Source organism: Xyrauchen texanus, chromosome 9, assembly GCF_025860055.1.
Source record: "Xyrauchen texanus isolate HMW12.3.18 chromosome 9, RBS_HiC_50CHRs, whole genome shotgun sequence".
NCBI classification, from domain to species: domain Eukaryota; kingdom Metazoa; phylum Chordata; class Actinopteri; order Cypriniformes; family Catostomidae; genus Xyrauchen; species Xyrauchen texanus.
Genome location: NC_068284.1, coordinates 35,002,846 through 35,074,934, shown reverse-complemented (window position 1 = coordinate 35,074,934; position 72,089 = coordinate 35,002,846). Strand labels below are relative to the sequence as shown.

The 72,089-nt window shown below is 40.0% G+C and overlaps 3 protein-coding genes across 3 annotated transcripts; 1 reads left to right on the top strand and 2 right to left on the bottom strand.

The window, feature by feature from the left end:
• Positions 1–39,776: 39,776 nt before the first annotated feature.
• Positions 39,777–51,190, bottom strand: LOC127649166 (proteasome subunit beta type-5-like). The gene is made up of 3 exons (XM_052134138.1): positions 50,939–51,190; positions 48,787–49,093; positions 39,777–40,557 (listed from the first exon to the last, which is right to left on the bottom strand). The coding sequence occupies exons 1-3, from the start codon at positions 51,152–51,154 to the stop codon at positions 40,271–40,273; spliced, it is 810 nt and encodes a 269-aa protein (XP_051990098.1). The 5' UTR covers positions 51,155–51,190; the 3' UTR covers positions 39,777–40,270.
• A 2,454-nt stretch (positions 51,191–53,644) lies between these two features.
• On the bottom strand, positions 53,645–54,793 carry LOC127649727 (proteasome subunit beta type-11-like). The gene has a single exon (XM_052134955.1). The coding sequence runs from the start codon at positions 54,791–54,793 to the stop codon at positions 53,645–53,647; it is 1,149 nt and encodes a 382-aa protein (XP_051990915.1).
• Positions 54,794–56,413: 1,620 nt separating this feature from the next.
• On the top strand, positions 56,414–71,518 carry LOC127649817 (protein arginine N-methyltransferase 5-like). Its single transcript, XM_052135084.1, has 16 exons — positions 56,414–56,607; positions 58,736–58,854; positions 59,834–59,919; positions 60,589–60,723; positions 62,722–62,834; positions 63,743–63,792; positions 64,099–64,262; positions 64,335–64,496; positions 64,973–65,050; positions 65,600–65,658; positions 66,884–67,006; positions 67,239–67,414; positions 67,520–67,723; positions 68,612–68,722; positions 68,813–68,877; positions 71,247–71,518. Exons 1-16 carry the CDS (start codon positions 56,510–56,512, stop codon positions 71,397–71,399), a joined length of 1,896 nt encoding a protein of 631 aa, XP_051991044.1. The 5' UTR covers positions 56,414–56,509; the 3' UTR covers positions 71,400–71,518.
• Positions 71,519–72,089: the final 571 nt, after the last annotated feature.

Here is a 72,089-nt window from a genome sequence, read left to right as displayed (position 1 = left end):
CCTCCGCCCTGCCACACAGTAAATTATAATCTCTTTTGATAATTGTACACCTGAAGCACAAATGCTAGCACTGCAGCATTGTTTATCAGTTGGGTTGCTAGGAGACATCTCTAATGAGAGTCAAACACCTGCTAAGCTAACGGGAGCATTGCAGTTCTAAATATCGGGGAATGGAATGCATATATGTTGGAGATATCAAGTAGGAATATCCCTCATCCAACTTGAATGGAACGCAGTGTACCCTGACGAAACTGAATTTATTGCAAGCAACATTTACATCGCAAATATTATTAGATAGATTTTTCCAGATATTATAGACCTCCTTGATAGATTTATATGAAAAATTATGATTTTTTAATGTCTGTTCGGGAGACGTTCATTTCACAAAACAGTCATGCTGAAGTTAAAATTAGGCTTGCTTGAGCATTAAGTGTCGTTTCAAGATCTGACTTTCGTGCGTGGATGTGTTTTTAAAATGTCAATTGGTATTACTAGATAGCTGCGACATAATGTATGATGCCCAAAGGCATAGGGTGTCTTATTGATTGTGAAACTGTGTTTTCTTAATGGCATGAATCACACTGAAGGCCTGGACTTAAAATGCACTGCCATCAGTGGAGTAAATATTTAATCTTAGAGGGAATATGTAACCTACAAATCACACTCATCATTTATTGTGTGAATGTGTATACTTCCTAGTTTCTATGGGACCAGAACCCACATCTTTGGCTGCAGTTGCACCACAACAAAAAGTAAACACATACGAAATTATCCAGAAATGGCTAATGGGAGTAACTTGGCAGAATGGGGTTGATTTCAGGGTATTGGAACATTTGTTAGCTAGCAACATGCCTATTTCCTGTATGACCATGATTGAGAATGATCCTATTCTGTGCAAAGCATTGCAAAAACAACTGCAATCCCTTCCTCCATGTTATTTGTTGACATGTCAAGAATTTACTCTCATGAGTCTACGTGTTGGTGTTAGAACAAATTTTCACAACTGGTGCATTCAAGGAAGTAATTTGTTCAGTGTTTATGTTCCTCTGGATTAGAACCCATCATAGTGGCATTGCTGGCCATGCTCTACTAGTTGAGGTACAGGAAATGTGCGCAATGTGACAAGTTTCAGTCTTGTAGAAAGCGCTTGGAATAACTGCCAGGAAAACGAGATGAAACTGCTGATGTCCCCTGTTTTCTATTTCCAACATGCATGTTGCCTCTTTCCACCTGTCTACCTGTTGGCTGTCAATGCCAATACTAACGCTCCCCCCATAAGGCCTTCTTGTGTTCATCTCCTGCTGACATTTACCATTTGAGGTCCTGTCCTAAGCAGCGTCTACACTGTGCCAGACAATAACACGCTGACTTCCTCCACATTTGTGCAAGCGCGTGGGTGTGTGGACATGTTTGATCTACCGACGATTTGTTGTTGAGAGGGTGACACTTTCAAAAAGTTTTGCGCGTGTGCGAGTGAGGGGTGAGAAGGATTATTTGCGTTAGCACAGTAGGTTTCTAAATAATAAATGCACTGGTGTGGACCTCTGAGAAATATTTTTCTCCTATTTTTCCTCCTAACCAACAGCTTTTGTGCCATCTTTGGGTATGTTTCTCGACTGACTGCTCTTCTGATGTTGACCAGTAAGAGAGGAGCAGAGAAACACACATACTGACTTTGTTCACCCCAGTCAAGGCAGATGAGATTTTCATCGCCTCCAACACACTTAAACACACTGACCTGTCTCTTGACCCTTCTCAGCTCTCAAACAGTGCCAGGGCATGCCGATAACAGCAGAACCAGAGCTAATTTGGTCAAATCCTCTCCGTACTTCCATTCCACCATAGTTGCTCCTGGAAAGTGATGATGCTTTCATGTTAAAGGGATAGTTCACCCAAAAATGAAAATTATGTAATAATTTACTAGCCCTAATGTCATTCCAAACTAATACGGTTTTCTATCTTCTGTGAATACTTGTAATATACTGGATGAGCCATACTTTCCAAATACTTATATGGTGCTTTTTTTTCATTTGGGAGATTGACGGCCTCAGTCCTCATTCACTTTCATTATATGGAAAAGAGCAGACAGGATATTCTTCAAAAACTCACCTTTTGTGTTCCACAGAAGAAAGTCATAAGGGTTTGGAACAACATTAGAGTGAATGCATAATGACAGAACTGACATAATGAAGTAATTTTTGGGTGCATGATTCATTTACAATAAAATCTTTCATTAGATTTTCTTTTAGGGAGGGGATAAAAGCTATTGCACGATTAAAAGTAATGAAGGCAATTGTCCGTAGCTACAAAGTATCCTTCATATAATCTGCTACACAATCAGTTCATGGTAATAATAAAAAGAGCGCTGGTAATCCTCATTTTCTGAGCCAAGATAACAATCTGGAGATATGAGAAAGGATTTTACAATTGTTTAGCTAAATATTTAGAGATGGAGGTAGATGGAAAGTGTTTTTAGAAAACAGTAAAACATTAAAGTGCTGATAAGTGTTAGAAGTATCGTCTTTGTATTAAACCTTGATCTCTTGTTCTTGCTGTGTGAGAACATTTTCAACAAATTAGCTGCTAAAGATATTGTGCATGTAGTCATCATCAAAAGAAGCCAATTTAAGGTGTATTCAAGATTTAGGCTGCCTAGAATAAATTTTAGGTCTTTTAGAAAGATCATTATTTAGATATTTTTAAAGTTTACCAAACCGAGGGGGGCCTGTGTAGCTCAGTATCTCACATTTTCTGTAAATATCTCTCTCTATTTTTCACCATTTAGATTTTTGGCTGTAAAGTGAATTAACTTTTAAACAATAGTTCACCCAAGAATGAAAATTCTGTCTGTGACAGGGAGGAGGGTGGGGCCGGGTCGTGATGCTACACACCCGGTCCCTAATCAGGCTAATCAAGAGAGAGAGATTTACGGCCAGCTGTCCAACACCTTTGTGTGTTTGTCTTTTTTGTTTAGTTCTTCATTAAACTATTATTTATATTCTCAAGCTGGTACTCACCTCCTCCTTTCCATTAATCCCTTTACACTGGTGGAGGGATGCGCCGATCCGTCCGGGGAGGCGTGGCTGTCATTCGTTGGAGGTTGGAGGAGTGGCCGAGGACCAAGCTATGGCGTATTGGAGAACTGGTGAGTGTTTTTTTTCTCTCCCTCTCCTCTCTCTCTCCCACTGCCGATCCATGTTGGCGTTTCCCTCTTTTGTTAAATGTTTTTGTTCATTTGGCACGATCGCCTTTACGGCGTTTAGGTGCCACATTTTTCTGTTTCCCTCCCCTTGTCACCTCCCTCATCCAGGTAGACGGGGATGATGTGACAAGGTGGGGGGTGGGGCTGGGTTGAGAATATAAATAATATTTAAATTATGAACTTAACAAAAAGAAAAACACACAAAGGTGTCAGACAGCTGGCCGTAAGTCTCTCTCTCTGAGGCTTAATTAGCCTGATTAGGGGACGGGTGTGTAGCATCATCTTTATAGCATGCACAACCAGTGTATCTCGCATATAATAACAAAAATACAGCTGTATACACTATGTATTGCTCACACAGGAAACAGAAATTATTAGTTCACCTCTTGAGTCTTCTTGTCCAAGTCGTTCGTTCTTTAGCGTATATGGCTGTCACGTGACAAAAGAACGAACGACTAGGACAAGAAAATTTCAGAGGTGAACTTCTTACTGTTTCTCATAATTTGTCCTTGGCAGCATTATCATTTTTGCCTTATTGGCATTATAATCAAAGTTTGCTTAAGTAGACATGTTTGGGGGTATTTGGCCATTGAAAATGTAACATTTTAATTTAATTCTGCTCAAAAGAACAAAATGAATTAAATGACTTGAATGAAGATTAGTTCATTTTGCTGAATGAGACTCAAAGATCAAAGTCAGTAAAATTATCTGATCTTTCCAACAACTCAGGATGTGAACTTAGGAGCTCAGGTTAGCAGTTTGAAACAGAGTCACTTTCTCATGAATCATCTGTCAGTATGTTCACAACTGGGAGCGCTGACATTTCAAAATAGCAGTCCCATTTTGTGCTTCTTTATAATTAAAAGTCGTGCACCATATATAGAATATATGAGAATCAGCTAGACACAGGACAAAGGTGTAACACATGATTCATTGATGCTCATGAAGGAAAACACACTACTATATGCATACTATGCTTTATGTAAATATCTGCTTACGTAGATTCTGAAGGGCAGAACTAAAAAAAAAATACCCCTTATATTTGTATAAATTACGAAAGGGGTGTGAACATTTATGAGACGAAAGGGAAAGCAAATTATATACTGTTTATTAAACCTCCAATTAATGGGTTATCAGCTGTCTTCCTTCTGTTTTCTATCTTGTTTCTGAACAACAATCTAAATCAAGCAGTTATATGATTTGACGAATAAAAACAGCCATTTGGCTCCTTAATGTTTCAGTTAAGGAGCCAATGGCTCCTAAGTAATTGTTTTAGGCCGGAGCCATGTCTTGCATTGAAAATCTGTCCATTTCACCCAATGCTCATTCTCGCCTTTTTCTGTAAATCTCAATTTATGTTTTTTAAATGTTTTGACTGTTGTTTGTACATCTAAAAAATACAACCTTAAAGGGATAGTTCACCCAAAAATTTCTCTCTCATCATTTACTAACCCTCGTGCCATCCCAGATGTGTATGGCTTTCTATCATCTGATGAACACAAACGAAGATTTAAGTCCATACAATGCAAGTGAATGGTCTCCAGAACTTTAAAGATCCAAAAAGCATATAAAGCCAGCATAAAAGTAATCAATAAGACTCCAGTGTTTAAGTTTATATATGCAGAATTTATATAATAGGTGTGGGTGAGAAACAGATCAATAAGTCATTTTCTTTACTATCAATCTCCACTTTCACATTCTTCTTCTTTTGTTTTTGGTGATTTGTATTGTTTGCATAAAAAATACTTAAATATTGATCTGTTTCTCACCCACTCCTATCATATCGCTTCAAAATTAAAATATTTATTATTAACTTAAATATAATAATATTTATCCAAACCCATATAACCTTGTTCCTTTATAGTCAGTTTCTTCAATACAATAGCAGTGGTAGACAGTGCCTCACTTTAAAGCTTAAATAAAAGTGTCATGAAAGTAGTTCATATGAATTGTACATCATATTCAAAGTCTTCTTTAGGTATACAATAGGTTTTTGAGAGAAAAAACTAGCAAACAATCAATCAATCAATCAAAACTTTATTGCCAAACAACATAGTTGTCTGCAATTTTTCCAGGTGAGCTCACAACAATAATAACATATAATAAAGAGATGGGAAAAAAACAGAGAGAAAAAACTCATGAGTCATGTTTCTCTAAAAATGTTGATGTCCATTTCACATTAATGAGCACTATGAGAGCTAATTCACAGTGGCATGCCTGTTCATGTGAGAATTTGCGTTTGGTGCTAAAAATATTCAGTGCTTTTGTGTTATGCATAAGAAAGAAAGTCATATAGTTTTGGAGTTTTGGATCAACGTGAGGGTGAGTAATTTATGACAGAAGTTTTATTTTTAAGTGAACTATCACTTTACATTTTTTTTATTTGATTTCTAAGGATATAGTCAATTATAGCTATGTAACATTATATTTAAAAGCATTCATCATTAACAAAAAATAAACAGCAAACAGACACCTAAATGTCAACAAAACCTATTAAAATAAATGCAACATTTAGCTTCATTATTTAGTGAAGTGAAACCTCTTCATGATGGTGTTAAGAAGAGCAGATGGAGAAGTGCTTACTGTTCTACAAGCTTTTTGCTAACATGTTTTTTTCCACTTCAAAGATTAAGATACGTGTTCATGCTAAATAAATAATTAAATCACTAGGTTAAAAAAAACACTTAGTATCAATTTTATGAGGATTGATCCTTGCGATAAAACAGTAATAACAGAAGTATGAATATTTCAAGAACGATCCCCCACACCTACCTTCTATTCCTTCCTATAAATACAAGATGTGCATTCATGCATTTAGGTTTTCATCTGTTTGTAAATAGAGCAGATTGGCTGGCAGATTAAATGTATAGATAAGTCTGTTCACTTTTGTGTGATTTATATGCATTAAAAACTTAAGCCTCAACTTCTTCCTTTACCTACATCTGAGTCTCTGGGACCCCTTCGAACATCTCAAACATCTGACACACATACAGCCACATACACGGGCCAATCCGATCTTTTCATTTCTACTCATATGTATTTTACACATACAGCTCTCTCTCTCTCTCTCTCTCTCTCTCTCTCTCTCTCTCTCTCTCTCTCTCAAGCTCTCCCTCCTCTTCTCATCTCCCATCCTTTCCTCCTTCTGCCAGATGGCTGACCCATCTGCTCCCTCTCTCTCGCTATCCCTGCCTTTACCTCCATCTCCATCTCTCCTGATACCCCTCTGCTTTTGGAGTTTAGGTCCAAGCCACATAGTTCATACATATTTTAAATGTCAAAGTCACACCAAATTAACCCCAAGGTTACACATAGACACCGCAGCTTCAAGTAGGGGATAAAGAGAAAGCAAGCAAAAATAATCTATGTTTTCAATCTCATAGTGCTATCTCAGGCTCCCCTTGTGTTGGGCCGTGCTGCATATTTCAAGCGGTGTGTTGGTTATATGCCGATTTGATCGCAGTGAGGTTCCATTTTGATTCAGTTCATTCGACATTTCTGTAATCACTATGGGGAAGAGTCCTTCACACAACCTTTTTGAAACCCTTATACAATCGTGCCAGTGCTTCTTTAGGCATGCAGTAGGACTATATAAGCAGGCGCTCAGTCAACATTTCTTCAGAATTGTATTCCTTCAAAACCCTTTCTGCTTCGCCATCTTTATCTACTTTCAGCGGACAGAAATTCTCATCAAGATGCGAACAGGATGACTCGTCGCCTGTACTCAGCGCCTGCATCGAGAGGCTTTCAGCTCCCCTCTGTGTTCCAATGAAGAGTTCGCTACATTGCCATCGAAGACGCTCTCGGTGAACAGGTTCTTCGTTTCAGACGCTTGTCAATGCTGCACTTCAGTGAAACTCCAACCGGCTGGAGTTACTGTATCCTTTATATATATATATATATATATATATATATATATATATATATATATATATATCGATGTAACACATCGCAAATCAGGGCAGTAGGTTGAGCTGGAAGAATAAAAGGAAGACGACCCCCAAACTTCCGATCTAACATTCTCACCTGTGCAATATGTGCGAATAATGTTTGGCAGCTCTGACAATGGGGTTGGTGCTGTGCAGCTGCAGGCGAGTGGTTCACAGGAGGATGTTGCCGCTCCTTCCCCCAGTGAGGGTGAAGAACATGCACATGCCACGGACAAGGAGCTTCTTCGTGTCCTCACAAGGGCGGTTGCAGAGCATGGTCTTGAGTGGTCCCTTCCAGAAGAACCAGAAAAGTCTCGCCTGGATGAATGGTTTTTGCAAACCAGCCATTGTCATAATACTGCCATGGGATGGAAATACTGTCCCGCCCACCCCTCCAAGCTGTGTTGACTGATGTCCGCACTGGCTGGAAGAGCTTATACAGCAGCAGGCCAAGCTGGTCCAGGTTTTTCAAGATAAGCTCTTCAACAAATAGATGCAGATCCAGAGCTTTTCAAAGAACTTCATACCGCTACAGATCTGGTGCACTTTCCCATTCCCGGCATGCCCCAGATCTATTCTGGTCAGGGCCCGGCAAAGAATCAATTCTTTGCTGCCTCAGCGCAGCCGAAAGCTACTGCTGAGCTGCCTGTGAAGCCATGTAAACCGTGGCCCAAGCGTAAGCGCCCGCCGTCTCAGTGCAAAAAATGCGCTGATGGAAAAACCCCAGCCGGGCAGCAGAAACCTTCCAGACATGCCCAGCCCTGTGAAGAGGACCCCAGATCTCGCCGTTATTCACGGCCCAGAGCTGAAGAAGGCTTGAATGAAGGCGCACAGTGTTTCTCCCCTCTTCACCAATTCTGTTCATCAGGAACGGGACATTGTTCAAAAAGTTGCTTCTGTGTGTATTAATCAAATGTTATTGCAAAAGTGAAAAAACGCCTGTTGTACAAAGACGGAACGCTCAAGCAATCTCAGAAAAAGGGCCATTTCCACTTCAAATATCATACACCCCACACACTATGCACAGCAGCTTCCCTAAGGTGAGCGGTGCTCTATCTCCTATTGTGAGTGAATCAATAAGCTGTCTCACTGCGTGAACGCATGGCGAGCACTCATGTGCATGTCAGACTAGGTGTTAAAACCAAATGAGCAAGGTTATACTATTCAGTTTGTATGCCAGACACCTCACTTCAATCTGTTGTTGGACCACAGGATGTGCCAGTGTTGCATGCAGAGATACACAGTCTCGGAAAAAAACAAGATAAAGACTGTTTTAGACTGCGACACACAGCGGGGTTTACATCTGTTATTTTCTCGTTCCGAAGAAAGACTTGAGACACTTGAATCGCATGCTCGTGAAGCACCCATTAAAAATTATAACTCAGAAACAGATCTTATCACACATCTGTCCTCGGGACTGGTTTGCGTCAAAAGATCTGAAGGATGCATACTTTCATATATCAATTGCACCATGTCACAGGCGGTTTTTGAGATTTGGGTTTGAGGGAACTGCATTCAAAGTTCTTCATTTCCCTGCCCGTTAACGAAATGTACTGATGTGGCGCTCGCCCCATTGGAAAATGAATGGTGTGCATGTATTGAATTACATCAATGATTGGCTAGCCCAATCAGAGGCATTATTGAGCAAACACAGTGACATGCTGCTTTGCCATCTGAAAAATCTGGGTCTGAATGTCAACTGGGTGAAAAGCACTCTTTTAGGGATTCGTCTGGACTCCATGTGTATGCATGCGCATCTCATGAATGAGCACATACAGACCATTCTTTGGAATTTGTCTCAGTTCAAACTGGGGAAAACATTGTCCCTGAAGTCATTTCAAAGAATGCTGGGTTTTATGGTGGCAGCATCTGCCATCATACTGTTAGGTCTGTTACACATGACACCTCTCCAGTACTGGCTCAAACTGCATGTTCCACATTGTGCCTGGAGCCTCGAATGCATGCAATCACGGTGACTCGCTGCTGTCTGGCTGCTGTAGCACCATGGACAGCGCCGACCTTATAGCAACAGTGTGTTATGTTGAGTCAAATTTTCAGAAGACAAGTGGTGACCACAGTTGGGGCGCGATGTGATGGACACCTGACATTTGGCACCTGAAACGGGCTTGGCACATCAACTGCCTACAACTACTGGCTGTCTTTCTAGCTTTGAGAGCTTTTCTTTTCGACATTGTGAATCACCATATTCTGATTTGTTCGAACAATACAACAGTAGTGGTGTACATATATCGCCAGGGTGGACTCCAATTAACGAGCCACAATTAATGAGCATGACACAATGCCTCCTTCAATGGAGCAGGCGTCATCTCTTCTCACAGCGTGCGACACATACCGGGCCGTCTGAATTTTGGAGTGGATCTGTTGTCATGCCAGGGAGTATTACCAGAGGAATGGAGACTTCATTCTCAGACAGTGATGAGGATTTGATAAATATTCATCAAGACGGAAGTCCTCCGTGGAGAGCACGTATGCTTTCTCCCCGGTGCACCTCCTTCATTCTGTCATCAGCAAAGTCAGGAGAGGACATGGAAACTGTTCTGTCAATTGCGGCAAAATGCCCCAATCCGTCCTGGTTTCCTGAGATGATAGAAATACTAGACAACCCTCCATGAGAAATACAGCTGAGGAAAGACCTCTCTCTCAAGCACAAGGCACAATTTGGCATCCATATCCAGAGCTGTGGAACCTACATGTGTGGCCCCTGAACAGAGCACATCGGACAAGCCAGAATTGGCTCAGTCAGTGATGATTTCATTTTACATGCTAGAGCACTGTCCAAAGGTGCCTCTATGCACTTAAATGGTGCACGTTTGAAAATTGGTGTTCTTCACGTTGTAATGACTTGTTGAATTTCCCCATAGCTGAGATTTTTACGGCTGGACATTGGTCTTACCCCATCAGCGCTCAAGGTTTATGTAGCGACTATCTCACGCCCTGGAGGCTGGCTCTTTGATAGATAAACTTAATCTAGTCATAAAGTTCCTAAAGGGAGCGAGGCGTTTAAACCTCCCTCCCTCGACTTCGGACTTCAATCTGGTGCTGAAGGCACTCACAAACTCCCCGTTCAAGCCACTGGAATCTGTTGAGCTGCGGGTGCATTCCTTAAAGACTGCACTCCTATTGGCTTTGGTCTCATTTAAATGGGTGGGTGACATGCAAGCACTGTCGTCTGACAGCTCATGCCTGGAGTTTGCTCCAAATCTGTCATAAACCACCACTAAACCTTGAAAAGGCTACGTGCCTAAGGATTATCAACGCCCTTCAGGGCTCAGGTGGTTCATTTGCAAGTCTTCTTTCCCCCAGCATATAATTCAGATGAAGAGTAATCTATGCATATGTTATGTGTGAGGGCACTGCATACATATGTTGAGCTAATCTGGCAGTTTATTGGAACAGCTCTTTATTTGTAATGGAGGATGCAGAAAAGGAATGTCCATCTTTAAACAAAGGCTCTCTCGCTGAATCGTTGATCCCTGGCTTATAAATCACAGGGATCAAATTGCCCTATTGGTGTCAAAGCGCATTCAACCAGAGGCATGGCCTCTTCGTAGGCATGAACAAATAGTACATCCTTACAGGACATGTGTATGGCGACAGGATGGTCCTCACAAAACACGTTTACAAGGTTTTATAGCGTGGATGTGGCGTCCATCTCCTCACAAGTCTTCTCTGTGTAGAGCGCTTCTTACTTTCAAGTGGGTGAGCCCAAGCCCTTATTACAGATGGGCTTCTGACTATAATCAACACAGCCACTCAATTATATGCTTTTGAACTGCTTCTTTTAAAGTCATAAGCACTCCCATAAGAAATGAAACCACCTTTCCCAAACTTGTTGTGAGATGGTTCATATATTGTAGATCCCAGACTATATTGGTTTCATCTGGAACTATTCATATACACTATTCATAAGTAATTGGCCTGTGGCTCCTTATGAATATATCTATTTAGTGTTATCAATTTGGGAGTGTAATGCTATGTAGTGCAGCGTGATGGGATATTGTTCCCCATAGTGCTTACAGCAATGTCTTGTTCCCTTCATCTCAGGGAACGTCTCTGGTTACACTTGTAACCTTGGTTCCCTGAGAACGAGACGTTGCTAAAGCTAACCGCATTATTACTTCAGAGTTTTATAATATGAGTGACACTCTTTTACCTCAGTCAGAAAATCTGGAAGAAACGATGACTGAGTTTATATAGATCTACTGGGTGCCTAAAGGGTCAGGGCTCAGACACCAGTGGTGTAGTCGGGGCCATATGCACATAAGTTCATATGCTTACTTTTCCCCAATATTTTCATATACCCACTTATTTTGCTGCTTCAGAAGTCCATAATCTATTGTCCTTAGTTTCCCTTTAACTTTATTGGATGCTGTTTTGTGAAACTGGAGATTCTTTTTTGTAATTGGTGCATTATCACTTGAATTCTGCCATTCCCCACAACTATTGACACCGCCATCATCAACTGAGGGAATTTATGAGAGTGAGTGGAGAGAGAGAGAGTCATCCTCATGCTGAAGAAGTATCAGGTAAAATGAATTTACAAAATATGCCAAATGTCCTGTAAGATAAGGAATCGAGGGAAAAAATTGCGTTCCGTATTAAATCCATACGCAATGCCATTTGTGCTGTATTTTAGCATCACACACCCAAACTGCTGAGAATGTTTCACAAATCGAGGTGAGTTGTGTGAGACATCGGCTGTTGCTTTACACAGATGCTACACTTGACACAGAAATGTCTGGAGAAATGATCAGTGACAATCAGCGAGCGTGTTTTCTGACAGAAGCAAGATAATTGTGTCGAAATCATATAGCATGTTAATTGTTTCCCACCATTGAGATTTTAATGCACCAGTAAACGCACCTATTCATGACATGCCATTACATTTTATTGCACATGTCAGAGCTCGTTCTGGTAGAGAGACAGAGACAGTGAGAGGTAAGAAAAACTGGATTACTGCATTAATTAAAAATAAAAGTACAGTAGTACAGGGGTAGTTAATACACTTAAGGGAAATGTAAGAAAATCATGTTATAATAAACACTATTTACTGCAAAAACAACAACACGGTTCCAAGGAGAAATACACTATTTTCATGTTAAGCCTTTTCTCTCCCTTTCTCTCTTCTTCCTGGTCATTGTATTAAAGCATTTTCCATTTTAAGTTAAGTAGGGGACGTTCGCACTGAACGTGTTTTTGCGCCCGTCCAAGTTGTTTTTCAATGTAATGCGTCTCGCACTGGAACACCTGTAAATATGGGTCATTCCTACAATTCTGTGTCATTTAAATCCCCATTACAAGTGTGTGTGGTATTTATATTGTTTAATTTCACCCTGAAGTCATTTTCTCATGTCCCAAAAACTGCATGTCAAACATCTTTGACAAAAATAAATGCTAAATCATTAGATTTCTATTTTACCCCACATACAGTTAAGATGTGGGGTAAACTTACTAACATGTATTCATTTGTGGTAAATGTGTAATTTTAACACTGACAGTGGAGGATTTTTGTGTGTCCCTTGATTTATTGTGCACCCTGTAATGTGATTATATGACCTTTCATTGAAGATATACTGTATGTTAGGAAATTACATCACACACACTGGAGGTGTACATCCCCCATACTGTAAAATCACTTTGAGTCATTTGAAGTTTAGAACTCCATTGTTTTATTTATATTTTCCTTTATTTTGTGGTGTTAGTCATATGTGGTCAATGTCTTAACCTCCAGTTCAAATGCATTTTATTTTCATCCTAACTCCATATAAAGCCTCTGAAAGCAAAATCTTTCAGCTTTTGGATGAACCCATTGATTCTCAATGTGATAATGCACAGTAAATATAGGATTTCAAAGGAAAAGATGCGCTAAAGTACACATTAGTGTACATTGTGTTTATCATTGTGGTGTTTCTCAATACATCACTTAAATGTAAAAAATGGCATACCGGATGAAACTAGAGACTAAACTTTTGACTCAAACCGATTTCAATGAAAAACTTTCAATGAAAAATTTGGTTTCTTGCCAGATGTATTTTTGTTGATGTTTCCTCCGAAGAAAAACTCTGCTGTAATTGGCCCCATGTTGTTATTGTCACATGACTCCATGCCTCGAAGGTTTACTCCTGAACTGAGATCAGTCAGTTTAAATTAACTTAAATTATGTTTTGTGTATCACAAAGCCAAAATACAATGTCCAAAATACAATGTCCAAAATACAATGTCCATGCATGTGTTTGACAGACTCAGACTCTCTGTCTGTTCCAGCAATATCATAAACTATAATGGAACCAAATGCGTTTTGTTACTGATACACACTTACAGACAAACAGCTACAATTTTAATAGATTTAAAATACTGAACCCAATTTAACCATGAATTTAAGTCATGTCAGAACAATTACCCACTTACAAGTAGACTTGGCCCCTAAACCCCTGCTGCAATAATGGAACTAGATGGACAGAGAGAATGTCTATGCCCCAGAGGTACAATTTCATTAGCGTTCGGGAGTCAGAGACACCTGTGCACCACCTTGCCAATGTCTTTGGTATCTGCCTTTGCTGCTATGAGAACCACTCCAGCTGTTTCAAGCATATTGGGGGAGGAGGATGATGAGGAGCATGATGAAGCCAGAGACGTCTGTCCCTTCATCTCTTTTCCCACCCTGATGCATCAGTTAGTTATCCTAAGGCATTCAGCTTGTGGTTTGGTACCCATCCCAGGCCTTATGGTGTTCCTGTGAGCTCCCAGATTTCCCAATTAGCAAGATGAAAGCCAAGTCTACATAGGCACGATCACAGTGAAGAATTACCAGAGTCAGGTGATGCAAACATACAAATTATTGCATTGATTTCGCTATGAAGCAGATACCGGGAACCGATGAGCTGTAAGCTAATCTAGGTATGCATGGTGGGTGAAAAAATTATAATTAAAATTATTGAAATAGCTTAGCTTACAAATACATCATCAATATTCTAAAATATTCTAGCACAAATAATCACTATTTTTAGTTGCGTTTTTCAACTAAAGGGGGTAAAAGGCACAAAGCAACTGTGTGAGATGACCAAAGACATAGTTCACCTGAATATGAAATGTTCTGTCATAATTTACCCTCATGTTGGTCCACAACAATGTTGGAAAGATTATTTTTAAGGGGCAATATTTCCCCCCTGGAATTGATTATCAGGACATATTTTTTCTAAAATAAAACTGTCAATTATATCCATCAAAGGGTCAACACTCATTTTATTTGTAATTTTTTTAATTATTTAAAAAATACATAAAAAATGCAATCCAAACACACAATTATATGAATACTACTACTATGATGAACATGTTTTGAGTTTCGGAGTTCAAAAGTGCTATTTGTTTTTTTTTGTTTTTTTTGCGGCTTAAAAGTACAAAATGTCATGTGATGTCACCATCCAGATGTGATGTCACCATCCAGAAACATTGAAAAAAATCTAATTAAAAGCTGAAAGTTATTTTGAGTAATGCATAATCTTTTTTATACATATTTTTCTCATCACGTGGTGTAACCAACATGTAGGTAGCCATTTTGTTGTGTATGTGGACAAAAAAAAAGACCCTTTTAGACCCTCAAGACAGAGTGTGAAGTAGAAAACGTTTTACATATATATATATATATTTTTACACTGAAAAATGAAATTAATGATTAAGTATGGTTAAGAGATGCAAGGAAAGTACTTTAATACCTTTTACTTCATGGTTACACTACATGACATGTTAAAGTAAAAAAAAAAATAAATAAATCATAAAACATTTGATAGAACTAAATTGGACACAGGAATTTTTAAGAACTTGAAATGTGTTTTAAATTAGATTTTTAAAAGATTTTTCATTTTTATGACCTCAGAACCAGCCTTTATTTGTCAATGACCCCAAATACTTCAACTGAATCAGTTAAATCACTAAAATGGCCACTACGGTGTCTTAACTCATGACTAAATAAGCTTATAATTTATTTCTTTAGTGTATAAAATGTTTGATAAAAAACAAAAAAGAGGAATAGAAGGAATTCAGTGGTGAACGATCCTATTAAATCACTGAACACTCAGTTTATTTGTCTAAATATCTATTTCAGTACATTTCAAACTCAAACAAGCTAAGAACACAATTATTTAATTATAAGACTGCAAGGGTTTTGGTACAATGATCAACACAATGGAAAAAGCAAGTGCTTATACGCTTCTTCTATGGCTCTGCAATTAAGTAAAGCAGGAAGTTCAGCGCATGTTGTACAAAGCACCAAACTCCAATGAAGATGGATGAGAAACAATTGAGTAACAGATTGCAATATTGTTTCGCGACACAGATAGCAATAAAATGACGTATTGCAGCCAGGTCTCTGTTGATTCCTACTCCATCAGTGTATGACGAGTGATTGTTGGATGCATCTTACACAAACACCAAGACTTAGTTAAACAAATGAAAGCTGTACACGGGAACGGTGACATAAGCAGCTAGAGTGAAACAGCAGATTAGGAGTCATTCTGTCTTTATTAAACCGTGTCACTCAGAAAGGGACACCTCCAGTCATCACATACAGTCACTGTACTACAGTGTACTACACTCTGGTCTAACAAGTAGCATTGTTTTATAATTAATTACTGCACAAATTCACCACCAGACACTTGATATGTACTAATAAGGTAATTAAATCTGTGGGATGAGGGAAGACAACAACATGCATGACTTCTCTCAAATACCCAAAGGGTGCAGCAGTCCAGAATCTTCCCCTAAGCCATATAGACACCAAACTTAGGGCGATACAAGTAATAACCCTCTTCTTGATTTACTGGACCAGTGCTTGGATAAAATAAATCCTCCCAAGGTAAGGCTGCCACTACAGGCGCAGATTCCAGGGTGGATCTGGTAAGAGAGTCTCTAGTTTCACCTGGTGTTATTTTAAAAATGTCATCTTTTTATCATGATATGGCATGCTGTTAAACCCAATGACCATGTATGTGGACTATCCATAGGCTTACTTTCCTTAAAATATCCTATATTCACTGTGCATTATCATATTCAGAATCAATGAATGCATCCAAAGGCTGGAAAATGTTGCTTTCAGAGGCTGTAAGGATGAAAATAAGGTCCCATTTAAACTGTTCTGAGACCAGTGCACATCGGAGGTCAAGTACATACAGTATGTGGACATCAATTTTAAAAAACGTTGAAAAACAAATGCACACAGCAGTCATGCTCGGGTCTCAGAAGGTTAAAGATTTAAAACAGCTCAAAAGAATTTGGACACTTAAAAAAAAATTTATGTCACTGCTTGGGGACAAAATATCAATTCAATGGCTTTTATTAGTAACATTTTACAACAAGGTTTAATTTGTTGACGTAAGTTAACAAAATTGGTTAACATGAACTAACAATGAACAATACTTAAGCATTTATTAATCTTAGTTAATTTTATTTCAACATATATTAATACATTTTATAATTCAAAAGTTGTATTTATTAACATTAGTTAATGCACTATGAACTAACAATGAATTTTTTTTAACAAAGATTAATAAATTATGTAAAGAAAATATTGTTAATTGTTTGGTCATGATACCTAACAATTGGAAACTTATAGTAAAGTATTAGCCATTTACTTTAAAAGAAAGCTAGCACAAGCACACTTTAACAGCAATGCATTTTCAAAAACCAAATAAAGTGTTTGTTAGGTTTTAAAATAAAAAACAATAGATTTATTGTTCAAAATTAAGACAATTAATGAACGTCAAACATAGTGGAACTTCATGTGTTAACTGCATAATGTATACAGTAGTTAACTGGTTACTTTACCAGTAAACCTGTGTGAACTTGAGTGGAACTGACTTCATACATACACTAAAATATATTTGGGACAAGTTGGTTTCGAGTGCAAAAATGGCAAAGGACAGTGAGATTAGTTCTGAGAAAAGGTCACCTGGTTGCCGCTTGGTTTGATATTTTGATATCTAAATCTATGGCATTCATACATTTTCAAGTTTGGCTTAAGTGTCCAAATACTTCTTAGGGCCACTCTATAATACCTGCATAGGCATGTTTACAAAACAAAAGTGCTGAATGATTATAAGACAAACATTAGCAGACAAATAAACTATTTAATGGTTTGTCTAATATACAATAACGAGTTTGTATGCCTCTTTGACCTTTGTAAAAAATCTCTAGTTCTCTTCATACTTATACCAGAGCTGCTTTATTAGCTACATTCTAATAAGGCTGAGACCACAGAAAAGCCAACAGCACTTCTGAATATAGAGAAAAAGGTGAATTCTCTGCTTCGCTCTGTGTAGAAGAAGATGAATAGATATGTCAGCCATTCAATCATTCAACTAACTGGAAGAATAAATTACACTATACTGAGATCATGCACAGTCACAAATAACAGGGCTAAATTACATAAATGTGAGTCAAGCTTCAAATCCTTTAAGAGGCTCCATTTAGAATTTTAAACTCTCTCAAGGTGACTATAATAAGGAGATATGAACAATACTTCTACGAACAAATGCACCATTTTGTGCCAAGGGGGGAAGTAAAGGCCAGAGTTCATTCTCAAGTGTTAAGTGCACGAACAAAGAGCTGACATCAAGGTCAAATGTCAGTGTTTTGTAGAGCACTTTAGAGGTCTTGGGCAAAGATGCTGGTCATGGAATCAAAGGATGTCTATAGCTATGTGTTTGTGTAGGTGTGTGTGTGTAATTGTGTGCCTGTGCAGGTGGCAAATTTGTGAACCAGGCACCACACAGCCAATGTGACCTTGAACAGAAAACGGTTTATGAGCAGACTGCTGAAAAAGGCCTTGGAAAAGCACTGGGGATAGGGCACCAATGAACTGAATCATCACCATCACTGTAATGAGAGCAGATCTGTCCTCTCTGAGAGAGAAAGAGAAATCATAAAGAGAGGTGAGAAAGGGTGGGCATGTACCCGGTTTAGGGAGAGGGCTGTACAAGAGATAGGGGAAGATCTAAGGAGAAAAACCAAAAAGGAGTGAAATAGAATGAGACAATCACAGAGAGAGATAGAGGCTGTGAAGGGAGGCAGAAGATAAGAACAGCATATGTAGTTATTCAGAGATTCTGCTTCACCGCTGACAAGCTAACATTAGAGGCTAGAAAGTAACTGCAGTGGGGAGGGCAGGATTTTAACACGGCTGGATATCTGAGCTTGTACTTTACTACACATGAAGAGGAAGAGAAAGGCAAATAGCAAACAAGAGTGCACTCTAGAAAATGCCTGGTTATGTTTTTCTTCCTAAATGCTGTGTTGAGCCTGTTGGGTCAATTTGCTGGGTCGTTTTCTCAATAGTAGGTTGGTGTTGCCCTGTGCCTGGGTTACTATAACCCAGCATCATCACTGAATACTGGCTATGTGCAAACAGGGCATTTAATTACAAAATACTAAAGCGGGAAAGGAACATTGAAGGATGAATAATTTGAACTATAAAGTGATATTTAATGATAGTTACCACTATGTAAAAATTATGAATGAAAATATATCTATGCTTACCTTTCTTCCAGCATCAGTCCACTGGCAGTTAGAAGCTACAGAATGGTGTGCGTGCTTAGAACTCCAATTTCTCCAACCAAGTTTCAATATGAAACAAACACGATTTTGACCAAAATAGATGTTGATCGCATGGACGGCCATAGTGATGAGTCAACCTCATTTCAACGTTAAAGGATGTGTCATTTTTTATGTAATAACTCTCTGATGTGCCAAGGAGTGTTAATTCAACATAAAACATTTTTATTAATGACTGATACTGACCTTTACAACTAGAAAAATACATTGAACCAACACCTCCTTGCTATCTGTTTTCTATCAATTTTCATCACCAAAAAGGATTAAAGTGGATTAGGAGGTTAATGTTTTTTGTTTTTTTACCACTGTCACGAGAAAAAACATCTTTGGGTTAAAATTCCTGAATAAAATTAAGATCTGTATTCCTAACAATTGTTTTCATAACATGGCATCTTTGTAGAGACAAAGACTTTTGTAGTCTCACATTATAACTATTTCAACTTTTCTGTTTTTGCTCTGTAACATTAATGGGATAATTCCCCCCAAAATGAAAAATCTTTTGTCATTAACTCACCCTCATGCCATCCCAGATGAGTATGACTTTCTTTCTTCTGCAGAACACAAACAAAGATTTTTAGAATATCTCAACTCTGTTGTTTCATTCAATGCAAGTGAACAGGTACCAATTCACTTTTGAATTTGAAGCTTTTTTAAGCTCCAAAAGCATTGAAAGGCAGCGTAAAAAAGATCTTCAGAAGCGATATGAAATGTGTGGGAAACAAACATATACATTTTAAGTCCTTTTTACTATCAGTCTCTACTTCCACATTCTTCTTCTTTTGCTTGTGGTGATTCGCATTCTTCATCCATATCGCCACCTACAGGGCAGAGAGGAAAATGTATAGTAAAAAAGGACTTAAATATTGATCTGTTTCTAACCAACACACATCACATCAATTCTGAAGACATGGATTTAACCACTGGAGTCATATGGATTACATTTATGAGCTTTTTGGAGCTTAATGTTGGTACCCATTCACTAGCATTGTATGGACCTACAGAGCTGAAATTTTCTTCTAAAAATCTTCGTTTGTGTTTAGCAGAAGAAAGAAAATCCAAAGCATTTGGGATGGCATGAGGGTGAGTAAATAGTGGGAGAATTTCCATTATTGGTTAAATTATCCCAACATTCTACCAACTAACTAGTTACACAGATATCTTATTTCCTTATTTGAGTACACTGAGAGCAAGTAATGTGACTACCGGTAGATTATTTTATCCCAAATTTCAAGTGCCATTTTGTGTTGGTCTAAATAGCCTATTCAAGTTCACATTTAATCTATTTACAGTCACATGCTATATATATTTGCTGTGTGGAAAAACAAAAATTCACCTCCTAAAACATCATTATTGTAGAGATAACTATTTTTTGTTTACCAAGCTAGATAGCTAAGCAGCCAATTTATTGATTTTATTTACTTATTTCCACTAGGGTCCCTGGTTTTGCACAAATGCAGACATAAAACGTGTCTACACTGAGAGCAAGCAATGTCACCATACAAGATTATTTAAAACCAAAGTGTAATTTTGTGATGTTCTAAATAGCCTACCTGCATTCACTGTAAGATTAACCCTACATTCTAATCAAAATTCAGTAATTTACCATTTGGTTTTATGTGTAATCCAGCCTGCTTTGTTAACTGAGCAATCAAACTTGCTGGGTTAATTTAAACCAGTTAGTATTTTGGTCCTATATTTGCCTAGCAGTGTGTTTAAAAACGACCCGGATTGGGTTGTTTTTAACCTATAATTTTTTTTTAGGATGTGTGAAAGGAATGGACGCCACAGCTAGAATGCATAGCATAGCTGGATGAGCTTGCAAGCAAAGGACACTGACATGAGCTCTCAAGGTAAAGGACGAGCCAAAAATACGACTAAAATTTGCATAACACATTCCTTTCATTACCGTACCCCAGCCCATTGTGTCCCATAAAAAGTCAGTTAATTTCCATAACATGATCTATTCTTTTCCATGCCAGCCAACACAGAAAAAGACTGATAGGACACCTACTGCAATCTAATCTCCTCACCAGTGATCCATTGACCTTGTCACTCTACTCAAATCCTCCACCCATCCCATCATAGTTGTCCATTACAACCCTCACATAACCCACTACTAGATCTGTCAATTATGCTCAATACCATCCAGTGGCTGCCAATCAGTGCCCTGACGTTCAGCCCACTGTATCATCCATCAGTGGTGGCAGGCCAAACGCATCCTTTCTTATTAGCCTCATGTCGCAGCCCAAGGCAATTACAAGTACTGTGCCAGTGGAGTAGCCTTCAGCAGAGGGGAATGGCTTGAGTAACGAGCTGGAGGTCCTTAATTAAGGCTGGTCCTCCACAGCCGTGAGAAGGGTGGAGGCATTGATTAGCCTCAATAGGAGCGTTGGGGAGATGGACAGTTATACAGGGCGCTCTGGGGGAGATTAAGTAGGCAACTACATGAAAAGAGAGGACTTCACGCCTCAGAGACTCTGGCCCTTGGTGAGCAGGAGGCTGGTTCAGCATATCTAAAATCCCTGTTACAGCACCCACCAAGATGTTAAAGGGATAGTTCACCCAAAAATGAAGATTCTCATCATTTACTCACCCTCATGCTGTTCCAAACCTGTATGACTTTCTTATCTTTCGTGGAACACAAAAGGAGATAGGAGTAAGGCAGAATGTTCAGTCACCATTCACTTTCATTGTATGGAAAGAAATTGCAATGAAATGGAATTGTGACAGAGGCTATTAGTCCCTATTATTCTGCATAACATCTCCTTTTGTGTCCTACGGAAGGATCAAAGTCATACTGCTTAAGAGCAACAAGATGGTGAGTAAATGAAGACAAAATTAGTGGCCATTTGTAATATTCTGTTAACCATGAGGGTTCACGAACAGTTATTCGGTTATTCGTCTGGAGTCAGGACTCGGTAATAAAGTACGTTTATTGCAATGCAGATGCGTCAAACGCTCAAAAATGCCGGTAATAAAGTCCATATAGCACAATACATAGATCTTCAAATGATAAAATCACTCAAATTAAAGTCAAACAGAAATAATCAAACTATCACTGCCTGTAACATAGTATTCTTAACCAATGGAAAATACATAATTGAAATGCCAAACCTGATATGTGCTCTGCCTGGTGGGCAGGTACACATTCCTGCAGCAAACGCTAGTATTTTCATGTGCATGTAATTTGACTACTGCAGTTTATTAGCCTCTTCGGGATGCTTTGATTTTTAAATGGTTTAGCATTTAACTGGTGGAATTACTGTCTGCATTCCTGAGTAAATGGAAAAAACATTGATGTTAAGTGAGATGCAGCGCAATGGTCAAAGAACTTTGTCCAACGTGTGACAGTGTTATCGTGTTATTTTCTTTGGTTTTCTTTTTGTCTGTTATCTGTTGCTCTCCATTTGTGATTGTGATATTTTGAACACCTGATTTTTGAACATCTGCTTTGATGGGCTGTGGGTATTTAACTGTCTGTTTGTTAACCAGTAAGGGGGTCTGATGCTCTTTGTTCTTTTCTTTAGTTTTGCAGGAATGGGCAGGCAGCAGGTGCCTGGTGTCCTTGGATTAGAACTCTACCATCTTGAGATCTTCGTTTGTCTCATCTACCTCGTAGCCATTAGGGATGTGCATCTCCATAACTGAGGCCGATGCGATATGCATCTCGATGCATAGCCAACAAAACAATACATTAAAGATACATATGAAGCAGCTACCGATGCGATGCAATATGATTCACCCCTGTTACGATGCAGTGCGATCCGATTTCGATTTGATTCAACGCAATGCGATGCAATGCGATTCAATGCAATGGGAAAAAATATGATGCTATGCAATTAAATATGGTAGGCTACAGATACTCCACTTGTATTTTTTTGGTTCAGACAGACAGCAAATCATAAATTAACTTAAGTGCCTTCTGACTTCCAACGCATGGATCTTTCACAAAAAAAAAATTAAATATTGAATAAAACTAGATGTTCTTTTCCTGTTCTGTCTCCAGTTACACTTTTAACAGTTCACACATTTAACAGTGAAAAAATTTAAGGATGCTCAGGAATAAACAAGGAAGAAATGTTATGTAACTTGCCAGCAGACGAATGTGCTTTCATGACGGTGCTTCAAGTGTGTTTTTAAATTAGTCGTACTGCCTGTATATTTTTACAAACTGCATGGTTTTATCAAAATCAAAAATGCAGCTCTGGCTCTGCCATGTTATTCTATGTCAGGGGTGCCCGCAATTTTTTGCGTGATGATCTACTTTTAAATTCAGTAAGATCTACCAGTATACTACTGGCAAATGTTCAGTCTCTGGACAACAAGCTCTGCGAGCTGAGAGCGCGGATCTCTTTCCAATGAGAGATGAGGGATTGCTGCGTTATCTGCCTTACAGAAACCTGGATGTCTGCGGAGATTCCAGACTCAGCCATCGAACCTGCAGGGTTCTCCGTGCACAGAGCGGACAGAGCGAAAGACCTCTCAGGTAAAATCAGAGGTGGTGTGTATGTTTTATGATCAACAAATCATGGTGTGATCAGAGGAACATACATTTTATAAGTCTTTCTGCTCTCCTGATCTGGAATATCTCATGCTTCTGTGTCGACCATTCTGGCTACCAAGGGAATTCACAGCGGTCATTATCACAGCTGTGTACATCCCCCCCACAAGCTGACACAGACCGGGCACTCAAGGAACTGTATGGTATATAAGTGAGTATAAGTGAGCAGGAAACCACGCACCCTGAGGCCGCATTCATTGTTACCGGGGAATTTAACAAAGCCAATTTTAAAACAATAGCACCAAAATACCACCAGCACATCAGCTTCAACACATGTGGGGACCGGTTTTTGGACCATTGCTATTCTCCTTTCCGGGATTGCTACAAATCCCTCCCCCGCCCACCATTTGGTACATCAGACCACTCTTCCGTTCTGCTTCTGCCCGCTTACAGGAAGAAACTGAAACCGGAAGCACCCACCCTCAGAACGATCCAGTGCTGGTCAGACCAATCAGACTCTATGCTACAAGACTGTTTTGATCACGCAGACGTGAGAGGTTCCAGTCCGCCTCTGATGACGACATCGAGGTTCACGCTGATAGCGTAATGTGTTTCATCAGGAAGTGCGAAGAGGACGCTGTGCCAACCAAAACAATATGGATCTACCCCAACCAGAAACAATGGGTTAACAGCGGTATTCGCGCAGCACTTAATGCACGGACCTCCGCTTTTAATTCCGGGAACACGGAGGAGCATAAACAAGCTAGTTATGCCCTCCGTAACTCGATCAGTGCAGCCAAATGCCAATACAGGCACAAAAATGAAAGAAAGTTCAACACCACCCACTCTAGAAGTATGTGGCAAGGAATTCATCACGGGCTACAAAGGGAATAAAAACTCTGCTGTGAACACCGCTGCCTCTCCCCCAGATGAGCAATACATTTTATGCTCGTTTCGAGGATAACAACACCGCCCTCGTGGAGAGAGCACTCGTGGCCGACGCTACTGTGGTTTGTTCACTCTCAGTCTCCGTTGCGGATGTAACACGATCCTTCCGACGAGTGAACATCCATAAAGCCGCGGGTCCAGACAGCACTCCGGGCGCGAACCAACTGGCTGGTGTTTTTACGGCCATTTTCAACCTGTCCCTCTCCCTATCTGTAGTCCCCACATGCTTCAAAACATCAACCATTGTGCCTGTACCGAAGCAAGCCAAAATCACTTGCCTAAATGACTGCGTCCTGTTGATCTGACCCCCATCATCAGCAAATGCTTTGAGAGGTTAATCAGAGATCACATCTGCTCTGTGCTGCCCACCCCTTTGGACCCATTGCAGTTTGCCTACCGCAACAACCAATCCACTGATGATGCCATTGCATCTACAATACACACTGCTCTCTCCCACCTGGAAAAAAGGAACACATGCTGTTTGTAGAATACAGCTCAGCATTCAACACCATAATGCCCTCCAAGCTTGATGAGAAACTCTGGGCTCTGGGCATAAACAGCTCGCTGTGCATCTGGATCATGGATTTCCTGTCAGGCAGACATCAGGTGGTTAGAATGGGCAGCAACATCTCCTCATCACTGACCCTCAACACTGGAGCCCCGCAGGGCTGTGTTCTCAGCCCACAATGTATTTCCTGTACACACGACTGTGTGGCAACACATAGCTCCAATGCCATCATTAAGTTTGCTGATGATATGACGGTGGTAGATCTGATCACTGACAATGATGAAACAGCCTAAAGAGAGGAGGTGCACACTCTGACATGCTGGTGTCAGGAGCACAACCTCTCCCTCAATGTCAGTAAGACCAAGGAGCTTGTAGTGGACTTCAGGAGGAAAGACAGAGAACACAGCCCCATCACCATTAATGGAGCACCGATGGAGAGAGTCAGCTGTTTCAAGTTCCTCAGTGTCCACATTACTGAGGAACTCACATGGTCTGTCCACACTGAGGCCGTTGTGAAGAAGGCTCACCAGCGCCTTTTCTTCCTGAGACGGCTGAGGAAGTTTGGAATGAACCACCATATCCTCACACGGTTCTACACCAGTACTGTAGAGGGCATCCTGACTGGCTGCATCACCGACTGGTACAGCAATAGCACCGCCCACAACTGCAAAGACCTGCAAAGGTGGTGTGAACTGCCAGAAACCTCATCAGAGGTGAGCTTCCCTCCCTCCAGGACATCTATAACAGGCAGTGTGTGAAAAAAGCTTGGAGGATCATCATAGACTCCAGCCACCCGAGTCATGGGCTGCTCTCACTGCTACCATCAGGCAGGCGGTATCGCAGCATCAGGACCTGCACCAGCCGACTACATGACAGCCTCTTCCCCCAAGCAATCAGACTTTTGAACACTTGATCTCTCATGATCAATAATCAGCACTGCACTTTATTAATCTTTATCATATTATCTCACACTGGACTGTCAAATATATTCTCCACAATATAACTGCATATATATTTTTATATACTCTTATTTATTTATTTTATTGTATGTGTATTCTATATTGTGTGTATTGTATAATGTACATTGTATATTAGTTTTGTGTTGTGTAAGTATGTGTACATTTGATATGTAAATTGTGTTGTGTAAATATGTTGTTTATTGTAAATTGGCATATGTCTACTCACTGTCATGACAGCTATGTTGCTCGGAACTGCACACAAGACTTTCACCTACTGTTGCACTTGTGTACATAGTAGTGAGACAATAAAGTGATTTGATTTGAACTAAAAAAAACAGTTTCATTAAAAAAATGCTTGTTGGGACTACTGCATATATCCCTATATGGAATTCATCTTCTAATTAATTAAAAAATAATAATGTTGATGTTGATATAATTCAGTTTTAACACTAAACCCAAAACACCTACAGCACAATAGATTACAATAGCCAGGGCATTTACCTTATTCTGATGACTTGCACTGAATGCAATCAGACAGTTTAGCATAATCCGGGCAGTAGCTGCTGGTAGATAGTCTCAAACACTGCTAGCTTTTTCACGCTCTGTTCTCAGAAGCCCTTGGAAAGCGCGAACCTAGTTGTCATGGCAACTGAATAAACAAAAATCTTTCCTAGTCAAAATTTACTCATCAAGGCAAGTCCGACAGAAACTAAAAGAATCAAAGACATTATATACATTTTTGTTCAAATTTAAGGAAAGCATGTTTCGGCCCAACATAAATTACATAATTTCATACCTCAGATGTGAATTTAAAAAAAGTATGCAAAGTACACAAACGGTATGACTGTGTAATTTAAGTTGTAGAACAAAACTTTCATGTATCGTCAGTAATGTTAATCACAGACCTTATTTTACTCATAAGTTGAAAAACCCCATCAAAATATTTACAACCATATACATATTAAAATATATACAATAATAAGACTCATAAATATTAAAAAGAATTAACAAAGACAAATAGAAACAAACTGTAGTATATAGATAAAAATTAAAAAAGAGAATAAAATTATTACACTATTACCCTATTGCTAACAAAAAACACACAAATAAAACTGAATTGCACAAATCCTATATCACACAAAGACACAAATAGAATAACAGACTTATAAAGAAGAGAACCTGATTTTTCCTAAACTGGGCACCAGATGGCTTAGACCTTTTCTTATCCATATGTGTTGATTTGGCTCTCCAGCATCAATAATAACCACTGTCAACTAATTAAGACTAAACCAATTCACCTTGGGGGTGTGCAGACTGTCTGGTTTTATATTATTCTTAACGATTTCACACAAACCAGAAAAAAATGCAACAATGTGTCTGTGAAACTATATACTCACAGTATTATGAATGACTTGCGTTTTATTTTGTAACGTTTTGTAGTGTGACTGATTTTCATTAGTACTGTACAAAGTTAGAGGTGCGCTATTTGATAGATTCCCCCGCTCCCCCTACCTCGGGCTTCCAGTGGTTGGACCTGAACTACCCCCTCCCCATCTCATACTTCTGAGTGGGAGAACTTCCCAGGTATAGCCTGCCTAGCTCACAAAAAAAACTAGAACCAGGGCACCCAATCCAACAAGGTTAATTGACCCACAGTCCCACACGGTGACATGATATCATTGACGTGACGTGCAAATGATCAACAGAAAACTGATTGCACAAATGTCACCATTCCGATTTTTTTTTTTGTGCGGGCGCCCCGTACCGCCCCCGGCATTGCTGGCAAGATGTCACCCTGGGCACTTGCCAATGTCGCCTATACCTAAATCTGCTAGTGTGGTGACTGCAGTCTGAATAGAAAATTATCAGATCTTGCCACCTATAACTTGCAGTTTAAACAGTCAGTCTAAGGCCTCGTTCACACTAATATGTTTTAATTTGAAAACTGACCTTTTTCACTACTTATGGCCTTCCATCTACATTGAGACACAGCGTTTTTGACAGCGAAACCTGAGCTTTTCGAAAACACTCTCCCAACTGGATAAATTTAATAACGGCTACTTCGTGTTGTAGTGTGGACAGGAAAAACTGAGATATCTGAAACCGATAATGTTTCCCTATCGAGAGGTCTCTCCTATTGCGTAAGTAGCTTACGCTATGGGAAACCTCCGTTTCTCGAGAAATATTGAAGTCTTTATGTAAAACGCATTGCAGCTGCACAGCAGACAGTGATGAGCGAGGCAGCTCGGTCATTGGCTGTGCTGCGGCAACTGCTCGAACCAGTGACGGGGCGACTTAGAACGCGCGACCAATGGGGGCGCGTCCCGCATTCGCGCGCTCAGAGCCTGCTGAAATTAGCATATGAGGGCTATATAATGAACGTCCCGTCATGCCAGTTCTTTTAGATTTAATCTCCTTCAGCGAAGACCTTCTCTTCGCTGGATCCTCCTGATTTTTGGAGTCTTTTGCCGCCGTGGACAAGCTTACAGCGGGACTGCTGAAAGGACGCCGGCATCTTCAGCCGCCTTCGAAGCCTTCTGCTACGCCATCCGGCGCGCATCGCGTATCCTTTTACTGAACAAGCGTTCGCCCCCGCAACGCTTTTAAGAGTAAAAGAGCTATTTTCCAGGTGTTGTTTCAAATGCCTTCAGCCTGCGCCTCGTGCAGAGGCCCTCTTTCCGACGGAGATCGGCACACCATCTGCACTCGCTGCCTGGGTCTGGACCACGCAGAAGCTGCACTCCGCCCTGAATGCGACTCCTTGGGCCTCGCTGAGCTGCGCACTCGCTTTGCCGTTTTCACCGCAAGCGAGCCGGCTGCCCCCGTGCTGCCACCTCTGTTCGAGCCGCGCAAGAAAAAGCGCCGCTCACAGAGGCTGCCAGAGCACCCCGACTCCGTTGATGTCACGCCGGTTGAGTCCCCGCGGGCATCACCGCTACCAGATGTCTCCCCGCCGCCGGTCCATTTCGCGAGAGCGGAACTGCACCCCTCCAACAAAGCGGTGGGTCTCGTCTCGTTCGGCACATCAGGGGACGACGACGGAAAGGATGACAGCCTCTCTCTTGACACTGCATCCGACGACTGGCCGGGCTTGTTCGACCCCGCGCCATCGGCATCAGCGGACACGAGCGTGGGCACCAGCATGGACTCGGAGATCGTCCGTATCCTGTCTAAGGCCGTGGAAGACCTCGGGCTCGACTGATGTTCTCCGGAAGAACCCGCCCGCAGCTGGCTGGATGAGTGGTTCCTGCAGGGGCGCCGGCAGGCCCCCCGACAGAGACCCTCTCCTTTCTTCCCTGAGGTGCACGACGAGCTCACAAAGTCGTGGAAAGCTCTGCACTCAGCTCGCCTAAAGCCTTCTTTCTCTTCTTCGCTCTCCTCAGTGGATGGCGCGAGAGAAAGAGGCTACGAGGCAACTCCGACCCTAGAGGAGACTGTGTCCAACCATCTATGACCACCCTCCACCGCTGGATGGAAGGCCAGAGCTTCTCACCCATTGAAACCGTGCAGAACCACATCAGCTCTCACCGGCGATCTCGCCGGTCAAGCTGCGTCAGCGCTGCATTCGATGGCGGTTCTACAAGTGTTTCAGGCCAAACTTCTCCGCTCTATGGACGAGTCTGGACCTGAACCCGACGCTTTTAAGGACCTGCGCAGTGCTACGGACGTAGCTCTGCGAGCCACAAAGGCCACCGCCCAATCCATTGGCCGGGCCATGGCTAATTTGATCGTCCTTGAGCGCCATCTGTGGCTAACGCTAACAGAGATGAAGGACGCAGATAAGGCACCCTTCCTTGACGCACCTGTCACTCCGAGCGGCCTGTTCGGACCTACGGTGAGAGATTTCATGGAGCGCTTCACTGAGGCGCGGAAGGATTCGCAAGCTATGCATCACTTCCTGCCTAAGCGCTCCAGCTCATCTCAAAAACCGCCCCAGCAGCAGCAGCGAGCCAGGGCAGAGCCGCCCGTCTCCCAGCCGAAGAGCAGACCTGAAAAGGACGCTCGACGCCGCTCGCGTTCCGCTGGCCGAAGAAAGCCGCAGGAGCAACGAGGCCCTCGACCCAGAATCACACTGAACACAGTGTAGTGTGTAAGTGTATAAGTGTAGCGCGTGTGCCTGCCGTATTGCACGCACCCCTACACACAGCTACCCACACAGTTTCAAACAGCTATGCCGCAAACATCACAGATGCAATGCACGAGCTAAGAAACTCCCCGCTAAATGCGGAAAGCTTTATGAATGTGGCGCGCGTGCCCATAATGATGAATGCACCCCCACTTCAAAACACTGTTCATACAGTTTCAAGCACCTCTCCGACTCATGCTGTGAGCATTTCGGAAATAGCGCATGTGCCTGTACTCTCACACGCACCTCTGCACTCGGCACTCAATACGGCTGCTCAGCGCGCACCTGCGCCTCTGAGAGCCGTAGATTCTGTGTTAGCACAAAGCGATTTGCCGGCGAGGCCCATACGTCACTGCGACATGCCCCCAGCCGGCATTCAGCCCATATCTGTGCGAGCAGAAGCCTGGGAAAAAATCCCCGACATGCCGAAATGGGTTTTGAATATAATAAAACACGGATACTCACTTCAATTCGCTCGCAGACCACCCCGCTTTTCAGCGGTGGTCGAGACGAAAGTGAGGAAAGATGTGTCACATGTTCTACGCACCGAGGTGCTCAAACTGATAGAGAAGGGCGCTATAGAAACTGTTCCTCCCTCTTTGAGCGAGGCAGGGTTTTTACAGCCGCTATTTTCTCGTCCCGAAAAAGGACGGTGGCCTTCGCCCCATCCTGGATCTCAGACATCTGAACAAAGCGTTAATGATTCGCTCGTTCAGAATGTTAACAACCAAACATATCCTCGCACAAGTTCGCCCCGGGGATTGGTTTCTATCAGTGGATTTGAAAGACGCTTACTTTCACATCCCGATAGCGCCTCATCACAGGCCCTTTCTGAGATTCGCTTTCGAGGGACAGTCATACCAGTACACAGTACTACCATTCGGCCTATCAATGGCCCCCCCCGTACATTCAACGTAATGTATGGACGCGACACTTTCGTCCCTGAGACAGCGGGGAGTGCGGATACTGAATTACCTCGACGATTGGCTAATCATAGCACAATCAGAGGTTCAGTTAATGACACACAGATCTTGGACTATCAGCCATTTACAATGCCTGGGTCTGAGAATAAATTTTGCAAAGAGCGTGCTATTCCCCAGCCAGAATATTTCTTTTCTGGGAATAGTGCTAGACTCAGTGCAGATGACAGCGCGCCTCTCATCAGAGTTCTATTCGACGCCTTGCAACATCGTTCAGAACGGGCGCGCACGCCCCCGTCAAACGATTTCAGAGAATGCTTGGTCTCATGGCCTCGGCATCAGCTGTACTCCAGCTAGGATTGTTGCACATGCGTCCTCTCCAGCGCTGGCTCAAGAGCCGTGTCCCCACTCACGCGTGGCGCTCGGGCCACTTTTTGATCAGAGCGAATCACGGCTGTATAAAAGCCCTGACGCCCTGGAAAGCCATAAACTGGTATCAAACCGGCGTGAGTCTGGGCGTGAATACGTGGAGAAAAATGATCACGACAGATGCCTCCAAAATAGGATGGGGGGCCCTTTACGAGGGCAGGCCTGTTTCCGGCTTTTGGTCAAACCCGGAAAAGCGCCTACACATAAACTCTCTGGAAATGAAAGCGGTCGCCTTGGCTCTCAGAGCCCTGCTTCCGTACCTGCAAAACGAACACGTCCTGGTCCAAACGGACGACATGACGGTAGTTTCGTATATAAATCGCCAAGGTGGACTCAGGTCGAGCTCCCTGCACTCTATGGCCAGGGAGCTCATCCTATGGTCACAACACCACCTGCGCTCGCTAAGGGCAGCGCACGTGCCAGGCGTCCTGAACCAAGGAGCGGACATGCTATCCAGAGACAAAGTTCTCCCAGGAGAATGGTCTCTCCACCCTCTAACCGTTCAGTGGTTATGGCGAACCTTTGGCGAGGCAGAGGTCGACCTCTTCGCCTCCAAGGAAAACGCGCACTGCCCTCTCTTCTTCTCAAAAAGCACGGATGCGCTCGCCCAAGTTTGGCCGATGTATGCTTTTCCCCCGATCGCGATGCTGCCTCAGGTCATCAGTCGGATCAGGGAGGTGAAATGTGCAGTGCTCCTGGTAGCCCCACTCTGGAAAAACCAGACGTGGTTTCCAGAGCTGGTACAGATGATGCAATCTGCCCCATGGCCGATTCCGCTGAGGCAAGACCTCCTCGGACAGGCCAGCGGGATGATTCTTCATACCCGCCCCGATCTGTGGGCCCTCCATGCATGGCCCCTCAACAGGTTCCCGAGAACCTCCCCAGTGGAGTTCTGAAAACCATTACTGAGGCGCGAGCCCCCTCTACGAGGCGCTTGTATGCCCAAAAGTGGAAAGTGTTCAGTGACTGGTGTGATACCAAGAGCTTGAACCCCAAAACGTGCGAGATACCAAGTGTACTCGCCTTTTTGCAGGAGCTGCTGGAGGCGGGCCGCACACCCTCCACGCTCAAAGTCTATGTGGCTGCCATAGCGGCGTCACACAATCCTGATAAAAGGACATTCATTAGGAAAAAACTATCTGATCGTTCGTTTCCTAAGAGGCGCTAGGAGGATGAACCCTCCTCGCCCACCTTCGGTGCCGATCTGGGACCTTGCCACGGTCCTGGACGCACTCAAAGGTGCCCCGTTCGAACCTCTCCGAACCGTGCACCTCAAGCAGCTCTCGCTCAAATCCACGCTCTTGCTGGCACTCGCTTCAGTTAAAAGAGTGGGCAACCTGCACGCGCTGTCATCAAGCGCTGCTTGCCTGGAATTTGGACCTAACGACTGCAGAGTTGTCCTTAGGCCAAAGCACGGGTATATTCCTAAGGTGCTCTCTACACCCTTCAGAGCACAGGTGATATCTCTGGCAGCGCTATCGTCCTCAGCAGACGAAGGTGATGCAAATTTACTCTGCCCGGTCAGGGCGCTCAGAGTATATTTGGAACGTTCTGCCCTGTTCAGACAGACGGAACAATTATTCGTATGCTTTGGCGGCCGAACTAGGGGTCTCGCTGTCTCAAAGCAATGAATATCGCGCTGGATATTGGATGCTATAGCGCTAGCTTATGGAGCCAAGGGCCTTCAATGCCCCTTAGGCGTCAGAGCTCACTCTACGAGGAGCATGGCCTCCTCGTGGGCATGGTCGAGTGGGATACCCATTGAAGATATTTGTGCGGCGGCAGGCTGGGCCTCGCCTTCGACATTTATCAGGTTTTATAACCTACAGGTCCCCTCACTGCATTCCAACATTCTATCAGTCTGACTGTGGAATGAACTGGAGTATGTATATGCTGGGCATCATCTCCTCCCTTATAAGGTCCGTCTCTGACCGACTTAGAGGGTTTATTATGCGTACCAGTACACAAAAGCTCAGTACATGAGATATGTGCTTGTGTTTGTACAAGAAGCCCCACCTTGAAGGCAAGGAGCCCTGTCATACCCCACTATATAGCTCGCCGCTGGCCGGCTCGTGGAATATCACTTTGCTTTAAGGCTCAGGCACCTGCCTCTGGCTTTATAGAGCGAAGTCAGCAGGCACGGCGTTTTACATGGTGTTCCCATAGCGTAAGCTACTTACGCTAATAGGAGAGACCTCTCGATAGGGAACGACTCGGTTACTAACGTAACCTCGGTTCCCTGAGAGGAGGGAACGACTATTGCGTAAGCTGCCGTGTCTGTGCTTGGTCAGTTCAGCTTCAGTCGATTGAACCTAAAAGAACTGGCATGACGGGACGTTCATTATATAACCCTCATATGCTAATTTCAGCAGGCTCTGAGCGCTGCGAATCGCGGACGCGCCCCCATTGGTCGCGCGTTCTAAGTCGCCCGTCACTGGTTCGAGCAGTTGCCGCAGCACAGCCAATGACCGAGCTGCCTCGCTCATCACTGTCTGCTGTGCAGCTGCAATGCGTTTTACATAAAGACTTCAATATTTCTCGAGAAACTGAGTTTTCCCATAGCGTAAGCTACTTACGCAATAGTCGTTCCCTCCTCTCAGGGAACCGAGGTTACGTTAGTAAACGAGTCGATTTGTTGTCATGTGACAGTCATGTGATTCATTCAACCGAAAGCAATCAAGATGGCAGCCCATGTAGCAGCGTTGCTGTGCCTGCTTTTCACTTTGATAGCTTTGTTAAAGAAAGATTTTACTTTGTACAACCTTCACATTGCATTCCTCCAAAGGCGATGGGAAATTTACTTGGAATAGCTGTCTGGTGACAACACAAGGATGATTGCTTTTCAGACTGTTCATGGAACAGCGATTTTTCACATATGGAGTAAAGGGAATTTAAGAGTTTTTTATACGTTTTAGTGTGGACCACAAACTTTTGGAAAATGCTTGAAAACGGCAGTGTGGACGGAGTGTTTTGAAAACTTAAATGCAGCTTTCAAATGTATCCAGATTAATGTGTATATAGCCTAAAAAAATTTGGATTTAAAATCAGGGAAAAAATCTGATTCTCCCTGCAGTTTTAACAAAGCCTAATAGTATGGTCCTTAGATATGTGTGGTGGCCCTTTTAAACTTTAGTGTATGTATCTTTTTTTGGCCCCTTTTATTGTCTGCCAGGCAACAATACATTGGATACATCTCTTCTTAACAAGCTGAACGATTTGAGTTATCATTAAATTAGCTCTACACTAGCAGACTCAAAACAAGTTGTTTTGGCCAAGTTTTGCTGAGATATCGATCTGGTTGAGGGGTGACACACATAACCACCCACCGCAACACTCGCACTCTGACAAAATAACAACATGAGTAAAAATTTAATTTATTGATTTGGGGTGTTTTCAGACCTGTAGCCTGCCTGATTGTTTCGAAACAAGGGCTAAAATAGTTATAATGTTGCATTTTCTTCATGGTTCGGTTGGCTTTCACAAGGTTATATTTTAAAATGCACTAAAACTGTAAAATGACAGAATCACTATGGATTTTAATCAGTGGTTGTGATGATATGCAGCTGAGTGTGATTAAAAAAAAAAAAAAGTTCCGATCAGCTTGTCATCTTGTCAGAATGATTTTTTTCAAACAAAACATATGTTTTTTCAGTGCTTGAAGCCATTAACTCGAAGTCCCGAAGGTCAAGTGATTAACACCTTCTGCTGAGAGGTGCTAATGGATGCTCTGTATCTGCATGGCCAGAGATTATATTAATGAAGCTAACACCATAAAGGTGCAATATGTAATATATTTACTGTAGTAAGTATAGTCTCCTTTGAAATTTCTGTGTGTTTTGGCCTGTGTGATCTCACCCACTGCCCATTTCCAAAAAGTATTTCGACACCCCGGTTAACCAGATTTGAAACAAGTTAGCGGGCAAACGCAGCTCGCTGCAGCCATGGAAGCCAGCAATACATCTAACATTGACAGAGTTATAAAAAATCTACATGAGCTGGTTTATAATTTGCAGACAATAAAAGCATTGCAAATGTATACATTAGCTGATTAACTTAGAGTATAAGGCTCACCGCTTGCCATTGTAATTTTGCTCATTCCTGTTGCGTGTCCTCAACCTGGCAACCCATGTGAGGAGGTGGCAGAGGAGAAAACTCTCTCCAATATTTTGAATTTGGACTGCAGTACCCATGTTAAACGCTTGATGTCAATGTTACATATTGCTCCTTTAAAATCGTTGGAAAAATCAGCTAGTGTGGAGCCAGCATTAATTAACTTTAGCATGCTTCACTAATGAGAAATATTTTCTGGTTCATTAGTTAAACAAAACTTATCCCCAATTATTTTGGTCCTTTCACATGCTAATCATGTATGCATAAAATATAGTGCATACACTCAATTTAGACAGGTATCATAGGGCATACATGGTATGAATTATGCTCTGGTACAGTGGGCTACTTACTATGGTTAACAACAGCACACCAAACTATTCCTGTCCGACCAGCCAGCCTATGCTATTCAGCTTGATACACAGCGCCACAATCTCCACAACCCGCTGTTAAAAGGAATTAAGTGCTTTTTTGCTGCTGGTGTCCTTCAGGCATGCTCAAAAGGACACAGGGAGCAAAGGAACAAAAACACACAAAAGCAAAAGTGACCACAGCCGGTGCAAACATTTAAGTCTTAGATGCTGCTCCTCTTACAACAGCTCTGGCCTGTCTGTGTGTTTCACTCGCAGGGCTTCTGCACACTTGAGAGACACTGACAATAAAACAAGCGGACATGCTACATTAATACAGTCAGGTGTCATGGCCAGAGGTAAATAGCTTGTGTCACCATAGCGGCGTAGCACCTCAGGAGAGAGGGGATACTAATAATGAATCTTTTACCTCCTTTGTTATCATGATAATCAACATTTTAAGTCTCCATCATCTAACAAAATATGAAAGGTCCCGTTTACACCTGGTATTAACAAAAATAATCCGTGATTTTTTTCCCACCGTGTCCGATATAACAACTTTGCAAAAGGCGTGGGTAAGAACTCTAATTACACATGGTCGATATGGCTTCGAGATATTAAATTAAATTCTTCCTTCCAGCTGTTGTTAAATTTACATGTATATCCAGAGCACCAGATGATTATTCTCCTCCCATCAACCAGTGATGCTTGATTCAACTTCCTGCGTCTACTACCTGCGCAGATATCAACAGTGCAAATGGGTTGTAGGTTGCCAGGTTGAGGTCTCAAATGGGTTGAAATGTTTCAGTAGGATGCGTTTCATACGAGATCTGGCAACTGGACAACCTTGGAATAAATATATTGATGAGATTATTCATATAACGAGATTTGGGCCATACAAATTACGGGAGTTTCCCGGGACAAATAACACAACGGGAGGGGTGCAGGAGATGGGTGTGAATGAATACGGAAGACTCCCGGGAAAAACGGGAGTGTTGACAGGTATGCAGACCACATTCAGAGGTAGTCAGAAATCACTATAACATTGTTGTGCAATGCGTCCCAGACAACAGCAAAGAGATAACAACAGTCAAATATCATTAATACTTTTTAGCACAAATCATCTGATCTTGTACCGTTTTTAAAAAGCATTCTTAAAACCCATGTTCAGTGGAATCAATGACCTCAAAATAATTAGCATTACTATTAAGTGGAATGAGAGAGCACGCAGGACATGAGACAAGAATTACAAGAGCGTGACCGTCGCGCGTCAAAGGATGAAAATCAGCCCCTCTCAACACGAGGCGCCAGCCTCCTCGCGCGCACTTATGAGAGAGAAGGATGCGCGAGAGGATTCATCAAATGCAATTAAACGCTGACACGCACGTTCAAATACTAAAGAACTCTGGTGGACATGCAAGGCGCTGGGTGTGATTTCCTCTGCCAAATTGACTTTTTTCGATACAGGAACACCATCTTAATTGGGGGGGGGCTAAAAAAATAAAATAAATTCCATTAATGCAATCTTTATTTGAACAGTCCTGATATTGATTCTTAGGGTGCTTTCACACTAACCAGAGTTAGTTTCACCCCCTCCCGTTGCCCCCTATCTGGTCACTGTGCACATATTATTTGGGTCCGAACACGTCGTCAAGTTGAGTACAAGCAGCAGCTGTTTATTCTATCGCAACCACAAGCTAACACCACGAGCTTCTAAATTTCATCTTTAAGCTGTGCTTACATCTTCCAGAAGGAATTATAAGCCTATGTCGCTTGCAAAGCAACACAAATTAGTTGCAAGTGAGCCTAACTGTAATGTAAAATTTAAACAAATTTAATCAGACTTCTAAACCAAGTGTTTTATCATATTTGCTATGGCCACCTGACAGATGGTGGCACGTGGGTGCATAAGGGTTATTTTTTGACACTGTGAAAAATAATCTCCCTGGCACCAAACTAACCAGCTGGTCTCTGACACTATCCTATTTGTTTGGCTTTGGTTAAGATACAGTTTTACTATAGAGTTTCAATGTGTGTTGAATCACAGGACAAATAGTTTGAAGATTGATGGAGAAACATTGTGGGCAAGCATCCCCTTATGCAGGGTTTTACATTTCAAGTAGCTCTTTTCCCTACATTTTTAGACCTTGAAGTGTAGGTTTATACAGATTACTCATGAGAGAGGAACAGTAACTGGGGCACCAAGGCTAACCAGTTATCTTCCATTGCAGTAAACAGTGCTATTTTAATATAATGTATGGCATGATTTCATGGATTACGTTCTCTAAAACCTAATCATTACAGATATTTAAAGGGATAGTTCACCCAAAAATGCAAATGCTCTCATTTACTCACCCTCATGCCATCCCAGATGTGAACAACACATTTTAGAGGAATATTTCAGCTCTGTTGGTCCATAAAATGCAACTCAACAGGGTCCAAAACTTTGAAGCTCAAAAAGAACAAAAGGGAAGCATGAAAGTAATCCTTACAACTCCAGTGGTTAAATCTATATAGTCAGAAGCAATATGATAGGTGTGGTAGAGAAACCGATTTATTCAAGTCTTTTTTTTCAATAAATTAACCTTCCTGCTCAGTAGGTGGCAATATGGTCAAAATGTGAATCATCAAAAACAAAAGAAAAATTTTAAAGTGGAGATTTATAGATATGATTACTTGGTAACACTTTACAATAAGGTTCCATTTGTTAACATTAGTAAATGCATTAGTTATCATGAATAAACAATTAACAATGTATTTGTTAATGTAGGTTAAAAAAAAATACTATTGCTCATTTTTAGTTCATAGTGCATTATCTAATGTTAACTTTTGATTTAAAACATGTATTGATACATGTTAACATTAAGATTAATAAATGCTTATTAAGTATATTGTTAATTGTTAGTTCATGTTAATGTTGTTAACAAATGAAACCTTATTGTAATGTGTTACTGATTACTTCTATGCTCGCTTTATGTGCTATTTGGAGCTTGCATTGTATGTACCTACAGAGCTGAGATCCATCCATCGTCAACCGCTTATCCTGTGTACAGGGTCGCGGGGGGCTGGAGCCTATCCCAGCTAACATTAGGTGAAAGGCGGGGGACACCCTGGACAGGTCGCCAGTCCATCGCAGGCAGAGCTGAGATATTCCTCCAAAAAAAAACGTAATTTGTGTTCAGCATAAGAAACACACACATCTTGGATGGCATTTTTGGGTGAACTATTGCTTTAAGGTAAAGCTGATGAGTATTCATAGTGCTTTCAAGAGTGACCTGGCCAACATCTAATTTCACAAATCAAATCAAATCCACATTCAATGCTGCAGATTGTTTTTTTTTGTTTGTTTTTTACCAAATTACCTCTAAAAACCTGATTAGAATCTTTGATTTGAAGGAATTCTCATCTCTTTATTTCCCCCCAGCAAAGTAATGGTGATGAAATCCTCATTTATATTTATTGAAATCCCTTTCCATCTGCTAACTAGCCACCTGTGGTGTAGTTTTTAACAATCATTAGTGGTCAGGGCAGCCACATCATCCCATAGCCTTACTAGTGTTTATTCCCAGCAGTAAAACCACTGAGGAGGCCAAAACAGATCCTTCCATTGTAAAACAAAGAGAAAGAATAGTGCAGATATTTGGTGTTGGGAAACAAGGCATGCTGAAAAGGAAATAATCCAAAAAAAAGTGTCTCTCGTTAAAAAAAAAAAAAACTACCAGGGACTGAATCGGAACCTGAGAAATATTGTAAAACAACACAAAATACTATTCCAAGTTTTCTTGTCAGCATAATGTGTTAGGAGATTGTTATTAAGTTCGGTCCAGCAAGCAGGAGCACTAATAGCTCACAAGACTGGTGCAGACAAAGATACAATGCACTATTTGCATCTCTAAAACACTATTATGAAGCAGCGAGAGCAATAACAGGGAGAAAAATAAGACACTCAATTCTAAGCCTCAGGCGAAACCGCAAAAAAAAAATTCTGAGTTCTTATTCAGAATATGACAAATGGGCAAGACACCCAAAAAGGGGCAAGACACCCAAAAAGAATCCCATTAAGAATAGTATAAAAAAAAAAATAAATAAAAACAAAAAGCCCATATACCCTATACATGTGTGAAAGCACTTATCACCCGATTCTTCAGGATCAAGAAAGGAACAAAATCACATAGATAGCAAAAACAAATCCAAGGTTTATTGAGAATAGGTTTAGAAACTGTGGTAATGTGTGAATACATGAGAAGAACAGAAGCCCACTCCCACTCAGTGAAAGCACGCCAACTGGAGTTTTGGCTTGTCATGTTTTCCACTGGGACACAGCGCCCCCTTATTCTTTAATCACAAACAACACGTGGAATTGAAGCTCAATGGCTGGGATTGTAATACTACTGACACTGGCTGATATTCAACCAATAACATGTGAGAAAAATAACGTTAACTGATCTAACTTTGCCACTGAAAGAGAGAGGGGAAAGAAAAAGTGTGAGAGGAAAAAAAGACAGATTTGCTCATGTACAAACGTACCAGCTCTGACAAAGAGTTAGTATTAACTCCCACAAGAAAGATATTATGCTGATTTTATTCCATTTAGTTACCAGAAGTGCCTTTGATCCAACTCTACTCTTACCCCATCCCATTCACTCTTTATCCTCAACCCATCCCTTTATGCTTTCTCGCTCTGGTACTTATGGTGCAGTTGAAGAACATCTTCCTGAGAGACCCTCTCCCAACCCTCGCTGTGGATGCGGTAAAGGTTGACTTGGCCTCCGCTGTAGGCATCACGGTAGGTGGCTTGGTAGATGGCACGGCGGCCCAGGTCACAGGCCTCCTCTATGGTCAGGTCATTGCGAAGGCCACTGTCAACAACACCGTAGGCATACATGGAGCCCGAGCCCACAGCGAACAGGTCTCCACACACACGGTTGCCTTCAGAGTCCACGTAGTACAGCCCTGTGATCAGATGAAAGAGAGAAAGAGAGCATCAGTAATGCTTTATGCCCTGCTGTGTTAAAAAAGGAAAGGCAGACGCCTCCAAGAAAGTTGAAAGGACTGAAAAAGCAGATCCCTTAAGAGAGAATTCAGTAGATCGATGTAAAGTTATGAACATAAGGTTATAAATAATGTTTCCGAACAATGCAAGGTCAAATCCTTTTCTGTGAATACATACAAGAAATGGGAATCAAGGGAAAAAGTCTATTATTATTTTTCTTTCTGATAGTCAGATGTTTATGAGAAATTAGAGAGGGAAAAGAAAAGTAAAAGATTGAGAACTGTTATACCGTGCCAATATTATGGCAAGCAAAGTTGCTGAACACGCATGGGCAAAAGCAGCATCTACCCTGTCCTGAAACACAGCTCAAGGTGCTATTGATCGCTCCAAAAACACCGGTATAGAGCAATAATTCATTTAGGAGGACCTGACCTCTCACCCAAACATGATGGACAACATGAATAAAACTCAGTGAACTGGTGGGTCACTGTCTGTCTAGAAACGAATAACTTTTTCTGGCAAAGGCAAGCTCAAGAGTGTGTTCTACAGGCTGTGATATGACGAAACACACTCCTACCATGAGAAAGCCCAGTAATGGTGACTAGGACCCATCTGTGCTCCAGCCTACAAATTACACATTAATGAGTGAGTGGGAGATCCAACTAACATGAACATCTCTCCCAGTTAGGGTTGGGTAAAAAAAAAAAAAATTCCATTAATGCAATCTTTATTTGAACAATCCTGATATTGATTCTTAGGGTGCTTTCACACTAACCAGAGTTAGTTTCACCCCCCTGCCGTTGCCCCCGATCTGGTCACTGTGCACATATTATTTGGGTCCGAACACGTCGTCAAGTTGAGTACAAGCAGCAGCTGTTTACCACTGTATCTAGGTTACAACTCGAAGTCGTCATTGTGTTATGTGAAGTATTACATTTTTCTCTTTGGATTTACCATGAAAACTTGCCATGCACAAAAAACACTTGTGTTTGTCTACAGCAGACGCATTGAATGTGCAATGGTTCTTCCGCGAAATGTGAAGAATATAAGCTGCTCTCTGAAGGCGGTGTATTTGGACACAAGTAGGTAGGAGAAATGCATTATACCATAATAATTGCGATTGGGAGCCTGCAAAGATGCAAATTATACGTCATCACAAGCGGTTCATCTCCATGATTTGGTACGATTGCGTTCATATTAGCAGCGAACTGTACTGGAGTTCACATAAACCGTACCCCAGTTTCAAACCAGTGCAGTTTGGAAAACAGCGAACAGCGTTCACATTATCCAAACAAACCGAATTTTGTCGGCATTCAATCCCGGGTGCGCACCAAAAGTGCTAGTGTGAAAGCACCCTTAAAAAAAAAAAATCACAAGATCGACCATAAGACAACCACTGATTGATCTGGTTAACAGGTTAAAAGGAACAGAGTAGAGAAACTACACAAGGAACTAAATAAAGAGAATCTTAAGGATAACTATGTATTTCCTTATTTTGGTACCCGCACGCTGTTTGAAAGACTAACAGGCGGTTTAAACCTAAAGTATACTCTGTTTTGACATGAATGCTTAGCATCTGCATACAGTCGATTGCAAGCCTGACAAAGTCAGGCTTACTACATTTGACTGTGCGTGCATTCCCAGGTGGTTACTGGGCTGTTTCTGCTCAGGAGTTTAGACACAAAGATGTTTTTATATTCCTCATTATATCCCTGATACAAATGCAAGTACCTTCAGACCTCCTCAAACACACGCTCCTGACATGCCATGCACATCCACTGTTGTTTACACATTTGACTCCTGTTTTTAAGAGGTTATTACATCTTCTAGCATTTCTTCATGACACCATTGGCTCAAATGTGAGACCTACTAATATGTGTAAATAATTCCAGGTGCACGTGCATTCTGTACATTCAAAAACACACAGTTAGAAAAATCGTCTGCATGCGTTGTGTTCAAGCACTCTGCTAATGAAAACATTTGCCTCTCGCGTCTGACCAAAGTATACTTTCGGCTTTATGTGAATGCTTATGTGCATGTGTGCTACAAGACCACCCGTGGTAATGCGGTAAAAATTTAAAGTGATGAAAATTAGATATTAATGTAAACAGACATTTATGTCTAAAGTTAAATGTAAACAACAGGACAAAATTTTTTATTTGTATCAAAATATATGACAAAGATTAAATGCACCTGCCATTGTCTAGAATGTCATTAAGAAATCAAACAACAACCAGAAAATGAGAAAGCCACTAACTGAGCTTGGCTGGATAATTATTGTATATTTAAAAAGTATTAATGTATTATTAAACAATGAAGACATGCAATATAAATTATTTTGTTAAATTTCATAACTTTTTACAATTTCTGAATGTTTCTTTCAGAACTTGAAACTGCTGTTAAAAACTTAAAAGCACTGTTTTCTTAATTTGTATCTGTTCAATTTTTTTGTTTTGTTTGATTGCTTTTAATTTGTGTCTTTGTTCTTATATTAGTTTACTTGTCTTGAAACAACATGTACTCAGATTAAATTAGTATTTTGTTGTGATTAGTATCGAAATTGGTAGCGAGAATCATCAAATTGCTTTTATATGCAAGCAAAATGGACATTCGATTTCAAATGTACACAAATTAATTGGAATCCAATTAAATTTGAAATGTGAAACAGGGACGAAAAACAAAATGTTTTTCATTTTGGTTCGTTCTGAGCAAAAACTTTATTTTTTCGTACTGTTTCAAAAGTTCTGCAGCCTCCTTTCCAAATGGTTGCCTGTATCAACAAAATAAAAGAACTGTCATTAATGTTCTTTTTAAAAAATGAAAGTACTCTGTTGCATTAAAAAAAAAATATTGGAACAAAAATTGCCTGGTTATAACAGGTTTCCAGCAATTAAAAATAAATGTTTCACTCCGGAACAATTGAAAATCACTTTGTTCCGGTCACATTCAGCTAAAAAATATAGTCCCGTTTTTGTTTTTCATTCTAAATCTATATCAATACACAGTCCTACTTCTAGCAGCCTCTACAAAACAAAAACAAAAATACACAAAACATTCCTTTTGTGATTACTTTGGAAACTTTATAAAAAGTTCAAGCACTCAAAATTGGCTCAGAGGCATTTTAAGGACAGCCTATAACATACAATCTTAGAAGCGAGGTTCAGAACCCATAATCGCTTTCAGCAGGCAAATTGTACCCTCTGAGCACATCGTTAGCTCGACCTGATAGTCGTTGAGGCTCCATGAATATGCAGGGTAATTTGCCATTTTGTAGAGCCAAGTGCGATGACTAAAAACAGGTTAAAAATGCAAAAGGACGTCTCTTTCACCCGCAAGGCACCGGTTCTCATTAGGAGCGGAGTGCGAGGGTACTTAAGCACACTGAGAATTTTTACACACAACACCTGGGATCGTTTTTCTACGCAAGCTACCTGCATCCCAAAGAGAGGACTTAATAGAAATGCACAGAAAAAGGTAGAGAAGTAAAGTGATGCAGAAAAGGAAACAAAAGGGCCACTTGAATTTGTGAGACCTCATAAAGCCGAGGCGGCGGAGCAGGAGCAATTTCGGAATGTTACGACAGCACGGCGCCTCACACTCTATCACAAAGGTGACAGGCTTTGAGACATGGCAGGCGTGTGACTGTCTGCATGCATATATGAATGGCAACTACAGAACAGGGAAGAAAAGGAAAAGTTATTGGCTGACTGCTATTTTGATTGTCACACAGCTATGGTTGGTTTAGAGTGCCGCTGATGAGAGCAGCTGCTCAGAAAGCAAAGTAACTCGGTGTACAGCCTTGTGTTAGAGTCTTCTATGCATGTATGCGCATTGCCAGTCCACATCAGATGAAAGAGCCAGCATTGTATGTCTTAAACTTGGTAGATCAACTGTGCTGCTGACATTTGCAGTTCCTGGCAACACAGAAGTCATCTACACGTTCACAGTAGTTGCGCAGCCAGCCGGTGGAACGTTTCGTAATTTATTAAAACAAAACAAATTAGGTTGATACGCAATGAAAGCGTAGCCTAGAGATCATAGGAAATTCATAGCCCTTTAGCACCCACATGGTGCTGGTGCTCCTGAGTCTGTGCAGTCAACTCTCTCAGTTACAGGAAAAGTTCACCCAAAAATGAAAATTCTCTCTTCATTTACTCCCAGATGTGTATGACTTTCTTCTGCAGAACACAAACAAAGATTTTTAGAAGAATATATTAGCTCTATAGGTCAATACAATTCAAGTGAATGGTGACTAGAAATTTTGGCTCAAATACACTTCCTAGTGCTTGGCGCATGCGCGGAGCACTAGATGGCACAAGCTTGAAATCATGATCACCAAGGAGACTGCCGTCAAGATGTACAGTGAAAAAGGATTTGTATTTTGATCTGTTCTCACCCAAAAACAACTGAATCACTTCAGAAGATATGGATTTAACCACTGGATCTCCTGTGTGTGTGAGTAAATAATGAGATAATTCCATTTTTAAAGTTATTTTTACATTTGTCTAAGTTGTATAATTATTTGTCAATGATTCGAAACAAGGTAGCATAAAAAAGCAGAACCACCAATCTATAGGTATAAGCAGGTGTTGTTCTAAATAACTGGATATCGGTATCAGCACACAAATTTTGTATGGCTTGAAGGGTGCACAAATTTTTTGATTATAATCACCTAGTTTTGTAATGGGTTTTAAAAACTGTACTTTGTGCGGAAATTATCCTAGCCTCTGATATTACCGAGTCCTGGTTCGAGACCAGCAGTGCGGTGTAAATTTTTCCAGCTCTGACTTCTTTTTCGATGATGGAAACGCATAGCATGGGGCCACATTGGGCTCTGACACCAGTACTGTGTCAGTGGAAAAGAGGTATCAGCAACTGAGATCCAAAATACTTGACTAACAGGGCACATAAACTCATCATCGAATTAGTTCAAAACCAGCAATGACAACCACATTCATTTAACAGCACTAATAATACAAGGACTAAAACTATAGGGCATCTGCAGTCTCCTCAACATCAGTGGCGTATTACATTTTATTATCACCGTCTTTGTCAGAACCTTCTCACAGTTCTTTATAAAATGTATTCTTCACAGTAAACAGACAATTAATTGAGGAAATAAATGTGACAGACATCGTTAAGGCCATAAATGTGCTTGTTTTAATCAAGACTGTTTTAATGTGCACAATCTTTACCTCTCTATTAAATCACACTGCTTTGTAACAGCCAATTCTGCTATGGAACTAACAGGAATCATTTCTTGTAAATTGATTGTCATTTTGTAAGTCTGCTAAGCAAAGGTTGTTTTTTGGGGTCACAGTAGCCAGCATCTCTCTGTCTGTAAACCCCAGTTGATCGAGCTGACGGGATTTTGCATGCGACCCAATTGCCCTGGCTGGGAGTCGTATCCATCATAGTATAGCTCCCTCCTGGCCCAAAGTCAAGGGAATATTGATTTCCCATTACTGTGTCACTGTGCAGGGCCTCTTTAAACACATTGGCTGTGATGTAGAGCCAGTTACAGCATCCCAGTGTCTGAAATTGAGGGATGTAGCACTACCAAAGAGAGTAATTGTACTGTCGCCATCTGGTGGTAACAGGCAATAAAACGCCGTCTTTCAATGATTGCTTGTGGTTACAAACCAAATTTGACAGCAGCAATTTATCTTTGTATTTCTCAGTTTTCAGGTTTGCACTCCTCATGTTGGGAAGATATAAAATGAACTGAAAATCGGCAGAGTTCGCCATTAAGAGTATTAGATTAAAAGCCTCTTAGAGACCTGCATGCATTGTCCAATTAACAAAGATGGACATCAATCAAAAAGCCAAGGTCTTGCAAGTCCATTAATGTGCGATTTGTGATTCATCTCTAAAACGAAGTTAAGGCACTGTATATTAAAATAAGATTCCAACTACCGCTGGATATTGGCAGAAAATTATGGTGATAGAGCTATTTTTACAAAGCTATTTCAGCAGGAAGCCTGGGTCAAATCAGCAAAGAAAATAATCACATAATTTGTCCCCATGCCAACTGCAGCAATCATTCAAAACAGGAATGGCAAATTCTGGACCCCTCAGACAATCTTTCACATTGCAGATTACTGCTATGTTTCTGCTTGACACTTTAGATGGAAGCACAAAAGGAACTAACTGCAAAAAAAAAAAAAAAAATTGTTGTTGTTGTTAAGACAATTATGAAAAATGTGGTTTCATCATAATCCTCAGTCCCACTGCTCACAGGACAATTTTATATAGCTAAACACTAGTGGTCAACAATGTTTTTTCAAGGCTGATATGACGCAGATATTATATACTGTACAGTATATACACACACACACACACACACAGTATATATACACGCACACACCGGTCAGCCACAACATTAAAACCACCTGCCTAACATTGTGTAGGTCCCCCTCGTGCCACCAAAATAGCACCAATACTCATCTCAGAAAAGCATTCAGAGTTGCTATTATTCTCACCACAATTGTAAAGATTGGTGATCTGAGATACTGTAGACATTTTTCAGTTCAAACCAGTATGGTCATTCTCTGTTGAGCTCTCTCTTCATCAAGGCATTTCCATCCACAGAACTGCCGCCCACTGTATGTTTTTTGTTTTTGGCACCATTCTGAGTAAATTCTAGAGACGGAGACCGTTGTGCGTGAAAATCCCTGGAGATCAGCAGTTACAGAAATACTCAAAGCAGCCCAGCTGGCACCAACAAACATACATGCGATTATCTAATCAGCCAATCAAGCTCCATCAGGTTGGATGGGGAGCATCGGTGCACAGCCATTTTCAGATTTCTCCAGAGATGTTCAATCGGGTTCAAGTCTAGGCTCTGGCTGGGCCACTCAAGGACATTCAGAGTTGTCCCATAGCCACTCCTTTATTATCTTGGCTGTGTGCTTAGGGTCGTTGTCCTGTTGGAAGATGAACCTTTGCCCCAGTCTGAGGTCCAGAGTGCTCTGGAGCAGGTTTTCATCAAGGATGTCTCTGTACATTGCTGCATTCATCTTGATCCTGACGAGTCTCCCAGTTCCTGCCGCTGAAAAACATCTCCACAGCATGATGATGCCACCACCATGCTTCACTGTAGGGATGGTATTGGCCAAGTGATGAGCAGAACCTGGATTCCTCCAGACATGATGCTTGCCATTCAGGCCAAAGAGTTCAACCTTTGTTTCATCAGACCACAGAGTTTTGTTTCTCATGGTCTGAGAGTCCTACAGGTGCCTTTTGGCAAACACCAGGTGGGCTGTCATGTGCCTTTTAATGAGGAGTGGCTTCCGTCTGGCCACTCTACCATAGAGGCCTGAATGGTGGAGTGCTGCAGAGATGGTTGTTCTTCTGGAAGTTTCTCCTCTCTCCACAGTGAAATGCTGGAGCTCTGTCAGAGTGACCATCGGGTTCTTGGTCACCTCCCTGATTAAAACCCTTCTCCCCCGATCACTCAGTTTGGATGGACGGTCAGCTCTAGGAAGAGTCCTGGTGGTTCCAAACTTCTTCCATTTACAGATGATGGAGGCCACTGTGGGACATCATTGGGACCTTCAATGCTGCAGAAATGTTTCTGTATCCTTCCCCAAATCTGTGCCTTGATACAATCCTGTCTCAGAGGTCTACAGACAATTTCTTGGACTTCATGGCTTGGTTTGTGCTCTGACATGCACTGTTAACTGTGGGACCTTATATAGACAGGTGTGTGCCTTTCCAAATCAAGTCCAATCAACTGAATTTACCACAGGTGGACTCCAATCAAGTTGTAGAAACATCTCAAGGATGATCAGTGGAATCAGGATGCACCTGAGCTCAATTTTGAGTGTCATGGCAAAGGCTGTGAATACGTATGTACATGTGATTTTTTTTTTCTCAGTTTTTTTTATTTTTAATAAATTTGCAAAGATTTAAAAAAACTTCTTTCACGTTGTCATTATGGGTATTGTTTGTAGAATTTCGAGGAAATTATGAATTAAATCAATTTTAGAATAAGGCTGTAACATAACAAAATGTGGAAAAAGTGAAGCGCTGTGAATACTTTCCGGATGCACTGTACATAATTATACAGATTTTTAAACACAAGTCAAAGTTTAATGTTCATGCTTTTGATGTTTACAAATAACCAAAACATTGTCTGAGCACGTTATCAACGAGGCATTTCAATAAAATACGTATGTGATATTTACCTGGCCCTCTCTTGTCCCAGCCACATACCATTGTCCCCATACTGAGGCCCATGCCTTTGTACTGATACACCATGTTAGCCAGGAGCTTGGAGGCAGCTGCTACTGAAATGCGCTCTTTGTTACGCAGCTCATAGATGCGGCACTGCCTGGCCAGCAGGCGCTCCCAGAAGCTGCAATCTGCAGCACCTCCTGCCATAGTGCCTAGCAGGTAAGGGTTGATCTCAATCACCTTCTTCACCGTTTGGGAAGCGATGTAGGAGCCCGCTGTCGCTCTGGAATCCACAGCCACAATGACTCCATGCTGAAACTGAGAGATGAGAGGAATGTTATGTGTGTGAAGCTCATATATTTGATACAAATGCTGATATAATTTATTGATCGTAGATAGACACTATTAAATAAAATATCAATATTTCAGTCTTATTACTCCTAGTAGGTAGTGAACCGCCAAAAACAAAAGAAGAATGTGAAAGTGAAGATTTATAGTTAAAAACAACTTAAATATTGATCCGTTTCTTACCCTCACCTATCATATCGCTTCTGAAGACATGAATTAAACCACTGGAGTCAAACTTTTATGCTGCCTTTATGTGCTTTTTAGACCTTCTGACCACCATTCACTTGCATTGTATGGGCCTACAGAGCAGAGATATTTTTCTAAAAATCTTTTTTTTGTTCAGCAGAAGAAAGTCATGCCAGTAAATGAGAGAAGTTTAATTGTTGGGTGAACTATCCCTTAAATGTTACAAAGTATCAGTCTGTCTGCTTTCTGACTAATAGGCTATGTGCTACCGACTCACTCGTAAATATGTATTGTGCCTTTGAATATATTAAATAAAGGCACAGCCAGATTTTCCACATTTAAAATCTGTTGATGTGAAAACCTGTTGCTGTTGTTCTGGGATTAATTTGCACTTTGCACCAAACTACGTTCATCTCTAGGAGAATGAGTCTCCTTCCTGAGCATTATGTCGGTGTGGTCCCATGGTGTTTATACTTGCGTACTATTGTTTTTACAGAGGAGCGTGGTACCTTCAGGTATTTGGAAATCACTGCCAAGTCTGAACCAGACTTGTGGAGGTCCACAATTGTTTTCTGAGGTCTTGGCTGATTTCTTTTGATTTGCCCATGATGTCAAGCAAAGAGGCACGGAGTCTGAAGGTAGGCCTTAAAATACATCCACAGGTACACCTCCAATTCGTTACATCTATCACAAGCTAATTGTCTATCCTTTTCTGGAATTTTCAAAGCTGCTTAAAGGCACAGTTAACATGGAAAACAATGGAATTGTGATATAGTCAATAAAAAGTTTCTAATGAAAAATTATTGGAAAAATTACCCATGTCAAGCACAAAGTAAATGTCCTAAAAGACTTGCCAAAATCATAGTTTGCTAAATTAAATAGGTGGAGTGGTTAAAAAATTGTTTTAATGACTTCAACCTAACTGTATGTAAACTTCTGAAGTCAAATACTTTAGACTTTTAAGCTTAGTGAACTTGCATTAAATGTGACATTTTTGTCTGCAAAGATCATTACAACAAGAAGAAATCACAAAAAGTACTTATGAACCACTAAGGCTTTCACAGTGGAGGACCAACGTAGGGCACAATGAAAAAGCATATTAGGTGATGTGTCATTATGACTGAGCTTTGACAACATACTGGAGAAAAGCAAGAGACAGTCTGTATGAATTCATACTGTAATCAGCACCCATTTCAAATTTCTTATAGACTTAGCAATAGCAATACTATATACAATATTAAAAGGTCTGTTTTGGTGACACGTGATTGATTGCTGTTGTTATGACTGAAACTGCTGCAGGTGTTATAAACAAATTCAACGTACCATTCCAATTTTCATGCTTAAGTAAAACTCAAAAAGTGCTAAACAATTCAAATATATCAGTTAAATAAGCAAACGCTAGGATACTTGGCAACTGGGAGTATCTAACTGGCTCCCGCTCTTGTCAGTTTTACATTCAGCCTCTATACTATTAATTACACACATCGTATAATCATCAAGTGCATTTTGTAAAAGACACTCGCTTCAGGTGTATTATAAATGTTATGTTGAGGACTTATGAATGTTAAGGATGACTCCATTGGTTTCAAACTGGCCAGATGCTAATAGCTTCTGGCTAAATTAACTCACTTTGAATGCTAAGGTGGTCGTGCCGTGAAGGAACTCGATTTTTCTCTCCGGTTCTTCCTCTTCACCCAGCGGTGTCACGGCGATGTTCAGACTGTCTCCCACTGCGGCTCCGAAGCCCAGATCCGTTTGATTAAGACCGCAGTCGGGCGCGAAAGGCCGTCTAAAGCGGTCACAGAAATCCGCAGACTCACTCCTCAAAACACTAGACAGAGCCATGTTTGAGATTACTCATGAGCGGCAGTGTTCTGCTTCTTGTACATTATACGTAGGGGATATGAAGATTGTGGAGCTACAGCGCCATGGAAAGCCCTGGATGACGCGTGACGAACTCCAGCAAAGCGGACTCGAGGATGAGGGGCTGTTCACACCGACTGTATTATTGCGTCCATCTAGACTTTTACCGTTGCGCCGCGTCTCGCTGTTTTTCAGCTTCTCGCCCAGGAGCGCCTCTTTTTTTTTATCGCCGCGTCTAGTTAGAAAAATATATGTTTTTCCTCCATAATTTGGAACGCCCAAGCCCAATTCACTCTAAGTCCGCTTGGTGCCATTATCTGCCATAGCGACTCGCCTCAATCCGCACATCTTATCACGTGGCTTGTTGAGCGCGTTACCGGAGACATAGTGTGTGTGGAGACTTCACTCTATTCTCCACGGCATCCATGCACAACCGAGACCCACCAAGAGCAAGGAGTTTACCCCATGTGACTCTACCCTCCCTGGCAAAAGCTAATTTGGTTGCTTAGGAGACCTGGCTGGAGTCAAACTTTTAGATATTTTAAAGGGAAGTACAGTCTGACTGAAAATTTCAGTCTGAATGACCCTAACGCTGTATTTTGATAAATTTATTTTATATAGAGAAAGACATTTTTTAGACATTTCATAATTAAAGGAATATTCAATACAAGTTAGGATCAATCTACAGCATTTGTGACACAATAATGATTTCCACAATTATTTCAACTTGTCCCTCTGTTTCTTAAAAATAAAAAAAAAAATCGAGGTTACAGTCATGCAAATGTAAAGCTTAGGCCTAATTTTATAAAAGCACTTACATTAATTATTCTATTAAAACTTGTGTAGCTGTAAAGTTGTTTAAATCATCATTTTAGTGTTTGTTTACATTACATTTTCATGGCAATGAAGTTGTAAAATTGGCAATAAATTTACACAGAAAAGGTTATTAAGCAATTTTATCGTACTAAAATCATGTTAACATACATCTTGTGGCCAGGGTTGGGAGAGTTACTTTTAAAATGTATTCCACTACAGATTACAGAATACTTGCTGTAAAATTTAATTTGTAACCTATTCCATTAGATTACTCAAGGTCATAATCTAAATATTTTGGATTACTTCTTTCGCACTGGTAGATTTTTTTTCACTTGTTTTGAATATAAAACATCTGCCAGTACAGTAAGAAAAAATACAAATGTTAAAAATAAATGTTCTGAAAAAAAAGCCTAATTATCTTATGCACTATTGCTTCTAAAACAAGTTAAATCAAACTAATCTTGTTTTAAGGATTTGTAGATATTTTTAAAATAATAAATGCTCATCAAGAGTAAGATTTTTGTCCTTATATCAAAGGTCAAAAATTATGATCTAACATGGATTTTCTTGTTAGAAAATATGATCGTGCCTGGTAACAGGTGCATATAAAATGGCTAGCATTTTACCTTAGCATAAAGATAAATGTTCAAATGACAATTTACACAAGGTTTATTTCTATTTCTGCTGCTCCAAACTTACTTCTCTGTCTGCTCATATAATGTTACATGTCTTAAGAAAGTGTTTCACAACAGATCAAATGCTCTTTGGATCGCATCATTTATATGGAGAAATGTTTTCCAACTGAATAGACTAAATATTAAATGGAACAATAAAATGCAAAGTAATCTCATCTGTAATCAAATTACTTTTAAATGTAACTGTATTCTGATTATTAATGATTTAATTTGTAACTGTAGAGGAATACAGTTCATAATATTTTGTATTTTAAATCCGTAATCCCATTACATGTATTGCAGAACTCCCCAACCCTGCTTGTGGCTATACTTTTGAAACATGAGGATTTTAATGTTTACAGATTGGCTCCATTCACATCCATTAAGTGCTTCAATGTAACCCAGATTTTTGCTTAAAGAAAATGAGGGACAAGTCAAAATCAATTTTTGTGCAACTGAGCTTAACTTGTGTTGAACAAGCAATATTCCTTTAATTTATTGATTATTCTCAATACAAGACACCATGTTTTGTTAAACCAAAAGTTTGTTGGATTGAATATTGATCTCAAAGCTATACATTAAAGAGTAAAGAAAATCTGCAAATTATTTATTTATTTTAGAAATGCATTATCCTTTGCTCAAATATATCAATAGAAAGGCAATTTGTTTGAAATAATAGCAATTTAAAAAAGAATGAATATATGGATGCAATGTATTAATCTATTGTGCTAATTTAGGTAGATAAACACTTAGAAAATAACTTGTGTATTAGCTAGTAGTATCATATAGTATTCTTGTTTTTACCTATTTAATTTAGCTCTTTTAATTTAATTTAATTTAAATCTAAACGGTTAAGTATATCACCTGTTCTTCTTTACTATCAAATGCTATTTATCTCCATCACATTCAATGCATGCAGTCTTTTTGTTTTTCTGCCTCTTGTCTCCCCATCCTCAGAGTCGACTACTGATTACTGTATATATCAACCTCTTTCTTCAACCAGCTCATCCGCCTCTCTATTCTGTCTCTCTCTCTCCCTCTCTTTAATTTTCTCCTTCTCTCTTTCCCTCTCACTGTAGTACTCCTCCTTAAGATCCTCTCTGGCTCTGCGTCTGCAGCCATGGGCAGTGATGTGGAAAAGGTCTACATTATTCCCAGAATAGGCATCTCTGTGAGTTGCTCTAAAAACAGCCTCCCGGGCCAGTCCCACAGCCTCATCCACAGTCATTCCCCATCTCCAGCCATCATCAAGCACAGCGTATGCATAGGGTGACCCTGAGCCCACTGAGATTATCTCTCCTTTCAGTTGCAGGCCATCACTGCACACATAGCACACACTGGGTCCAGACTGCCCTCCAATTGTTGACAGAGTACTTTTTGTAATCGGATCTGACACTGTTTGACTTAGTCCATTGGGATCCTTCAAGAACTCCCTCGGAGTGTTTGTTGAGTCCATTTTCTCACTGTCTAGAGCTGATAGTGCACCATTATTTGCAGATAAAGGGGTATTGTGTTCCATTGCTTTCACAACTTCTGCCATTTTTACGCTGGCCTGTTGGGTTGCACTCGTTATCCAAGTTTCCTCTCCATCCCATCCACACAGAGTAGCTGCCACACACACTTCAGTGCCTTTGAATGGATGAAGCATCATGGAGAGCAGCTTTGCAGCTCCACTGACGGTAAGTCTCCTGTGGTGCCGAAGCTGGTAGAGCCTCATTTCACGGGTGAGGATTCGTTCCCACAGCATGCAGTCTGCACCACTGCCGGAGGTGGTGACCACCAGGTGAGAGTGGATGGGCAAAATCTTCTGACTTATTGGGCAGCAGATTAGACCCTTGCAGCTGGCCCGAGTATCTGCAGCGGCTATCACGCCACCCTGAAATGTGAAACCAAGAGTGGTTGTACCATGTGCTAGCTGAAAGGGTTGTGGATGGGGTAACATGCAGGAAAAGGTTGTTGGAGCTCTGTTTTTTCTGCTGCTCTGTTGAGGGGGAAAAAGAAAATTAAGAGGACTGTCTTGGTCAAACTCAAACGGTGTCCTCCAAATGGATGCCATCACCTTTGGTAGGTAAGCACACACGCTGGTGTCAACAGGGGTCTCCTGAAAACCACAGACATCCTGCAGAGCCATTTTGGCTTTTTAGAGTGAGATAAATGAAACCGTATGCTGGTGCAATGCTGAGTCTAGAAAGTCGCACTAAAAGAAAGGTCCCCTATTAAAGCGGGGATTTATATAGGAGGTGGTGAACACAAAAATGTACACCCATACACATATCTCCATGTATGCAGGCACGTTACAGACATATACACAGAGAATATGTTGTTTCAGCAAGAATCAAGGCTACTTTTTATATCTGATTCTATGCTTGTGTTGTCGCCATTGAAGCAAAACAGTGAAGCGACTCTTCAAACATAACTCGTGAAAGTGCTGAGAGTATCTCAATGAGCTTAGTTTACTAAATTCACTCATACAAATAAATTAGGACACTCACACATACAAAGAGATTCACTTTGATATACCTTCTACTTTCTGTTAGTTTCCAATTGAATCATGCTTATAATTTAAACTCCACAAAAAAAAAAAAAAAACATAAATGAATGAATGTCATTGCTTTTATAAAATTACAAGTTTCACATTTCTGCCTTTAAACCCTCCAAAAAAAATGTTTTCCTTTTTTTATAAAGAAAAGGAGGGGCAAGTCAAAAAATGTTTTGTGGTAATCAATTTTATGCCACAAATCCTGTTTATTGAGCGTAATTTGTATTGTACCCAGAATATTTCTTTAAGTTTTACATTTATTGTTTTTCCAGCCATATAATGGTATACAGTGGGACAAAATTACATTTCACCAGATCTGCTGTCCCAAATTACAGAAAGAACGAGACCCTTTACTTGTACTTAGAAAATAATACAATGTAAAAAATACAGTTGTACTGAATGATTACCATGTTTATTTACATTCCAAGCATTTCAAAATACTTAAAAGAATACCATAGAACATGCCCATAAAACCATGGTATCAGCAAAGCCCTCAAATATTCTTTTATTTGTCAAATTCCAGGGCATTTTCCGTTTGGCACACTAATTTAATCCGGATATATATGCATAAATCTTATTTTCTCAGTTAAGTAAATGCTTATTACAGTTATTCCATCCCAGTTTCTGATTAATGGTCTTAATGTATAAAAAAAAAAAAAAAAAAAACGTTGTTAAATACGTTAAAAATCCCTTAAAACGAATTAAATATTCTCTCAAAAATTCAACCTTATTTCAGACACTTAAAGCATCTCTCTCTCTCTCTCTCTCTCTCTCTCTCTCTCTCTCTCTCTCTCTCTCTCTCTCTCTCTCTCAATTCAAATCAATTTAATTCAATTCAATGGGCTTTATTGGCATGAAAGTTTCAAAAACAATGTTGCCAAAGCATCATACAGAATAAATAAAATAAAATAAAAGCAAAATACATTTTGTCCAATAACTTGGGACAGTATATAATATAATTATTAGTCGTATTTAAATAACAGCAATATATAAATTATTATTATTATTTTATTTCTCTCTCTCTCTCTCTCTCTCTCTCTCTCTCTCTCTCTCTCTCTCTCTCTCTCTCTCTCTCTCTCTCTCTCTCTCTCTCTCTCTCGTCTGCATCTTGTGGTCCATAGTCTGATCTCATTCTGAAGTCTCGCAAGATTCTTACGAGAAAGAGAAACTGCGTTTCAGATTATCGCCATTTTGGATCTAACATAGACGTTATTGACATGCATGCTCACATGTTTTGAGCCAACATGGATTTAGTTTCTCCACAGCGCTGAGTCAGTTCCATTTTCCATCCCATCTCGTCTCCTCACGATGGCGTCCGGCGGTGCAGGTAGCAGGGTCTCCTGCGGGAGAGATTTAAATTGTGTTCCCGAAGTGGCGGACACCCTCGCCGCCGTAGCCAAATTAGGGTAAGCAAGCGGACTATATGTGCTGTAAATAAAATAAAAAGATTTGAGCTTTGTCGGCTAGGTCGCTGGCTGCACGTGATGTACATGAGTGTTTGCTAGCTGTGCTAGCGTCTTCTGATGATCTTCTTCTAATTCTCACATGCACCTCAAACGTTTTGTGCTACAGCGTGTCACTCTCTTTAGAAAGCTGCGTAAAACTGTCAGAATAGGTGTTGTTCATATTTATTTCTCATTCAATCTTGTTGATGTAACCTGTTCGTTTCAGTTCCAGTACTTCTCGATGAATGCTTTATGTGCATCTGTTATAATTCTGTTTAGAATGGCGTAATGTAATGATAAATGCATCATGATATGAAAAGACCTGGCCTCATTCATTGACTTGGAAATAGGGCAGCATGATGGTGAAGAGCTGTAATAACTATATGTGGCATAACTTGCATACACATCTAAATAAATGAATTACTGTATTGTAGAAGATTAATAGTCTAAAAAAAATAGCAGTTTGATGTATCTGAATTAGATGTACTGTAATATTCCTTAACGGAAAATTCTGGGTTCAATAAATTAAAGGAATGGTTCTCCCCAAAATTTCAATTCTCTCATTATTCACTTTTCCTGATGCCTTCCCAGATGTGTATAACTGTCTTTCTTCAGCAGAACACAAATTAAGATTTTTAGAAAAAGATAGAGCTCTTTCAGGTCCTTATAATACAAGTACATGTGAGCCAGCAATTTGATGGTCCAAAAGTCACATTTAGGCAGCATAAAAGTAATCAACACGACTCCAGTCGATAAATAAATGTATTTTGAAGCGAATCGATAGGTTTGTGTAAAACAACGATAGTTAAAACGTTATTAACTTTTAAAAAGCGCTTCCTGCCAGCAGCTGACACGAGGCATGACGTAAGTGTGAGGATTCAGGTGCTTATTTACAACAGAAGAACTAATGTCACGTGAGAGTTCAGCCGTTTCAAACTGCATCAGAGCCCTGGGTGGATGTGCCGATTTAAAGTTAAAAACATTTTAATTGTCGACTAGTTTCTTGCGTAAACCTATCGATTCGCTTCAGAAGACTGGATTCTTGTTGATTACTTTTATGCTGACTAAATGTGAAATTCTCATTTTTAGTAATGAGAGAATTTTTATTTTTTTGGTGACCTATTCCTTTAAAGGTGCGCTCGGTATTCTTTTCCTCATTAAAAAAGGTTTAACTCCTAAAAACATGAATTGTAATTTTGCAATAAATGTAGGAAATCATGACCATTCAAATTGAAATAAAGACTCCGTAACCACAGTGAGGGTCCACACATGGGGGCTGCCATGTTTTAATCACACAACCAGCTGAATACTACTTGCTTAATCTCAGTAACCATCCTGTTATTTGGCACTTTCACACATTGATTAAAGTAATCATGACTGGCTGTGAATACTACATTTCTACAATGGCATCAAAATCACAAAAATAACTCTTTTAAATCATGCTGCCTCCAAGCTGCTAGGTGTCGAGAAGACACAAAGACAAAAGTTACTGAGTGCACCTCAATAGACAGAATTTGTGACTATATTGATTACCATAAAAACACATTTTGACTTGCCCCTCCTTTAAAAAAAAAAGCAGCAAAGATCTGAGTTTCAGTGAGGCACTTAAAACTCAAAAGTAAAGCCACAAAACATAAACAGTATACACGTTAACACAATTTGTTTTGTGATAAAATTGCTAACTAAACTTTTCTGTAAAAAGTTTTGTCCAGCCATATTGGCATAACACTGTAAACCCTTAAACGGCAATATAAACGACAATTCAAACTTTGTAGCTAATTAATGTAAATGCTTTTATAATATTATAAGGTTCACATTTCTGCCTTTAAACCCTCCAAATATTGGCCCCATTCACTTACATTCTAAGTACCTCACTGTAACCTCAATTTTTGCTTTTAGTGAAGAAAAAGAGGGACAAGTCGAATTAAATTGTGGTAATCAACATTATGCCGCAAATGCTGTCGATTGAGCTTAACTTGTATTGAACCTTGAATATTACATTAAGTTGCATGCTGATTAGGTCTAAAGTGATAAAACGTATCAGTTTGTGTTCTTCTGTGTCTAAGATGTATGTCATTCTCCTCCATAGCTTCGATTTCCTGTGCATGCCGTTGTTCCATTCACGGTTTCGAAGGGAGTTTGAACTGGTCCCTGCTAAATCACGACCTGGAGCCCAAACCCGCTCTGACCTGCTACTATGTGGCAGAGGTGAGTTAAACTAACCTGTGAAGACTTAACTGTATGTCTTTTCCCCGTTGTGAAGTCAAGGAGCCAAACACCAGTTAAATTTGCCAAGAAATAACATCTTTATTAAATCTTTAGTTATCAGACATAGGAGACAATTATGAAATGTAAATTATAACGATCTGTCTCTCTTGGTCTTTCTCGTTCTTACTTTAAAAAAACAGTCTTTCTTTAAAGGAGTACATTTGCAGGATGTATTTAAGCATACCTTAGCAGTTTAAAATAACTTCCCCTCCCATTATAATGTAAAGCACTCATCAACACATGTGAACTTCAACTCATATAAGGAAAGCTTACACACAACCTATATAAAGCTCCACATGGCAGTAAGAGCATACAAGACACACAATGTAAAAGCAGATATGCAACCATGACTTTCACAACATATCAAAGACATAAGTTTAATAATGTAATAAAACTACTGAGAAATAATACTGCAGCATTAAATTTTAGTCTTCACCTGTATGCTTCGGCTAAATATTATTCACTGAAATAATGCTTCTGTAATCCAGTGTTATCCATCGTTATAAGTTTTCAGGCAGGTTTTTAAAGACTCTTGAAATAAGAATGTAATGTTCTATGAAAACAGCTCATTCTTAACATCCATAACTTTAGGACTGCCCACATTTACATGACAAAGTAAGGCAATACGTATGAAGTCGGATCAATAAGTCAGTTTCAGAGAGTTTGGAAAATGGCCATGGGATAACGAGATTATGACTATTTGTTTACACCAAAATCTTGCATAAAATTGAAGTGGACCTGAAATGGGGAAAAATGTCTGGTATGACCCTTTTTGGTTCCTTATGAATCTTACATAATAATTTAACCTTGTTCTGCATTGCTAATTACAGTTATGGAGATCTACATACATTATCTTAGTATATAATTTGTTATATTTTATCATTGTAATAAAAGTCTTCATTCCTTCATTCATCTCTAGACTGGAACACACTTATTGTAGGAAAGCTGTCACCCTGGATTGAGACAGACTCAGAGTTGACAACAGAACGCAGGAATTCAGAGGCAGTATGTTCATAATCTGTCATTTGTGTTTGTTAACTTAGACTCTTATGTTGTGTTGAGATTGACTTTGTTTGGTGTCCAAGAGCCCCCATTTTAAAATTAACTAAATTATGTTCCTCTTCAAATTCTTTTAATATGTTCCTCTGATGTTACCACAATTCAGTAGGTAGATTTTATCGATGCTTTAAAGGGAAAGTTCACCAAAAATGAAAATTCAGAAGCGATATGATAGGTGTGGGTGAGAAACAGACCAACTTAAGTCTTTTTTACTGTAAATCTTCACTTTCACATTCTTTGTGAAAGTGGACATTTATTGATCTGTTTCTCATCCCTTTCCTGTCTTCTGAATAGCTTCTGAAGAAATGGATCACTGGAATCTGTGATCCATTTCTATCCATTTTTACCTTCTGTTATGTCACAACATAGGCAAGCACTTTTAAGAAAGGTGATTGTTATGCAGTGTAGCGTTGAGGTCTTCATGTGTACAAAATATTTACCCAGATACATTTTTGATTAGATCTATTCAAACACTGCAATATCATCATAACTTTAATCAAGAGTGAGGTAAACAAGGATCGTTTTTAGAGATCTGCCCAACAAAGAAGCCGAGCAGGTATGTTGTTCATTTTGATGTGATCACTCCTCCAAATGTCTTTTGTGCCCTTGCTGCAGGCGCTGGTACAGGAGCTGAATTTCTGTGCTTATCTGGGGCTGCCAGCTTTCATGATCCCCCTCAGGGGTCCACACTGTGCCAACCTGGCTCGAATCCTGCTCAACCACATCCACACAGGACACCACTCTTGCATGGTAATGGCAATCTGTAGCATAAAATGAAAACAAATGTAGCATAGAATGAAAACAAATATGCTCAGAAGAACACACCATTATTCATTTATGTATACACCCTGGGCCTATCATTTACACATAATCTTCTTTCCGGCTGCTTCCCTCTGTTCACTGATGTAAATTTAATTAGTTGGTGTGAGCAGACTGTTTATTATTTTTACTTGTTATCCATCTGCAATAAAACAAAAACTGCAGCATGAATTACCCATAAAGATCAAGTGATATGTCTTTGTCATATAGGGCTCTATTTGTGATCACGCTAGATGCAGCACAACAACCGTGCGCAACTTATCTAATTGTCTTGAGAGCGCAAGTGGCCGTGGGTTGGAGTATTTGTGCTATCTGTGGGTGTATTGTATGTTAATGAAGTAACGCAAAGCGCAATTAGCTATTTTCCAGAGAAACAGGCCATTGCACTAAGACGTAATTGAAGCATCTCTATTCTCCGCACAAAGTCTAAACTCACTTCTTGCATTTGTAGTGTTAGATTCTACCAGTAGGTGGTAATGAAGTTAATGTCCAAACTCTGAAAATACAGTTATTTATGAAAAATACTAACCTAAAAACATTTTTAAACTATAACTGTCACAGTTGTACTAAAGTCGATTCTTTAGATTCCACCTAATACATTTGAATATTTTACATGAAACTGCAAAATGTTTGTCAAAATACTACAGTTACTGTTACTGCTGTAAAATCAGATCCCTGGTGCAAGTAGTACTGCGATCGCAAGAAAACCAGACTTGAGTCATGCTGCACAAACATGCGTCTCAGAAGAGAAGCATATTCAGCCTGTAAAAGCACAGAATGTGAGATGAATGTCATGAATTTTGTTTTGGTGGCCCGAAATTTCGCTTTGTCATCTGCTGAAAAAATGTAAATGCTGTTAAAAAAAACACTGATTAATTACATGCAGCCAATTTACAATACCAAATTCAAATTCAAAATGATGAATGTGTAATCTTTGTTTATATTACTGATGCTTTATAGAGAATGAACTATAGCCTTAAAATTACACGCTGATGTTGCAGTAACCGGAGAATAACCTCCAAATTAACCCAGCCCATTAGTGCTTTGTGCATGCACTTTCAACAAACCCACTTGCACCTAGACTAAGCACATGCTTGCAAAACTTCATAGCCATATTCACTTACTGTACGTATGACGTATCGCATAGCGCTGCGCTTAGCACTCTAAAATAGGGCCCATGATGTTATTTATTTTATGATTCTTATTATTGGCCTGATTCGCCTTAATGAAATTGCCTAATTAGCCTTAGTGAAAATTAGGCCCACGGCCTGAAATTAGGCTTGCTTTATGAGCACAGTTTTCTTTCGTGTATTGACAGATTTCTTACTGAAACAAAAAATTAAGGTGGAACATTGAAGGGCTTGTCCCTTTTCTTTAAATGGCCAACAGCCTTATGTATTGTTGCAGCCATGATTTAATACTTGCTAGTCTGTTTCAGGTGCTACTGAGGTAAGGGAGAATGTCATTCTAGAAAGCGTTTGATTGGACAAAAATCTATATAGTGCAAGATGAGTCATTAATATATATATATATATATATATATATATATATATATATATAAAATTTTTTAATGCATATATCTGCTAAAAATTAATTCTGACAACGTTTATGAGTACACTAACATATAGATGGCCCCAAAGCTCTCTGTGATTTCATGGGGTCTTCAGTTCTGCATTGCATGTACGTAATTCCTGCATTTACTTACCATACTGGCTCACTAGAAAGTGCATACGTTGAAATAACGAGTGCAAAGGCGAAACCTTACAATGCCATTAAGAACACAGCACCATCTTAATTATATCGCTAAGCCACGTCTAATGCATTAATCAGTGTTAAAGGAAAAAGTCATGCAGTGTTCTCAGTTGGTTGTAATACTTCAGTTGGTTAGAAATGAATTAGTTTAATGTTGATTTGTTTTCAATTGCGTAGTTTTGGATACGAGTTCCGCTGCTGTCTCCAGAGGACACACGTGATGATCTCATCGAGAATGATCCTTCTAAACAAATGGATGACCGCTGTACTGATGAAAAGACCTGGGCATGGTGAGAGATCTATTACAAAGCCATTTCTTTAATTAAAAATAGATATCAAATTAGGGATGCACCGATTGTGAAATTCTAGGCTGATAACGATGTTTAAAATAACAATTTGGCTGATGCCAATACACTTTTCTTTTAAAATGTTTTTTTTTTGCTGTTATTTAATCCCCCTTTTGTGCCAGTGAAACAAAGAAATCTTCATTATAAAAAATAATTTAGCTGTTTTTAAGTCTTTCTGCGCTGCGCACACTAACTTTGAATGAGCACAAATTCAGTCTTACAAATTTATGAAAATACGTTTAATATAACCTTCTTTCAAATAACAAAGATTCTTTTTGTGAAAAATTACTTTTTCAAGAGCCTTTTTAGCCTGCTATACACCTGCTATACAGCAGACTTTTTCAATAAATCACAAACCAGACAGTAAAATACTCCCACACATTTTCTTGCACTTATTTGAAAACAAACCACACGTGCGCACGGCATACTTTGCCCTCTTACGTCATGGCAGAGTCGTGTCTAGCCAGTGGCTCTGGGTGGTATTCTAGTACCACCTGTTGGATCTTCTCCGAAACTGCAGCTGGGTAGGCAAATGTTGTCCAAGTCGACCGCAAATAACCAAGACATATAAACAGATAAACATCGGACATTGCCATCTGTGAATAACATCGTGTTTGCCGATAGGCCGATGTCAGTCAACAAGGCGAATATCGGACGATACATCTGTGCATCCCTATATCAAATAAGTGATCTAATAAAAATATCTAATCAAGTGACGGTGAACGTGATAATTTTTCTTCAGGAGCTCTCCAGCCCATATTTGTGGCTGCAAGTATTATAAAATATTCAACTGCATTTTGAACGGAGTCATTGATGGTCTTTGTTCATTTCGTTTCCTTTTTTCTCTTCAGGTGGCACTCATTTAGAACACTCTGTGACTACAACAAGAGGATTTGCCTCGGTAAGACTGAAGAAGTCAAGTGACCATTGTGTGTAGACATAAATACATTTGAGTGAATAGTTCACCCAAAAATTAAAACTGTCATAATTTACTCACCTTATGTCGTTCCAAGAATAAATAACTGACTGACTTTGTTCCATGGAATATCTTGAAATCTGCTGTATATTTTGCAGTATTTATTTTGGAATGCACAAATAAGATTTGAGAATAACGACATGAGGGTGAGTAAATAATGACAGAATTTTTCTCTTTAGGTGAACTGTTCTTTGAAGCAACATGATCTGATTGTTAACTTTCTGTGTGAAGCTGTTGAGATTGGAGAAGACCTGCCATCTGACACCGTGATTGACAAGTGGATTGGGGAGCCAATTAAAGCAGCCATTCTCCCCACCAGCATATTTCTAACCAATAAAAAAGGATTTCCTGTCTTGTCAAAAGCCCACCAGCAAGTCATCTTCCGGCTCTTCAAGGTATTACACAGATATGTTATATCAAGTTAATTTTAGTCAATGCGGTTGTCTGACAGGCTGTGTTCTCCCTAGCTGGAGGCTCAGTTTATTTTCACAGGGGCAAATCGTCACAATGAGAAAGACTTGCGCTCATACTTGCAGTATCTAGAGTACCTCAACCAGAACCGTCCGGCACCCAATGCCTACGAACTCTTCGCCAAAGGCTATGAAGATTACCTACAGTCACCACTACAGGTGTGTCGAGGACATAAGCGATTGTATATCTAGTAACTTTATTTAACACAACCTTAAAGAGATCACTTTTTTGCGTGGAGCACAAAAGGAGTTATCTAGCAGAATGTTCAAGCTGCTTGTTCACATACAAAGAAAGTGAACAGTGGCCACAGCAAGGGGCGTAGATTCCAGTAGGGATCAAAATAATGAAAATAAGCAAGTACAACCCCTCACAGTATTTATACCATGATCAATGGAAACATGGAAATGCTTCATGTTGCAGCCCCCTCAAAATTCAAGCCAAATCTACGCCCTTGGCCCCAGCTGTCTCTGGTCCCCATTCACTTTCATTGTTGAAAAGTGAAGCCTGGATATTCGGCAAAATTTCTCCTTTTATGTTCCATGGAAAAAAGTGACAGACTTGTCTTTTTTGTGTGAACTACCACTTTAGTTTTTTTTTTTTTTATCATGTTAATGTGATGCCTCATTTTTATCAGCCTTTGATGGACAATTTGGAATCGCAGACATATGAAGTTTTTGAAAAAGATCCCATCAAATATTCTCAGTACCAGCAGGTAAGTAAAAAAAAACCTGCAATGTTGAATGAGTGTAATTTTTTTTAAATATTTATATACTTTCCCCTATCCAATCTTCATATGAAGAGATTCATAACTAATCCATTAGTAGGTTGATTTCCCTGAAAAGTGTAAACGCTGTGGCTCTGTAGGGCTTAAAAAATTGCTCTGATTGTTTGAGCGTCATGGCCATGGAAACAATGGCTCAACCAGTGGCATGACTTTTTAGCAATGACAGATGGAGAGTATATTAGGAAATCTGTTTGAAAACATTTATTTTTGCAATATTGTGTGATGACTCTAGTGTCGCAGAAATTACGCACTTCAGCTTTAGGGTTTTGTTGCAACTGGATGCAGAATATCAGCAACTTTTCAGTCGGGTCCTTTTGACTTGGGCCAGTAAGTAAAGACCCTAGCAACTGCATAGCAATGCATCAAAACACGCTTCTGAGGGTGTTCTTCATAAAATTTTTAAATTCCAGTTTAAACTGTTGTTGTTACTATCACTGTTGTAACTATTAAATATAGTAAATATTTTTTTTCTAATAGGCTGTATATAGATGTCTTTTAGACAGAGTTCCTGAAGAACAGATGGAAACCAATGTACAGTAAGTTACTCCACACACCTTCATGTGTCCTATGGTCTGTTCTTAATTAACTATGCAGAGATGGAGTTTTCGGTAACGCTTTATAATAAGGTTCCATTCGTTAACAATAGTTAGTGCTTTAGGGATCATCAAAGTCCCTTTTAAGGAAAGTCAGTCCACTTGGTGGCCATCTTTGGAATGTTCCCGGCAGCTATATTCGGTGGATACAAGCAGTATAAAAGTACAGCTCCTACCTGCTTGAATGGGAAAGAGTGTAATGTCCAAAACTTTTGGCCAAGATTACAATCAAATAGGGCTGGGCGATATGGCAAAAAATATTATCAAGATATTCTTTATCATATCATTCGATATTGATATTTATCACGATATTGAATCGCATTTGCACATTGCACATTTTTTTTTATTTCCAAAAAAAGAAGAGAAAACAAAATCCTAAAAATTATAAATGGACTTTACAAAATTGCGGGCCCAGATACAGCCAATGCAGTGGTGTCTGAGGGATCTTCTATGAAAATATTACAATATAGAGTTTATATCAATTGAGTGCAGTTGGATATGAATGTACGAAAATTACTCAAATCTTATTGTTGATATCATGGAGTTTTTTTTTTTTATTGCGATAAATATTTGTTATCATTTTATAGCCCTGCCCTACAATCAAAATTTTTTTTAAATCAGCAGTTAAATGTAACAATTATATCTGAATTTGTTATTTATTTTTTTAGCTTAAACACTTTTTCAGGCTGGTCCATCTAATGTGCATGCACGTACTCAATTCCACTGACAGGTGATGTCTGTATCTAAAAGGTGATTGGCTCTCTTACCTGTAAGGTGGGACTTTCTTTTCTACATTCGACAGATTGGGCGTCATCATTTCTCATATTGTTTTAATACAAGTGTCCGTATTGGGCTAAACAGTCTTCATGATGAACAAACAATTAACTATTTTTAAAAGCATTTTTTTTTTAATGTTTATAAAAATAAAATGCATTCTTCATTGTTAGTTCATGTAAGTTCATAGTACATTAACTACTGTTTACATCTACAACTTTTGATTAAAAAATGTATTAGTATTTGTTGAAATTAACATTGACCAAGATTAATATATGCTGTTCATAGTTCATGTTAACTAATGTTTTAACAAAAGGACATCTTATTTTAAAGTGTCACCGAATTATCTTTTGTTTGCTTGCCAGACTTCATTAATACTGGGTCTTCTTTTCAGGGTATTGATGGTTCTAGGTGCAGGTCGTGGACCACTAGTAAATGCCTCACTTCGCGCGGCCAAACAGGCTAAGAGGAAGTTGCGTGTATATGCTGTTGAGAAGAACCCTAATGCTGTGGTCACGTAAGTAACACAAAAATGCATGTACTATTGTTAAAAATTCATATTGTATAGTTATTGTGCAGTATACAGTGTAAATTGTATATGTTTTTTTTATAATGAAGACTTTATACTGCATTGCAGTACTGATTTTCTGGCTGGTAATACACCCCAATTTCCCACATGGGACCAATAAAATGAATTTCGGTATTGCAGGTTTTGTGACATCTCTGTGAATATCCCTTCTATTTTTCAGGCTGGAGAACTGGAAGTTTGAGGAGTGGGGTGATCAGGTGACTGTTGTGTCATGTGACATGAGGGAATGGGTGGCCCCAGAGAAAGCTGATATCATTGTGAGCGAGCTTTTAGGCTCATTTGGGGACAATGAGCTTTCACCTGAGTGCCTTGATGGAGCACAGCACTTCCTCAAAGGTTTGAGATGATATCAGCTGCTTCTCTTTTTTGAAATCCCACAATACTTCCTTTTTGACATTGTTCGTTCGTTCATCTCATATACCCTCCTTTGTTTTCTGGTAGATGATGGGGTGAGCATTCCCTGCTCCTACACGTCTTTCCTGGCTCCATTGTCCTCATCTAAACTATATAATGAAGTTAGAGGCTGTCGGGAGCGAGACAAAGACCCTGAGTGCCATTTTGAAACACCCTACGTTGTCAGACTACACAACTTTCACCAACTTGCAGACCCCAAGCCCTGCTTCACTTTTGTACATCCCACTTCAGGTAAAAGATCAAACAGAATTGCAAAAATAACTAGATAGGTAAATTTTGGCATTGGCTTGACAAAGGCCTGTGTAAGTTTAAACTAGGTTTTAATATTTGAATATTGATGGTTACAAAGACATTACATTAAGTCAAACAACCAGCTAGCTAGATAGTCAGATAGAAAGAGAGGAAAAAAGTGGATCAAACTCCCCTGATCACCCCACTCCTCAAACTTCCAGCCTGAAAAATAGAAGGGATATGTCACACAACCTGCAATACTGAAATTCATTTTATTGGTCCAGTGTGGGAAATTGGGGTGTATTACCAACCAGAAAATCAGTACTGCAATGCAGTATTTGCAGCAGTATTCATAAATTTTTTTTTCCTTTTCTCCCCAATTTGGAATTCCAAATGTGCTCTAAAGTCCTCGTGGTGGTGTAGTGAGTCAATCCGGGTGTCGGAGGACGAATCTCAGTTGCCTCCATGTCTGAGACCGTCAATCTGTGCATCTTATAATGTGGCTTGAGTGCGTTACCTCGGAGACATAGCGCGTGTGGAGGCCCACGCTATTCCCTGTGGCATCTACGCACAACTCGCCACATGCTCCACCGAGAGCGAGAACCACATTATAGCGACCACGAGGAGGTTAACCCAACGTGACTCTACCCACCCTAGCAACCAGGCTAATTGGTTGCTTAGGAAGCATGAATTGCGTCACTCGGCACGCCCTGGATTCAAACTTGCGACTCCAGGGGTGGTAGTTAGCGTCTTGTTGAGCTACTCGGGCCCAGTGGACTCTGCATTTTAAGCTGGAATAGGAGAAAGTATTTTAACATTGAAAAATACTTTGTTTTGATGTAACTTTTCCTCTGATGCCATCAACTCTTTGGTCTTTTCCCTGCACAGATATGAATAACAACCGGTATCAATGTCTATGCTTCTCTGTGAGCTGTAATTCAGTGCTTCACGGTTTTGCCGGATACTTTGAGGCCACACTTTACAAAGACGTCACACTCAGTAAGTCTTTTGGAGTAGCAGTTCTTGTGGTGGAGACTATGGCTTTTAAATAGTGTATTCTGATCACTAAAGATATTTTGGTGTTTGCAGGTATAAAACCTGAAACACACTCTCCTGGAATGTTCTCCTGGTTCCCCATCCTATTCCCTTTGAAAGTAAGTTTATCAAACACTACAGTTGTATTAGGCTGTCAGTGGATTACATTTTTTAATGAAATAATTACATGATATGCAGATTAATTTATCAAATTAATCACATAATTAAATCCTGAGATAGCCCATCAAATAACAACAATTCAATATATAATGATTAAATATTTACAAATGTATTTAATATAAGGGCTTTTCTAAGGCTTTTCAATGTACACAGGTGTCAGGCGATTGCTTTTGAGCTTCTTGTTTGGCTGTGTCGTGTCATAAACAGCAGTTTTAGCTTGCTGTCTCAAGTTAAACATAGTTTGAAACTTTGAAAAATACATCTTGAGATCCCAGCATTTGGAATTGTGCTTCGTCCAGCTGTGTTTGAACGCAAGAAAGCATCCTTTTCTAGTGCTGTTGCTAATGTCAAGCAAGCCCGAGTGTGGTTTGACTGACCTAATTAGTACTACATCCATAGTAAAAACACTTGAGCTTATAGGGGTGGGTGAAAATATTGATTTCCAGATGCATCGCAATCTTTTATTTTAACGAGTATTAAACCCAAAGATCGATCTTTTTTACTCTATACCCAACCTCCACTACAATGAGAGGAAATCACTTGCATTTGCAATCAAATTTCCCACCATGTGATTAAAAGTGAGTATATTTGGCAACTGGCTGGTAAATGTTTAGATTTCAATCAACAGTGAATGAATTGTGTAGTATAGTTGTGGAGTATTTAGCAATGAAATCCTTCCACTGCGTGTTGAGAGTAAAAGTTGTTCCGTGTAATGTGTCCCCAAAGATGAGCTCCAACAACCGATTTGTCAGTGAATAATGTCTCTCTTAATACCCTTTCTATTATTTACAGTTAGTTGTTAAAAAAAAAAAAAAACATTTCAGGCATAGCACAGATGAGATAAAGCCAATTCGAGTCTCTCTCGTTAACATGCACTAATTTAAAGATGCTGTTTACTGAAATGCCGGGTTTCCTTTTTAATACATGTTCAACAAATCAATGTAAATACCTGTAAATGGTACAAATTATGCAATTAAACAAACATTTAACAAAATATAGTATAGGTAATATATAGTTTATTTAAAAAAATCTAAAATATGAATCGATGTCGAGAGCTTGTAAAACGGAATCTAATCTGGATATCTGTAATACCCATCCATATTAGCTTATTATTTCTTAGATGATCTTAGAAGGCAGCATAAAGTCAAACATTTACATGGACTTAATAAAACTGTGTATTCCAGGGTTTTTGCAGAAAGCGGTGTTCAGAAACGTCATGTTAACAAGAACGCTGTTTTCCTTTCTCCATTTATGGGATTAAGAGAACAGTTTAATACACCCAGATTTCTCTTAATACACCCAGATTTCTCCTGGAGAACGTGGCTTTTGTGGCCATGTAAACGCATAAGCGGCATTCTTACAAGTTTATGAGTGAAGAGTGAACTAATGTCATAGGATGGTGCCTATGAAATGACATATGAACAAGTCAACACAGCGTAAAGATTTAACATTTCTGGGAGTACATTGGGTAAAGGGAATACTGCACACACTATAAAATATACCCATTTATTCACACCAATTTAAAATATCTACTACTGTCCCTCATATCTGCATATATGCACTCAAGTACATCGGGGGAATCGCAGAGTTTTACGAAAGAGGGGAAACTTCACTATTGCTGTGCAATTCCACTGCTGGTGTGATAGAAAGTTAAGGAAACAAACATAGCAACAACTCTGGAATATCTGGAAATAAAGTGACGCTACAGAGTATAAAATAGCGAAGTCTTCCTTGGATCCCATGTTTGTTGTTTACAGAAGAGTCGCCAGGAAGTTACGTTGCTATGGAGAAAGCTGCTTAATGGTCAAGATGTATTTATAAGGGAGGAAAGAGAAACCCTATATCACAGCGCATGTAAAGGCATACGGCATTATCGAGTCTTAAGCAGCTTTCTCGCAATTAACGGCTCTCTAGTGTCTTTGTAAATGAACTCTGTGTTGCTACCTAACTTTTGGAACAGACCTTTCGTCTGGAGCATGCTTATGGTGCAAGAAAGCTAATGCGATTTTCATTTTAGTGCTCAGCTTGTCTTATTTAACTTCTACTAAACTTCTAGTTGCATTGGCAGTGTATTGCAATTGCATCCTTCGCTGCCTCTTCAAATAATCGCATAATTCAAGCAGTTTCTTGTATGTCCCTTCAGTTAAAGAGGCTGACAAGAACACAAATGCAGTCAGCTTTTTCAGTATGAAAAAAACCCCCCAAAAAATAGCTAAGCACTGTCAGATTATCGATTTCAGAGATTATGCAGTGAAGTGTATAGTCATGTCAGGAGTTAACACACTTTGCTTTCCTTCACCCCATGCAGCAGCCGATACCGATGTCCGGCGGCGATAATGTGAGTGTGAGATTCTGGAGGTGTAACAATGGAAAGAAGGTCTGGTATGAATGGGCTGTGACTGAGCCTGTATGCTCTGCTATTCACAACCCAGCCGGGCGCTCTTACACCATCGGCTTGTAGGAAGACTCGCACATTCACTGACTCATTTTTACTCACACACTTGGGGTTACACTGTCATTTTTTTGTAACAATCTGATTTCCAGTCAAGCCAGGGCCGATTTTTTTTTTTTTTTTTTTTTAATTACAGAACTAAACTCAAGGACATCATACAGAGCTTCATTACAGACATGTAACTTTGGTCACTTTGTGATCCATACATATTATTTCATGTTCATAAGGATTGAAATTAAAACTGCACTTATTGGTACCCTTTAAAGCAATGTGTTTGGTGCTTTTGCTTGGTTCAAATTCCTCATCTAATTTCAGAAAATAAAGTCAGGGGTTTTTTTTTTTCCATACTAATAACGTAAAAGCTGCCAGTTTTTGAATACCTTATTTATAGAATTTATGATGCAAGTCAGGCAGTCTCTTTTGACACTGTACACAACATCAGTGTTTTCCCTATAGCCCACCAGTGCCCTGAAATGCCACACGTTAGATCATTCATGCATAGTATTACTTTACCAGTCAGTCCACATCAGTACTTTTATAAAAAAAAAAATTCTTTTCCTGATAAAAATGTATTGTCATATACGATGAATAAAAAAAGGATACAAAGTTTATGTGGTTATACTTGTTCGTGTATCACCTAGTAAATATGAATGTTCTATGATCAAAAAGGAAGTGTACTATATTTCTTTGAGGTTGAAT

What these genes read in the sequence shown, in the direction of transcription:
- LOC127649166 (XM_052134138.1), bottom strand. Translation starts at nt 51,154, where the DNA reads ATGGCTCTGTCTAGTGTTTTGAGGAGTGAGTCTGCGGATTTCTGTGAC. An exon ending in CGACCACCTTAGCATTCAAA is followed by an intron (nt 49,094 to 50,938) that starts GTGAGTTAATTT and finishes CTCATCTCTCAG; the next exon opens with TTTCAGCATGGAGTCATTGT. An exon ending in CTGGGACAAGAGAGGGCCAG is followed by an intron (nt 40,558 to 48,786) that starts GTAAATATCACA and finishes ATCTGATCACAG; the next exon opens with GGCTGTACTACGTGGACTCT.
- LOC127649727 (XM_052134955.1), bottom strand. Translation starts at nt 54,793, where the DNA reads ATGGCTCTGCAGGATGTCTGTGGTTTTCAGGAGACCCCTGTTGACACC.
- LOC127649817 (XM_052135084.1), top strand. Translation starts at nt 56,510, where the DNA reads ATGGCGTCCGGCGGTGCAGGTAGCAGGGTCTCCTGCGGGAGAGATTTA. An exon ending in CAGGACACCACTCTTGCATG is followed by an intron (nt 60,724 to 62,721) that starts GTAATGGCAATC and finishes TCAATTGCGTAG; the next exon opens with TTTTGGATACGAGTTCCGCT. An exon ending in TTACAAAGACGTCACACTCA is followed by an intron (nt 68,723 to 68,812) that starts GTAAGTCTTTTG and finishes TGGTGTTTGCAG; the next exon opens with GTATAAAACCTGAAACACAC.